The sequence below is a fragment of the Ursus arctos genome, unplaced genomic scaffold, assembly GCF_023065955.2.
Source record: "Ursus arctos isolate Adak ecotype North America unplaced genomic scaffold, UrsArc2.0 scaffold_6, whole genome shotgun sequence".
NCBI classification, from domain to species: domain Eukaryota; kingdom Metazoa; phylum Chordata; class Mammalia; order Carnivora; family Ursidae; genus Ursus; species Ursus arctos.
In genome coordinates, this window is record NW_026623078.1 from 4431604 (window position 1) to 4503692 (window position 72089).

The window sequence follows — 72089 nt, forward strand, 5'->3', positions numbered from 1 at the left end:
TAACACTAACCCTAACCCTAACGCTAATCCGAACCTTAACCATAACCTTAACCCTAACCCTAACCTGACCGAACCCAATCTCGAACCCGAAACCTAACCCGAACCCGAACCCTAACATGAACCCTAACCCTAACCCGAACCCTAACCCTAACCCTAACCCTAACCATAACCCGAACCCGAACCCTAACCCTACCCGAACCCTAATCCTAACCCTAACCTGAACCCGAACCCGAAACCAAACCCTAACCCTAACCCAAACCCTAACCCGAACTCTAACCCTAACCCTAACCCTAACCCTAACCCTAACCTTAACCCTAAACCTAATCCGAACCCTAACCCTAACCCTACCCGTAACCCTAACCCTAACCCTAACCATAACCCGAACCCGAACCCTAACCCTACGCGAACCCTAACCCTAACCCTAACCTGAACCAGAATCCGAATCCAAACCCTAACTGTAACCCTAACCCTAACCCTAACCCAAACACTAACCCTACCCCTAACCCGACCCTAACCCTAACCCTATCCCTAACCTGAACCCTAACCCTAACCTTAACCCGACCCAAAACCGAATCGTAACCCTAACCCTAACCGTAACCCTAACCCTAACCCTAACCCAAAACCTAACCCAAACCCAAACCCTAAACCTCACTCTAACCCTAACCCGAACCCTAACCCTAATACTAACCCTAACCCTAACCCGAACCCTAACCCTAACCCTAACCCTAACCCGAACCCTAACCCGAACCCTAGCCCTAACGGGAATCCCTAACCCGAAGCCAAACCCGAACCCCTAACACGAACCCTAACCCTAACCCGAACCCTAGCCCTAACCCGAAACTGAATCCTAACCGGAACTCTAACCCTAACCCTAACCATACCCGAAATATAACCGTAAACCTAACCCTAAGCCAAAACCTAACCCTAACTGTAACCTTAACCCTAACCCGAAACCTAACCCTAACCTGCACCCTAAACCTAACCCTAACCCTAAACCAAACAGTAACCCTAACCCTAACCCTAACGCTAACCCGAACCCTAACCATAACCCTAACCCTACCCCTAACCTGAAACCGAACCCAATCCGAACCCGAACCCTAACCCGAACCCTAACCCTAACCTGAACCCTAACTCTAAACCGGACCCTAAACCTAACCCTAACCGTAACCCTAAACCTAACCCTAACCATAACCCGAACCCGAACCGTAACCCTAACCGAACCCTAACCCTAACCTTAACCTGAACCCGAACCCGAATCCAAACCCTAACCCAAACCCTAACCCAAACCCTAACCCTAACCCGAATCCAAACCCTAACCCTAAACCAAACCCTACCCGAACTCTAACCCTAACCCTAACCCTACCCCTAACCCGAACCCGAACCCTAACCCTAACCCGAACACGAACCCTAACGCTAACCTGAACCCTAACCCTAACCCTAAACCTAAAGCAAACAGTAACACTAACCCTAACCCTAACGCTAACCCGAACCCTAACCTGACCGAACCCAATCCCGAACCCGAACCCTAACCCGAACCCGAACCCTAACCTGAAACCTAACCTTAACCCGAACCCTAACCCTAACCCTAACCCTAACCCTAACCATAACCCGAACCCTAACCCTACCCGAACCCTAACCCTAACCCTAACCTGAACCCGAACCCGAAACCAAACCCTAACCCTAACCCAAACCCTAACCCGAACTCTAACCCTAACCCTAATCCTAACCCTAACCCTAATCCTAACCCTAACCCTACCCTAACCCTAAGCCTAACCCCAGCCCAAACCCTAATCCTAACCCTAAACCTAAACCAAACAGTAACACTAACCCTAACCCTAACGCTAACCCGAACCCTAACCATAACCTTAACCCTAACCCTAACCTGACCGAACCCAATTCCGAACCCGAACCCTAACCCGAAACCGAACCCTAACCTGAACCCTAACCCTAACCCGAACCCTAACCCTAACCCTAACCCTAACCCTAACCCGAACCCGAACCCTAACCCTAACCCTAACCCTAACCCTAACCCTAACCCTAACCCTAACCCGAACTCTAACCCTAACCCTAACCCGAACCCTAACCCTAACCCTAACCCTAACCATAACCCGAACCCGAACCCTAACCCTACCCGAACCCTAACCCTAACCCTAACCTGAACCCTAACCCTAACCCGAACCCTAACCCTAACCCTAACCCAAACCCTAACCCGAACTCTAACCCTAACCCTAACCCTAACCCTAACCCTAACCTTAACCTGAACCCTAAACCTAATCCGAACCCTAACCCTAACCCGACCCATAACCCTAAGCCTAACCCTAACCATAACCCGAACCCGAACCCTAACCCTACCCGAACCCTAACCCTAACCCTAACCTGAACCAGAATCCGAATCCAAACCCTAACCGTAACCCTAACCCTAACCCTAACCCTAACACTAACCCTAACCCTAACCCGACCCTAACCCTAACCCTATCCCTAACCTGAACCCTAACCCTAACCTTAACCCGACCCGAAACCGAATCGTAACCCTAACCCTAACCGTAACCCTAACCCTAACCCTAACCCTAACGCTAACGCTAACCCGAACCCTAACCATAACCCTAACCCTACCCCTAACCTGAAACCGAACCCAATCCGAACCGAACCCTAACCCGAACCTTAACCCTAACCTGAACCCTAACTCTAAACCGGACCCTAAACCTAACCCTAACCGTAACCCTAACCCTAACCCTAACCATAACCCGAACCCGAACCGTAACCCTACCCGCACCCTAACCCTAATCTTAACCTGAACCCGAACCCGAATCCAAACCCTAACCCTAAACCTAATCCTAACCCTAACCCTAACCCTAAACCTAACTCTAACCGAAACCCGAACCCGAACCCTAACCTTAACCTGAACCCTAACCCTAACCCGAACCCTAACCCTCACCCTAACCCTAATCCGAACCCTAACCCGAACCCGAACCCTAACCTGAACCCTAACCCGAACCCTAACCCTAACCCTAACCCTAAACCTAAACCGAACCCTAACACTAACCCTAACCCGAACCTGAACCCGAACGCGAATCCAAACCCTAACCCTAACCCAAACCCTAACCCTAACCCTAACCCTAACCCTCACCCTAACCCTAACCCTAACCCTAACCATAACCCGAACCCTAACCCTACCCGAAACCTAACCCTAACCCTAACCTGAACCCGAACCCGAAACCAAACCCTAACCCTAACCCAAACCCTAACCCGAACTCTAACCCTAACCCTAATCCTAACCCTAACCCTAATCCTAACCCTAACCCTACCCTAACCCTAAGCATAACCCCAGCCCAAACCCTAACCCTAACCCTAAACCTAAACCAAACAGTAACACTAACCCTAACCCTAACCCTTACCCTAACCCTAACCGAACACAATCCCGACCCGAACCCTAACCCGAAACCGAACCCTAACCTGAACCCTAACCCTAACCCGAACCCTAACCCTAAACCTAACCCTAACCATAACCCGAACTCGAACCCTAACCCTACCCGAACCCTAACCCTAACCCTAACCTGAACCCGAACCCGAAACCAAACCCTAACCCTAACCCAAACCCTAACCCGAACTCTAACCCTAACCCTAACCCTAACCCTAACCCTAACCTTAACCTGAACCCTAAACCTAATCCGAACCCTAACCCTAACCCTACCCGTAACCCTAAGCCTAACCCTAACCATAACCCGAACCCGAACTCTAACCCTACCCGAACCCTAACCCTAACCCTAACCTGAACCAGAATCCGAATCCAAACCCTAACCGTAACCCTAACCCTAACCCTAACCCTAACACTAACCCTAACCCTAACCCGACCCTAACCCTAACCCTAACCCTATCCCTAACCGTAACCCTAACCCTAACCCTAACCCAAAACCTAACCCAAACCCAAACCCTAAACCTCACTCTAACCCTAACCCGAACCCTACCCCTAACCCGAACCCGAACCCTAACCCTAACCCGAACACGAACCCTAACCCTAACCTGAACCCTAACCCTAACCCTAAACCTAAACCAAACAGTAACACTAACCCTAACCCTAACGCTAACCCGAACCCTAACCCTAACCCTAACCTGACCGAACCCAATCCCGAACCCGAACCCTAACCCGAACTCGAACCCTAACCTGAACCCTAACCCTAACCCGAACCCTAACCCTAACCCTAACCATAACCCGAACCCTAACCCTACCCGAACCCTAACCCTAACCCTAACCTGAACTCGAACCCAAAACCAAACCCTAACACTAACCCAAACCCTAACCCGAACTCTAACCCTAACCCTAACCCTAACCCTAACCTCAACCAGAATCCGAATCCAAACCCTAACCGTAACCCTAACCCTAACCCTAACCCTAACTCTAACCGAAACCCGAACCCGAACCCTAACCTTAACCTGAACCCTAACCCTAACCCGAACCCTAACCCTCACCCTAACCCTAATCCGAACCCTAACCCGAACCCGAACCCTAACCTGAACCCTAACCCGAACCCTAACCCTAACCCTAACCCTAAACCTAAACCGAACCCTAACACTAACCCTAACCCGAACCTGAACCCGAACGCGAATCCAAACCCTAACCCTAACCCAAACCCTAACCCTAACCCTAACCCTAACCTGAACCCGAACCCGAAACCAAACCCTAACCCTAACCCAAACCCTAACCCGAACTCTAACCCTAACCCTAACCCTAACCCTAACCCTAACCCAAACCTCAACCAGAATCCGAATCCAAACCCTAACCGTAACCCTAACCCTAACCCTAACCCTAACACTAACCCTAACCCTAACCCGACCCTAACCCTAACCCTATCCCTAACCTGAACCCTAACCCTAACCTTAACCCGACCCGAAACCGAATCGTAACCCTAACCCTAACCGTAACCCTAACCCTAACGCTAACCCGAACCCGAACCCTAGCCCTAACGGGAATCCCTAATCCGAAGCCAAACCCGAACCCCTAACCCGAACCCTAACCCGAACCCGAACCCTAGCCCTACTCAGAACCCGAATCCTAACCGGAACTCTAACCCTAACCCTAACCGTACCCGAAATATAACCGTAATCCTAACCCTAAGCCAAAACCTAACCCTAACAGTAACCTTAACCCTAACCCGAAACCTAACCCTAACCTGCACCCTAAACCTAACCCTAACCCTAAACCAAACAGTAACCCTAACCCTAACCCTAACGCTAACCCGAACCCTAACCATAACCCTAACCCTACCCCTAACCTGAAACCGAACCCAATCCGAACCGAACCCTAACCCGAACCTTAACCCTAACCTGAACCCTAACTCTAAACCGGACCCTAAACCTAACCCTAACCGTAACCCTAACCCTAACCCTAACCATAACCCGAACCCGAACCGTAACCCTACCCGCACCCTAACCCTAACCTTAACCTGAACCCGAATCCAAACCCTAAACCTAACCCTAACCCTAACCCTAACCCTAACCCGAATCCAAACCCTAACCTTAACCCAAACCCTACCCGAACTCTAACCTTAACCCTAACCCTACCCCTAACCCGAACCCTAACCCTAACCCGAACACGAACCCTAACCCTAACCTGAACCCTAACCCTAACCCTAAACCTAAACCAAACACTAACACTAACCCTAACCCTAACGCTAACCCGAAACCTAACCCTAACCCTAACCCTAACCCTAACCTGACCGAACCCAATCCCGAACCCGAACCCTAACCCGAACTCGAACCCTAACCTGAACCCTAACCCTAACCCGAACCCTAACCCTAACCATAACCCGAACCCTAACCCTACCCGAACCCTAACCCTAACCCTAACCTGAACTCGAACCCGAAACCAAACCCTAACCCTAACCCTAAACCAAACCCTAACCCGAACTCTAACCCTAACCCTAACCCTAACCCTAACCTCAACCAGAATCCGAATCCAAACCCTAACCGTAACCCTAACCCTAACCCTAACACTAACCCTAACCCTAACCCGACCCTAACCCTAACCCTATCCCTAACCTGAACCCTAACCCTAACCTTAACCCGACCCGAAACCGAATCGTAACCCTAACCCTAACCGTAACCCTAACCCTAACCCTAACCCAAAACCTAACCCAAACCCAAACCCTAAACCTCACTCTAACCCTAACCCGAACCCTAACCCTAATACTAACCCTAACCCGAACCCTAACCCTAACCCTAACCCTAACCCTAACCCTAACCCGAACCCTAGCCCTAACGGGAATCCCTAACCCGAAGCCAAACCCGAACCCCTAACCCGAACCCTAAACCGAACCCGAACCCTAGCCCTAACCCTAACCCTAACCCTAACCCTAACCCGAATCCAAACCCTAACCCTAACCCAAACCCTACCCGAACTCTAACCCTAACCCTAACCCTACCCCTAACCCGAACCCGAACCCGAACCCTAACCCGAACACGAACCCTAACCCTAACCTGAACCCTAACCCTAACCCTAAACCTAAACCAAACAGTAACACTAACCCTAACCCTAACGCTAACCCGAACCCTAACCATAACCCTAACCCTAACCCTAACCTGACCGAACCCAAACCCGAACCCGAACCCTAACCCGAACCCGAACCCTAACCTGAACCCTAACCCTAACCCGAACCCTAACCCTAAACATAACCCGAACCCTAACCCTACCCGAACCCTAACCCTAACCCTAACCTGAACCCGAACCCGAAACCAAACCCTAACCCTAACCCAAACCCTAACCCGAAATCTAACCCTAACCCTAACCCTAACCCTAATCCTAACCCTAACCCTACCCTAACCCTAACCGTAACCCTAGCCCAAACCCTAACCCTAACCCTAACCCTAAACCTAACTCTAACCGAAACCCGAACCCGAACCCTAACCCTACCCGAACCCTAACCCTAACCCTAACCTGAACCCGAACCCAAAACCAAACCCTAACCCTAACCCAAACCCTAACCCGAACTCTAACCCTAACCCTAACCCTAACCCTAACCTTAACCTGAACCCTAAACCTAATCCGAACCCTAACCCCAACCCTAACCATAACCCGAACCCGAACCCTAACCCTACCCGAACCCTAACCCTAACCCTAACCTGAACCCGAACCCAAAACCAAACCCTAACCCTAACCCAAACCCTAACCCGAACTCTAACCCTAAACCTAACCCTAACCCTAACCCTAAACTTAACCTGAACCCTAACCCTAACCCGAACCCTAACCCTCACCCTAACCCAAAACCTAACCCAAACCCAAACCCTAAACCTCACTCTAACCCTAACCCGAACCCTAACCCTAACACTAACCCTAACCTGAACCCTAACCCTAACCCAAACCCTAACCCTAACCCTAACCCTAATATGAACCTGAACCCGAAACCTAACCCTAATCCTAACCCTAACACGAACACGAACACTAAACCTGACCCTAACCCTAACCCCAACGTGAACCCTAACCCTAACCCTAACCCTACCCAAACCCTAACCCTAAACCAAACCCTAATCCTAAACCTAAGCCGAACCCTAACCCTAAACCTCACCCTAATCCTAACCCAAACCCTAACCCTAATCCTAACCTTAACCCTAACCCTAACCTTTCCCTAACTTGAACACTAACCCTAACCCTAACCCTAACCAGAACCCGAACCCTAACCCTAACTCTAACCCGAACCCTACCCCGAACCCTAACCCTAACCCTAACCCTAACCCTACCCGAACCCTAACCCTAACCCTAACCTGAACCAGAATCCGAATCCAAACCCTAACCGTAACCCTAACCCTAACCTGAACCCTAACCCTAACCCGAACCTGAACCCTAACCCGAAAACGAACCCTAACCCGAACCCTAACCCTAACCCTAACCCGAACCCTAATCCGAACCCGAACCCTACCCCGAACCCTAACCCGAACCCTAACCCTAACCCTAACCCTAACCCTAAACCTAAACCGAACACTAACCCTAACCCTAACCCTAACCTTAAACCGAACCCTAACCCGAACCCGAACTCGAACCCGAACCTGAACTCTAACCCGAACCCGAACCCTAACCCGAAAACGAACCCTAACCCAAAGCCTAACCCTAACCCTAACCCTAACCCTAATCCTAACCCTAACCCGAACCCTAACCCGAACCCGAACCCTAACCCTAACCCGAACCCTAACCCGAACCCGAACCCGAACCCTAACCCGAACCCGAACCCTAACCCGAACCCTAACCCTAACCCTAACCTGAACCCGAACCCGAATCCAAACCCTAACCCTAACCAAAACCCTAACCCTAACCCTAACACTAACACTCACCCTAACCTAACCCTAATCCTAACCCTAACCCTAACCCTAACCCTAGCCCTAACCCTAACCCTACCCTAACCCTAACCCTGACCCTAACCCTAACACTAACCCTAACCCTAACCCGACCCTAACCCTAACCCTATCCCTAACCTGAACCCTAACCCTAACCTTAACCCGACCGGAAACCGAATCGTAACCCTAACCCTAACCATAACCGTAACCCTAACCCTAACCCAAAACCTAACCCAAACCCAAACCCTAAACCTCACTCTAACCCTAACCCGAACCCTAACCCTAACACTAACCCTAACCCGAACCCTAACCCTAACCCTAACCCTAACCCGAACCCTAGCCCTAACCCTAACCCTAACCCTAACCCTAACCCGAACCCTAACCCTAACCCTAACCCTAACCCTAAACCTAAACCGAACCCTAACCCTAACCCTAACCCTAACCTTAAACCGAACCCTAACCCTAACCCGAACTCGAACCCGAACCTGAACTCTAACCCGAACCCGGACCCTAACCCGAAAACGAACCCTAACCCAAAGCCTAACCCTAACCCTAACCCTAACCCTAATCCTAACCCTAACCCGAACCCTAACCCGAACCCGAACCCTAACCCTAATCCGAACCCTAACCCGAACCCGAACCCGAACCCTAACCCTAACCCTAACCTGAACCCGAACCCGAATCCAAACCCTAACCCTAACCAAAACCCTAACCCTAACCCTAACCCTAACACTCACCCTAACCTAACCCTAATCCTAACCGTAACCCTAACCCTACCCTAACCCTAACCCTAACCCTAGCCCTAACCCTAACCCTACCCTAACCCTAACCCTGACCCTAACCCTAACACTAACCCTAACCCTAACCCGACCCTAACCCTAACCCTATCCCTAACCTGAACCCTAACCCTAACCTTAACCCGACCGGAAACCGAATCCTAACCCTAACCCTAACCCTAACCCTAACCCTAACCCTAACCATAACCCGAACCCGAACCCTAACCCTACCCAAACCCTAACCCTAACCCTAACCTGAACCCGAACCCGAATCCAAACCCTAACCCTAATCCAAACCATAACCCGAACTCTAACCCTAACCCTAACCCTAGACCTAACCCTAACCTGAACCAGAATCCGAATCCAAACCCTAACCGTAACCCTAACCCTAACCCTTACACTAACCCTAACCCTAACCCGACACTAACCCTAACCCTATCCCTAACCTGAAACCTAACCCTAACCTTAACCCGACCCGAAACCGAATCGGAACCCTAACCCTAACCCTAACCCTAACCCTAACCCAAAACCTAACCCAAACCCAAACCCTAAACCTCACTCTAACACTAACCCGAACCCTAACCCTAACCTGAACCCTAACCCTAACCCGAACCCTAACCCTAACCCTAACCCTAACCCTAACCCTAACCCGAACCCTAACCCTAACGCGAATCCCTAACCCGAAGCCAAACCCGAACCCGTAACCCGAACCATAACCCTAACCCGAACCATAGCCCTAACCCGAACGCGAATCCTAACCGGAACTCTAACCCTAACCCTAACCCTACCCGAAATATAACCGTAAACCTAACCCTAACCCAAAACCTAACCCTAACAGTAACCTTAACCCTAATCCGAACCCTAACCCTAACCTGCACCCTAAACCTAACCCTAACCCTAAACCAAACAGTACCCTAACCCTAACCCTAACGCTAACCCGAACCCTAACCATAACCCTAACCCTAACCCTAACCTGAAACCGAACCCAATCCGAAACCGAACTCTAACCCGAACCCGAACCCTAACCTGAACCCTAACCCTAAACCGGACCTTAAACCTAACCCAAACCGTAACCCTAACCCTAACCCTAACCATAACCCGAACCCGAACCGTAACCCTAACCTTAACCCAAACCCTACCCGAACTCTAACCCTAACCCTAACCCTACCCCTAACCCGAACCCGAACCCTAACCCTAACCCGAACATGAACCCTAACCCTAACCTGAACCCTAACCCTAACCCTAAACCTAAACCAAACAGTAACACTAACCCAAACCCTAACACTAACCCGAACTCTAACCATAACCCTAACCCTAACCCTAACCCTAACCTGACCGAACCCAATCCCGAACCAGAACCATAACCCGAACCCGAACCCTAACCTGAACCCTAACCGTAACCCGAACCCTAACCCTAACCCTAACCCTAACCCTAGCCCGAACCCTAACCCTACCCTAACCCTAACCCTAACCCTAACACTAACCAAAACCCTAACCCTAACCTTCCCTAACCCTAACCCTACCCTAACCCTAACCCTAACCCTAACCCTAACCCTAACAGGACCCTAACCCTAACCCTAACCCTACCCTAACCCTAACCCTAACCCTAACCCTAACCCTAACCCTTACCCGACCTTAACCCTAACCCTATCCCTAACCTGAACCCTAACCCTAACCTTAACCCGACCCGAAACCGAATCGTAACCCTAACCCTAACTGTAACCCTAACCCTAACCCTAACCCAAAACCTAACCCAAACCCAAACCCTAAACCTCACTCTAACCCTAACCCGAACCCTATCCCTAACACTAACCCGAACCCTAACCATAACCCTAACCCTAACCCTAACCTGACCGAACCCAATCCCGAACCCGAACCCTAACCCGAACCCGAACCCTAACCTGAACCCTAACCCTAACCCGAACCCTAACCCTAATCCTAACCCTAATCCTAACCCTAACCCTACCCTAACCCTAACCCTAACCCTAGCCCAAACCCTAACCCTAACCCTAACCCTAAACCTAACCCTAACCGTAACCCGAACCCGAACCCTAACCCTACCCGAACCCTAACCCTAACCCTAAAGTGAACCCGAACCCGAAACCAAACCCTAACCCTAACCCAAACCCTAACCCGAACTCTAACCCTAACCCTAACACTAACCCTAACCTTAACCTGAACCCTAAACCTAATCCGAACCCTAGCCCAACCCTAACCATAACCCGAACCCGAACTCTAACCCTACCCGAACCCTAACCCTAACCCTAACCTGAACCCGAACCCAAAACCAAACCCTAACCCTAAACCAAACCCTAACCCGAACTCTAAACCTAAACCTAACCCTAACCCTAACCCTAACCTTAACCTGAACCCTAACCCTAACCCGAACCCTAACCCTCACCCTAACCCAAAACCTAACCCAAACCCAAACCCTAAACCTCACTCTAACCCTAACCCGAACCCTAACCCTAACACTAACCCTAACCTGAACCCTAACCCTAACCTGAACCCTAACCCTAACCCTAACCCTAACCATAACCCGAACCCGAACCCTAACCCTACCCGAACCCTATCCCTAACCCTAACCTGAACCAGAACCCGAACCCTAACCCTAACCCTAACCCTAACCCTAATCCTAACCTTAACCTGAACCCTAAACCTAACCCGAATCCTAACCCTAACCCTAAGCCTAACCTGAACCCGAACCCGAACCCGAATCCAAACCCTAACCCTAACCCAAACCCTGACCCGAACTCTAACCCTAATCCTAACCCTAACCCTAAACCGAACCCGAACCCTAACCCTAACCCGAACCCTAACCCTAACCCTAACCGTAACCCTAACCCTAACCCTAAGCATAACCCGAACCCGAAACCTAACCCTACCCAAACCCAAACCCTAGCCCTAACCTGAACCTGAACCCGAATCCAAACCCTAACCCTAACCCAAACCCTAACCCGAACTCTAAACCTAACCCTAACCCAAACAATAACCCTAACCCTAACCCTAACTCAAAACCTAACCCAACCCAAACCCTAAACCTCATTCTAACCCTAACCCGAACCCTAACCCTAACCCTAACCCGAACCCTAACCCTAACCCGAAACCTAGCCCTAACCCGAACCCGAATCCTAACCGGAACTCTAACCCTAACCCTAACCATACACGAAATATAACCGTAAACCTAACCCTAACCCAAAACCTAACCCTAACAGTAACCTTAACCCTAACCCGAACCCTAACCCTAACCTGCACCCTAAACCTAACCCTAACCCTAACCCTAACCCTAGCCCTAACCCTAACCATAACCCGAACCCGAACCGTAACCCTACCTGAACCCTAACCCTAACCATAACCTGAACCCGAACCCGAATCCAAACACTAACCCTAACCCAAACCCTAACCCGAACTCTAAACCTAACCCTAACCCTAACAATAACCCTAACCCTAACCCTAACCCAAAACCTAACCCAAACCCAAACCCTAAACCTCACTCTAACCCTAACCCGAACCCTAACCCTAACCCTAACCCGAACTCTAACCCGAACCCTAACCCGAACCCTAACCCGAACCCTAGCCCTAACGGGAATCCCTAACCCGAAGCCAAACCCGAACCCCTAACCCGAACCCTAACCCTAACCCGAAACCTAGCCCTAACCCGACCCCGAATCCTAACCGGAACTCTAACCCTAACCCTAACCATACACGAAATATAACCGTAAACCTAACCCTAAACCAAAACCTAACCCTAACAGTAACCTTAACCCTAACCCGAACCCTAACCCTAACCTGCACCCTAAACCTAACCCTAACCCTAAACCAAACAGTAACCCTAACCCTAACGCTAACCCGAACCCTATCCATAATCCTAACCCTAACCCTAACCTGAAACCGAACCCAATCCGAACCCGAACCCTAACCCGAACCCGAACCCTAACATGAACCCTAACCCTAAACCGGACCCTAAACCTACCCTAACCGTAACCCTAACCCTAACCCTAACCCTAACCCAAACCCTACCCGAACTCTAACCCTAACCCTAATCCTAACCCTAACCCTAATCCTAACCCTAACCCTACCCTAACCCTAACCGTAACCCCAGCCCAAACCCTAACCCTAACCCTAAACCTAAACCCAACAGTAACACTAACCCTAACCCTAACGCTAACCCGAACCCTAACCATAACCTTAACCCTAACCCTAACCTGACCGAACCCAATCCCGAACCCGAACCCTAACCCGAAACCGAACCCTAACCTGAACCCTAACCCTAACCCGAACCCTAACCCTAACCCTAACCATAACCATAACCCGAACCCGAACCCTAACCCTACCCGAACCCTAACCCTAACCCTAACCTGAACCCGAAACCAAACCCTAACCCTAACCCAAACCCTAACCCGAACTCTAACCCTAACCCTAACCCTAACCCTAACCTTAACCTGAACCCTAAACCTAATCCGAACCCTAACCCTAACCCTACCCGTAACCCTAAGCCTAACCCTAACCATAACCCGAACCCGAACCCTAACCCTACCCGAACCCTAACCCTAACCCTAACCTGAACCAGAATCCGAATCCAAACCCTAACCGTAACCCAAACCCTAACCCTAACCCTAACACTAACCCTACCCTAACCCGACCCTAACCCTAACCCTATCCCTAACCTGAACCCTAACCCTAACCTTAACCCGACCCGAAACCGAATCGTAACCCTAACCCTAACCGTAACCCTAACCCTAACCCTAACCCAAAACCTAACCCAAACCAAACCCTAAACCTCACTCTAACCCTAACCCGAACCCTAACCCTAATACTAACCCTAAACCTAACCCGAACTCTAACCCTAACCCTAACCCTAACCCTAACCCGAACCCTAGCCCTAACGCGAATCCCTAACCCGAAGCCAAACCCGAACCCCTAACCCAAACCTTAACCCTAACCCGAACCCTAGCCCTAACCCGAACCCGAATCCTAACCGGAACTCTAACCCTAACCCTAACCCTACCCGAAATATAACTGTAAACCTAACCCTAAGCCAAAACCTAACCCTAACAGTAACCTTAACCCTAACCCGAAACCTAACCCTAACCTGCACCCTAAACCTAACCCTAACCCTAAACCAAACAGTAACCCTAACCCTAACGCTAACGCTAACCCGAACCCTAACCATAACCCTAACCTTACCCCTAACCTGAAACCGAACCCAATCCGAACCCGAACCCTAACCCGAACCCTAACCTTAACCTGAACCCTAAACCTAATCCGAACCCTAACCCCAACCCTAACCATAACCCGAACCCGAACCCTAACCCTACCCGAACCCTAACCCTAACCCTAACCTGAACCCGAACCCAAAACCAAACACTAACCCTAACCCAAACCCTAACCCGAACTCTAAACCTAAACCTAAACCTAACCCTAACCCTAACCCTAACCCTAACCCGAACCCCTAACCCGAACCCTAACCATAACCCGAACCCGAACCGTAACCCTACCCGAACCCTAACCCTAACCTTAACCTGAACCCGAACCCGAATCCAAACCCTAACCCTAACCCTAACCCGAATCCAAACCCTAACCCTAACCCAAATCCTACCCGAACACTACCCCTAACACTAACCCTACCCCTAACCTGAACCCGAACCCTAACCCTAAACCGAACCCGAACCCTAACCCTAACCTGAACCCTAACCCTAACCCTAAACCTAAACCAAACAGTAACACTAACCCTAACCCTAACGCTAACCCGAAACCTAACCATAACCCTAACCCTAACCCTAACCTGACCGAACCCAATCCCGAACCCGAACCCTACCTGAACCCTAACCCTAACCCGAACCCTAACCCTAACCCTAACCATAACCCGAACCCGAACCCTAACCCTACTCGAACCCTAACCCTAACCCTAACCTGAACCCGAACCCGAAACCAAACCATAACCCTAACCCAAACCCTAACCCGAACTCTAACCCTAACCCTAACCCTAACCCTAACCCTAACCCGACCCTAACCCTGACCCTATCCCTAACCTGAACCCTAACCCTAACCTTAACCCGACCCGAAACCGAATCGTAACCCTAACCCTAACCGTAACCCTAACCCTAACCCTAACCCAAAACCTAACCCACACCCAAACCCTAAACCTCACTCCAACCCTAACCCGAACCCTAACCCTAACCCTAACCCTAAACCTAAACCGAACCCTAACCCTAACCCTAACCCGAACCCTAACCCAAAACCGAACCCTAACCCGAACCCTAACCCGAACCCTAACCCTAACCCAAACCCTAACCCGAACCCGAACCCTAACCCTAACCCTAACCCTAATCCTAACCCTAACGTTAACCTGAACCCGAACCCGAATCCAAACCCTAACCCTAACGCTAACCCTGAACCTAACCCTAACCCTAACCCTAACCCGAATCCAAACCCTAACCATAACCCAAACCCTACCCGAACTCTAACCCTAACCCTAACCCTACCCTTAACCCGAACCCGAACCCGAACACGAACCCGAACATGAACCCTAACCCTAACCTGAACCCTAACCCTAACCCTAAACCTAAACCAAACAGTAACACTAACCCTAACCCTAACCCTAACCCGAACCCTAACCATAACCAAACCCTAACCCTAACCTGACCGAACCCAATCCCGAACCCGAACCCTAACACGAACCCGAACCCTAACGAGAACCCTAACCCTAACCCGATGCCTAACTCTAACCCTAACCCTAACCCTAACCATAACCCGAACCCGAACCCTAACCCTAACCCTAACCTGAACCCGAACCCGAATCCAAACCCTAACCCTAACCCAAAACCTAACTCTAACCCTAACCCTAACCCTCACCCTAACCTAACCCTAACCCTAACCCTAACCCTACCCTAACCCTAACCCTAACCCTAGCCCTAACCCTCACCCTACCCTAACCCTAACCCTAACCCTAGCCCTAACCCTAACCCTACCCTAACCCTAACCCTAACCCTAACCCTAACCCTAACCCAAAACCTAACCCAAACCCAAACCCTAAACCTCACTCTAACCCTAAACCGAACCCTAACCCTAACACTAACCCTAACCCTAACCCGAATCCTAACCTTAACCCTAACCCTAACCCTAACCCGAACCCTAGCCCTAACGCGAATCCCTAACCCGAAGCCAAACCCGAACCCCGAACCCGAACCCTAACCCTAACCCGAACCCTAGCCCTAACCCGAACCCGAATCCTAAACGGAACTCTAACCATAACCGTAACCATACCCGAAATATAACCGTAAACCTAACCATAACCCAAAACCTAACCCTAACAGTAACCTTAACCCTAACCCGAACCCTAACCCTAACCTGCACCCTAAACCTAACCCTAACCCTAAACCAAACAGTAACCCTAACCCTAACGCTAACCCGAACCCTAACCCTAACCCTAACCCTAACCCTAACCTGAAACCGAACATAATCCGAACCCGAACCCTATGCCGAACCCGAACCCTCACCTGAACCCTAACCCTAAACCGGACCCTAAACCTAACCCTAAACGTAACCCTAACCCTAACTCTAACCATAACCCGAACCCGAACCGTAACCCTACCCGAACCCTAACCCTAACCCTAACCTGAAACCGAACCCGAATCCAAACCCTAACCCTAACCCAAACCCTACCCGAACTCTAACCCTAACCCTAACCCTACACCTACCCCAAACCAGAACCCTAACCCTAACCCGAACACGAACCCTAACCCTAGCCTGAACCCTAACCCTAACCCTAAACCTAAACCAAACAGTAACACTAACCCTAACCCTAACGCTAACCCGAACCCTAACCCTAACCCTAACCCTAACCCTAACCCTAACCTGAACCCGAACCCAATTCCGAACCTGAACCCTAACCCGAACCCGAACCCTAACCTGAACCCTAACCCTAACCCGAACCCTAACCCTAACCCTAACCATAACCCGAACCCGAACCCTAACCCTACCCGAACCCTAACCCTAACCCTAACCTGAACCCGAACCCGAACCCTAACCCTAACCCTAACCCTAACCCTAATCCTAACCTTAACCTGAACCCTAAACCTAACCCGAACCCTAACCCTAACCCTAACCCTAACCCTAAGCCTAACCCGAACCCTAACCCAAACCCGAACCCTAACCCTAACCGTAACCGTAACCCTAACCCTAACCATAACCCGAACCCGAAACCTAACCCTACCCAAACTCTAACCCTAACCCTAACCAGAACCCGAATCCAAATCCAAACCCTAACCCTAACCCTAACCCGAACTCTAACCGTAACCCTAACCCTAACCCTAACCCTAACCCGAACCCTAACCCTAATCCGAAGCCTAACCCTAACACTAACGCTAACCCTAACCCGAACCCTAACCCTAACCCGAACCCTAGCCCTAAAGCGAATCCCTAACCGGAAGCCAAACCCGAACCGCTAACCCGAACCCTAACCCTAACCTGAACCCTAACCCTAACCCGAACCCTAACCCTAACCCTAACCGTAACCCTAACCATAACCCTAACCATAACCCGAACCCGAATCCTAACCCTACCCAAACCCTAACCTTAACCCTAACCTGAACCCGAACCCGAATCCAAACCCTAACCCTAACCCAAACCCTAACCCGAAATCTAATCCTAACCCTAACCCAAACTCTACCCGAAACCTAACCCTAACCCTAACCTGAACCCAAACCCGAATCCAAAGCCTAACCCTAACCCAAACCCTGACCCGAACTCTAACCCTAACCCTAACCCTAACCCGAAACCAAACCCGAACCCTAACCCGAACCCTAACCCTAACCCTAACCCTAACCCTAACTGTAACCCTAACCCTAACCCTAACAATAACCCGAACCCGAACCCTATCCCTAACCCGAAACCTAACCCTAACCCTAACCCGAACCCTAACCCTAACCCCTAACCCTAACCCTAACCCGAACCCTAACCCGAACCCGAACCCGAACCCTAACCCTAACCCGAACCCTAACCCTAACCGGAACCCTAACCCTAACCCTAACCCTAACCCTAACCCTAACCCGAACCCTAACCCTAACCTGAACCCTAACCCTAACCCTAACCCTAACCCTAATCCTAACCCTAACCCAAACTCTACCCGAAACCTAACCCTAACCCTAACCTGAACCCAAACCCGAATCCAAAGCCTAACCCTAACCCAAACCCTGACCCGAACTCTAACCCTAACCCTAACCCTAACCCTAAACCAAACCCGAACCCTAACCCTAACCCGAACCCTAACCCTAACCCTAACCCTAACCCTAACCCTAACTGTAACCCTAACCCTAACCCTAACCATAACCCGAACCCGAACCCTATCCCTAACCCTAACCCTAACCCTAACCCTAACCCGAACCCTAACCCCTAACCCTAACCCTAACCCTAACCCGAACCCTAACCCGAACCCGAACCCTAACCCTAACCCGAACCCGAACCCTAACCCTAACCTGAACCCTAACCCTAACCCTAACCCTAAACCAAACAGTAACACTAACCCTAACCCTAACGCTAACCCGAACCCTAACCATAACCCTAACCCTAACCCTAACCGGAAACCGAACCCAATCCCAAACCCGAACCCTAACCCGAACCCGAACCTTAACCTGAACCCTAAACCTAACCCGAACCCTAACCCTAACCCTAACAGTAACCCTAACCCTAACCCTAACCATAACCCGAACCCGAACCCTCATCCTACCCGAACCCTAACCCTAACCCTAACCTGAACCCGAACCCGAATCCAAACCCTAACCCTAACCCAAACCCTAACCCGAACTCTAACCCTAACCCTAACCCTAACCCTAATCCTAACCCGAACCCTAACCCAAACCCAATCCCTAACCTGAACCCGATCCTTAACCCGAACCCTAACCCGAACCCGAACCCGAACCCGAACCCTAACCCTAAACCTAACCCGAACCCGAACCCGAACCCGAACCCTAACCCTAAACCTAACCCGAACCCTAACCCTAACCCGAACCCGAACCCTAACCCGAAAACGAACCCGAACCCGAACCCGAACCCTAACCCGAACCCGAACCTGAACCCGAACCCTAACCCGAACCCGAACCCTAACCCGAACCCTTACCCTAACCCTAACCCGAACCCTAACCCGAACCTGAACCCGAACCCGAACCCTAATCCGAACCCGAACCCGAACCCGAACCCGAATCCATACTCAAAAGCGAAACCAATCCCGAACCAGAACCCGAACCCGAACCCTAACCTCTAACCCAAACCCAAACCCGAATCCATAACTGAAAGCGAAACCGATAGCGAACCCGAACCGAAACCGAAACCGAACCCTACCCGAACCCGAACCCGAACCCTACCCGAACCCGAACCTGAAACCTACCAGAACCAGAACCAGAACCAGAACCCAAACCCCGAACCCGAACCCGAACCCGAAAGCCATAATTGTTTGTGCCAATGTAAAGAAAATGCCATACGCTTATCTGTAAGAAACAACAGTGCCCTGGAACAGTCTGAGCCTTAATATCAGCACCGTGCTTTTGGGAGCGGGAGTTAAAGCGGAGGCAAACAGCACTAAGACACATTTGGCAAAAATCGCGTTCCAATGAATAATATTTTCTTCCCTTTCAAACCCAAACGTAAGTGGTTGTGGCCAGATAAATAAATGCCACACACTTATCTGTAAGAAACAACAGTGCCCAGGAACGGGTTTCTACGTGAAGAAAATATTTCTCGTTGGAACTCCGCTTTTTTACTTTACCTTCCACAACCCCTTGTGATAGGGTTTCCACGTTAAGAAAATAGTTTTCATTGGAAGCCGGTTTTTCCCAAATGTGTCTAAGTGCTGTATTCCTCGGGTTTCACTCATGCTACCAAAAGCACAGTGATGATGTTAGGGCTTAGACTGTTCCTGGGTAATGTTGTTTCTTACACATAAGGGTGTGGCATTTTCTTTACATTGCCACAACCACATATGATAGGGTTTCAACATGAACAAAATATTTTTCGTTGGAAGCGGTTTTTTGTCAAATGTGTCTCAATACGGTGTTGTTTGGGATTAACGAATGCTACCAAAATCACTATGATGATGTGAGGGCTCAGATCGATCCTGGAAACTTCTGTTTCTTACAGATAAGCGTATGGCATTTTCTTTACATTGGCACAAACAATTATGATAGAGTTTGCAAAAGAGAAAATATATTTCACTGAAAGGCGGTTTTTGCCAAATTTTCTCAGCTGTTTGCCTCGGTTTTAACTCATGATACCAAAAGAACAGTGATGATCTTAGGGCTCAGACCGTCCATGGACCTGTTATTTCTTACAAATAAGCATATGGCACATCCTTTACCTTGCCACAACAAATTAAGATAGAGTTTGCACATCAAGAAATATTGTTCATTTGAACCCGTTTCTGCCAAAGTTGTCTCAGTACTATGTCCTCAGCACTTGGGAGCATGTCTGCACGTGGAGAAAGACTTTTTCGTGGGAAGTCGGTTTTTGTCAAACGGGTCCCAGTGCTATGCTCCTCCTTTCCACTCCTGCTGCCAGAAGCTCAGGGAGGATGGGAGGGCTTAGAACATGGCTGGGCACTTTGGTTTCTTCCAGAGTCGTGGATAGCATTTGCTTTACCTTGCCACAACCCCTTGTGAGAGGGTCTGCACCTCAGGAAAACTGTTTCCGTGGGAAGCCGGCTTTCTGCAAAGGGGTCTCAGGGCCGTGGGCCTCGGCTGTCCCTCCGGCTCCCCAAAGCACAGGGACGAGGTGAGGGGCTTCCACCATGCCTGGGCAATGTTGTTTCTTACACCTGGGTGTGTGGCATTTTGTTTACCAGGCTACCCCCACTTGGGATAGGTTTTCCACAGCAAGCTCCTATGGTTCGTCGGAAGCCGTTTTTGCCCCAGGGGTCTCCAGGCTGTGTTCCTTGGGGTTGAACTCCTGCTACCAAAACCGCCGGGATGAGGGAAGGGTTCAGACTGTCCTGGGCCCTGTGGTCTCTTCCAGGTCAGTGTATGGCATTTCCTTCCCCTTGCCACAGGCACCTGGGAGCATGTCTGCACGTGGAGAAAGACTTTCCCTTGGGAAGCCGGTTTTTGTCAAACGGGTCCCAGTGCTCTGCTCCTCTCTTTTCACTCCTGCTGCCAGAAGCCCAGGGAGGATGGGAGGGCTTAGAACATGGCTGGGCACTGTGGTTTCTTCCAGAGAAGTGGAGGGCATTTGCTTTACCTTGCCACAACCACTTGTGAGAGGGTCTGCACCTCAGGAAAACTGTTTCCGTGGGAAGCCGGCTTTTTGCAAAGGGGTCTCAGGGCCGTGGGCCTCGGCTGTCCCTCCGGCTCCCCAAAGCAGAGGGACGAGGTGAGGGGCTTACACCATGCCTGGGCAATGTTGTTTCTTACACCTGGGGTGTGGCATTTTGTTTACCTGGCTATCCCCACTTGGGATAGGTTTTCCACAGCAAGCACCTATTGGTCGTCGGAAGCCGTTTTTGCCCCAGGGGTCTCCGGGTTGTGTTCCTTGGGGTTGAACTCCTGCTAGCAAAACCGCCGGGTTGAGGGAAGGGTTCAGACTGTGCCTGGGCCCTGTGGTCTCTTCCAGGTCAGTGTATGGCATTTCCTTCCCCTTGCCACAGGCACCTGGGAGCATGTCTGCACGTGGAGAAAGACTTTCCCATGGGAAGCCGGTTTTTGTCAAACGGGTCCCAGTGCTCTGCTCCTCTCTTTTCACTCCTGCTGCCAGAAGCCCAGGGAGGATGGGAGGGCTTAGAACAAGGCTGGGCACTGTGGTTTCTTCCAGAGAAGTGGAGGGCATTTGCTTTACCTTGCCACAACCACTTGTGAGAGGGTCTGCACCTCAGGAAAACTGTTTCCGTGGGAAGCCGGCTTTTTGCAAAGGGGTCTCAGGGCCGTGGGCCTCGGCTGTCCCTCCGGCTCCCCAAAGCACAGGGTCGAGGTGAGGGGCTTACACCATGCCTGGGCAATGTTGTTTCTTACACCTGGGTGTTTTGTGTTTTGTTTACCTGGCTACCCCCACTTGGGATAGGTTTTCCACAGCAAGCACCTATGGTTCGTCGGAAGCCGTTTTTGCCCCAGGGGTCTCCGGGCTGTGTTCGTTGGGGTTGAACTCCTGCTAGCAAAAGCGCCGGGATGAGGGAAGGGTTCAGACTGTGCCTGGGCCCTGTGGTCTCTTCCAGGTCAGTGTATGGCATTTCCTTCCCCTTGCCACAGGCACCTGGGAGCATGTCTGCACGTGGAAAAAGACTTTCCCGTGGGAAGTTGGTTGTTTTCAAACAGGTCCCAGTGCTCTGCTCCTCTCTTTTCACTCCTGCTGCCAGAAGCCCAGTGAGGATGGGAGGGTTAGAACATGGCTGGGCACTGTGGTTTCTTCCAGAGAAGTGGATGGCATTTGCTTTACCTTGCTACAACCACTTGTGAGAGGGTCTGCACCTCAGGAAAACTGTGTCCGTGGGAAGCCGACTTTTGGCCAAATGGGTCCCAGTGCTGTGGTCCTCTCTTTTCACTCCTGATGCCAGAAGCCGAGCGAGGATGGGAGGTCTTAGAACATTGCTGGGCACTGTGGTTTCTTCCACAGATGTGGATGGCATTTGCTTTACCTTGCCACAACCACTTGTGAGAGGGTCTGCACCTTAGGAAAACTGTGTCCGTGGGAAGCCGGCTTTTGGCCAAACTGGTCTCAGGGCCATGGGCCTCGGGTGTCCCTCGGGCTCCCAACAGCACAGGGACGAGGTGAGGGGCTTAGACCATGCCTGGGCAATATTGTCTCTTACACCTGGGTGTGTGGCATTTTGTTTACCTGGCTACCCCCACTTGGGATAGGTTTTCTACAGCAAGAGCATATTGCTCGTCGGAAGCCGTTTTTGCCCCAGGGGGTGTCCGGGCTGGGTTCGTTCGGGTTGAAGTCCTGCTGCAAAACCGCCGGGATGAGGGAAGTGGTCAGACGGTGCCTGGGCACTGTGGACTCTTACCCGACCCGTACCCTAACTGGAACCCAAACCCTATTCCCTGACCCAGACCCTGAGCCAGATCCTGACCATTACCCTGACCCTAACCCGAACCCTAACCCTAACCTAATCCTAACCCTTACCCTAACCCTTACTCGAACCTTAACCCGAACCATAACCTGAACCCTAACCCTAACCCTAACCCTAAACCGCAGCCTAACACAAACCTGAACCCGAACCCTAACCGTACCCTACGCGAACCAGAACCCTAACACGAACCCTAACCCTAAACCGAACCATAACCCTAACCAGAACCCTAGCCCTACCCCGAACCCTAACACTAATCCTAACCATAACCCGAAACGTAACCCTAACCCTTACCCTAACCCGAACCCTAACCTTAACATGAACCTGAACCCGAAACCTAACCCTAACCCTAACCCTAACACGAAAACTAACCCTAACCCTAACCCTAACACTAACCTTAACCCGAACCCTGATCCTAACCCGAAACCGAACCCTAACCCTAACCGTAACCCTAACCATAACCCTAACCCTCACCCGAAAACTAACCCGAACCCTAACCCTAACCCTAACCCTACCCGAACTCTAACCCTAAACCTAACCCTAACCGTAAGCCTAAACCTAACCCGCAGCCAAACCCTAACCCTAACCCTACCCGAACCCTAACCCTAACCCTAACCCTAACCCTAAACCAAACAGTAACACTAACCCTAACCCTAACGCTAACCCGAACCCTAACCCTAACCCTAACCTGAACCCGAACCCGAATACAAACCTTAACCCTAACCCAAACCCTAACCCGAACTCTAACACTAACCCTAACCCTAACCATAACCATAACCCGAACCCAAAACCGAAACCTAACCATAACCCTAACCCTAACCCTAACCCTAACCCTAACGCGTCCCTAACCCGAAGCCAAACCCGAACCCTAACCCTAACCCAAACCCTAGCCCTAAGCCGAACCCTAACCCGAACCCGAATCCTAACCGGAACTCTAACCCTAACCCTAAACATACCCGAAATATAACCGTAAACCTAACCCTAACCCAAACCCTAAACCTAACCCGTACCCTAACACGAGCCCTAACCCAAAACCTAACCCTAACAGTAACCTTAACCCTAACTTGAACCCTAACCCTAACCCTAACCCTAACCTTAACCCTAACAGTAACCTTAACCCTAACCCTAACCCTAACCCTACCCGAACCCTAACCCTAATCGTAACCTGAACTCAAACCCGAATCCAAACCCTAACCTTAACGCAAACCCTAAACCGAACTCAAACCCTAACCCTCACCCAAACCCTAACCCTAACCCTAACCCTAACCCTAACCCTAACTCTAACCCTAACCCTAACCATACCCGAATATAACCCTAACCCTAACCCTAACCCTAATCCTAAACCTAACCCTAACCCGAACCCTAACCCTAACCCGAACCCTAGCCCTAACGCGAATCCCTAACCGGAAGCCAAACCCGAACCCCTAACCCGACCCCTAACGCTAACCCGAACCCTAGCCCTAACCCGAACCCTAACCTTAATCCTAACCCTAACACGAAACCTAACCCTTACCCTAACCCGAACCCTAACCTTAACATGAACCTGAACCCGAAACCTAACCCTAACCCTAACCCTAACACGAAAACTAACCCTAACCCTAACCCTAACCCTAACGTGAACCCTAACCCTAACCCTAACTCTAAACCAAACCCTAACACTAACCCTAACCCTAACCCTAACGCTAACCCGAACCCTAACCATAACCCTAACCCTAACCTTAACCCTAACCCGAACACTAACCCTGACGTGAACTTGAACCCGAAACCTAACAAGAACCCGAACCCCGAACACGAACCTCTAAACAAACCCTAATCCTAATCCTACCAGAACCCTAACCCTAACCCGAAAACTAACCCCAACCTTAACCCTAACCCGAACACTAGCCCTAACCCGAACCTTAACCCGAACCCTGATCCTAACCCGAAACCGAACACTCACCCTAAACCTAACCCTAACCATAACCCTAACCCTCACCCGAACCCTAACCCGAACCCTAACCCTAACCCTAACCCTAACCCTAACCCGAACTCTAACCATAACCATAACCCGAAACCTAACCCTAACAGTAACCCTAACCCGAAACCTAACCCTAACCCGAACACTAACCCTAACCCTAATCCTCAGCCTAACCCAAACCTGAACCCTAACGCTAACCCTACCTGAACCCTAATCCTAAACCAAACCCTAACCCTAAACCTAACCCTAACCCTAACCCGAACAGTAACCATAACCCTAACCCTAACCTTAACCCGAAACCGAACGCTAACCAAAACCTGACCCGAACCAGAACACTAAACCTGACGCGAATTTGAACCCAAAACCTAACCCGAACCCGAAACCCGAACCCGAACCCTAACCGTAACCCTAACCCTAACCCGTACCCTAACCCTAACCCTAATCCCTAAACACTGACCTTGACCCTAACCCTAACACTGACACTGACCCTGACCCTAACACTAACCCGAACCCTGACCGGAACCTGAAGCCTAACCTTGACACGAACCTGAACCCGAACCCAAACCCCGAACCTGAACCTGAAACCAAACCCCTAATCCTAAGCCTAACCCTAACCCGAACCCTTACATGAACCCAAACCCTAATGCGAATCCTCACCCAAACCTAACCTGAACCCTATCCCTAAACCGAACCCGAACCTGACCCGAACCCTAACCCGAACCCTAACCCTAACACTAACCCTACCCCTAACATGAACCATAACCCTAACCGGAACCCAAGCCCTAACGCGAACGCTAGCCCTAACCAGAACCCGAACCCGAACCCGAATCGTAACCTGAACACTAACCTAACCCTAAACCTACCCTAACCCTAACCCTAACCCTAACCCTAACCCTAACCCTAACCTGAACCCGAACCCGAATCCAAAACCTAACCCTAACCCTAACACAAACCCTAACCCGAACTCTAATCCTAACCCTAAACCTAACCCGAACCCGAACCCTAACCCTAACCCGATCCCTAAACCTAACCCTAACCGTAACCCTAAACCTAACCCTAACCATAACCCGAACCCGAAACCTAACCCTAACCCTAACCTGAACCCGAACGCGAATCCAAATCCTAAACCTAACCCAAACCCTAACCCAAACTCTAACCCTAAACCTAAACCTAACCCTAAACCTAACCCGAACGCAAACCCTAAACCTCACCCTAACCCTAAACCGAACCCTAACCCTAACACTAACCCTAACCCGAACCCAAACCCGAGCCCTAACCCTAACCCTAACCCTAACCCTAACACGAACCCTAACCCAAAACTTTACCCTAACCCTAACCCTACTCCGAAACCGAACCAGAACGCTAACCCTACCCCGAACCCTAACCCGAACCCAAACCCTACCCCTAATCCGACCCCTAAACCTAAACCGAAACCTAACCCTAACACGAACCCAAAACCGAACCCGAAACCAAAATCTAAGACTAACCCGAACTCTAACCCTACCCCGAACCCTAACCCTAGCCCGAAACCTAACCCTAATCCTAACCCTAACCCTAACCCTAACCATAACACTAACCTGAACCCTAACCCTAACCCGACCCTAACCCTAAACCTATCCCTAACTGGAAACCTAACCCTAACCCTAACCCTAACCCTAACCCTAACCCGAAACCTAACCCTAACCCGAACCCTAGCCCTAATGCGAATCCCTAACCGGAAGCCAAACCCGAACCGCTAACCCGAACCCTAACCCTAACCCAAACCCTAGCCCTAACCCGAACCCTAACCCGAACCCAAATCCTAACCGGAACTCTAACCCTAACCCTAACCATACCCGAAATATAACCCTAAACCTAAACCTAACACGAACCCTAACCCTAACCTGAACCCTAACCCTAACTAGAACCCTAACCCTAACCCTAACCCTAACCCTAAACGAAACAGTAACCCTAACCCTAACCCTAACCCGAACGCTAACCATAACCCTAACCCTAACCCTAACCCTAACCCTAACCTGAAACCGAACCCAATCCCGAACCCGAACCCTAACCCGAACCCGAACCCTAACCTGAACCCTAACCCTAACCCGAACCCTAACCCTAACCCTAACCGTAACCCTAACCCTAACCATAACCACAATCAGAACCCGAACCCTTACCCTAACCCTAACCCTAACCCGAAACCGAACCCTAACCCTAACCCTAACCCTAACCCAAAACCGAACCCTACCCTAACCGTAACCCTAACCCCAACCCTAACCCTAACCCGACCCTTACCCTAACCCTATCCCTAACCTGAAACTAAACCCTAACCCTAACCCGACCCGAACCCTAACCCTAACCCTAACCCTAACACGAACCCAAACCCGAACCCAAACACAAAATCTAACCCTAACCGAACCCTAACCCTAACCCTAACCCTAACCCAAACCCGAACCCTAAACCAAACCCTAACCCTAAACTTAACCCTACCGAACCCGAACCCTAAACCGAACACTATCCCTAACCCGAACCCTAACCCTAACCCTAAACCAAACCCAAACACTAACCCTAACCCTAACCCTAAACCTAAACCGAACCCGATCCCGAACCCTAACCCTAACCCTAACCCTGACCCTAACCTTCAACCTAACCCTAACCCTAACCCTAACCCTATCCCTAACCTGAACCCTAACCCTAACCTTAACCTGACCCCGAACCCGAATCGTAACCCTAACCCTAACCCTAACCCTAACCCTTAGCCTAACCTAAACCGAACCATAACCCGAACCCTAACCTGATCCTTACCCTAACCCTATCCCTAACCTGAACCCAAACCCTAACCCTAACCCTAAACCGAAACCGAACCCTAACCCTAACCATAACCCTAGCCCGAACCCTAACCCTAACCCGACCCTTACCCTACCCTAAACCTAACCTGAAACCTAACCCTAACCCTAACCCGAACCCTAACCCTAACCCTAACCCTAAACATATCCCTAACCCAAACCCTAACCCTAATCCAACCCTAACCCTAACCCTATCCCTAACCGGAAACCTAACCCTAACACTGACCCAAATCCTAACCCTAACCCTAACCAAACAAACCGAAACCCTAACCCTAACCCTAACCCTAACCCTATCCCTAACCCAAACCCGAACCCTAAACCTAACCCTAACCCTAACCCAAACCCTAAACCAAACCCGAACCCTAACCCGAACCCTAACCCTAACCCTAACCCTAACCGTAACCCTAACCCTAACCCCAAAGCTAATCCGAACCTTAACCCTAACCCTAACCCTAACCCTAAACCAAACCCTAACCCTAAACCTAACCCTAACCCTAACCCGAACCCTAACCCTAACCCGAACCCGAACCCTTCCCTAACCCTAACCCATACCCGAACCCTAACCCTAACCCTACCCGAACCATAACCCTAACCCAAACCCTAACCCTACCCCGAACCCTAAACGTAAACCTAACCCTAACCCGTACCCTCAGCCTAACCCTAATCCCTAAACACTGACCTTGACCCTAACCCTAACCCTGACACTGACACTGACCCTCACCCAAACCCGAACCCTGACCCGAACCTGAACACTAACACTGACGCGAACATCAACCCGAAACCAAACCCGAACCCTAGCCAGAACCCTAACCCTAACCCTAACCCTAACCCTACCCGAAATATACCCCTAAACGTAACCCTAACCCGAACCCTAACACTAACCCGTACCCTAACCCGAATCATAACCCAAAACCTAACCCTAACAGTAACCCTAACCCGAACACTAACCCTAACCCAAACCCTACCCCTAATCCGACCCCTAATCCTCAACCTAACCCAAACCCGAACCCTAACCCTACCCGAAACCTAACCCTAAACCAAACCCTAACCCTAATCCGACCCCTAATCCTCAGCCTAACCCAAACCCGAATCCTGACCCTACCCGAAACCTAACCCTAAACCAAACCCTAACCCTAACCCTAACACGAACCCTAACCCTAACCCTAACCCTCATCTGAACCCTAACACGAACGCTAACCCTAACCCTGACTCTAACCCTAACATTAAACTTAACCCTAACCCGAAACTGAGCCCTAACTCTAACCCTAACCCTAACCCAAACCCTACCGTAACCCTAACCCGAACACTAACCCGAACCCTAATCCTAACCCTAACCCTAACCATAACCCGAAAACGAACCCTAACACTAACCCTAACCCGAACCCTTATCCGAACCCTAACCCTAAACTGAACCATTACCCGAACGCTAACCCTAACCCTAACCCTAACTCTAACCCTAACCCTAACCCTAACCTTACCCGAAACTAACCCTAAACTTAACACTAACCCGAACCCTAACCCTAACCCTAACCCTAACCCTAACTCTAACCCGTACCCTAACCCGACCCGAACCTTACCCGAACCCTAACCCTAACCCGAACCCGAACCCTAACCTGAACCCTAACCCGAACCCTAACCCTAACCCTAACCCTAACCCTAACCCGTACCCTAACACGAACCCTAACCCAAAACTTAACCCTAACAGTAACCTTAACCCTAACCCGAACCCTAACCCTAACCTGAACCCTAACCCTAACCCAAACCCTAACCCTAAACCAAACAGTAACCCTAACCCTAACCGTAACCCTAACCCGAACCCTAACCATAACCCTAACCCTAACCTGAAACCGAACCCAATCCTGAACCCGAACCCTAACCCGAACCCGAACCCTAACCTGAACCCTAACCTTAATCCGAACTCTAACCCTAACCCTACCCTAACCCTAACACGAACCCTAACCCTAACCCGACCCTAACCCTAACCCTATCCCTAACCGGAAACCTAACCCTAACCCTAACCCTAACGCTAACCCTAACCCGAACCCTAGCCCTAACGCGAATCCCTAACCGGAAGCCAAACCCGAACCCCTAACCCTAACCCTAACCAGAACCCGAACCCTAACCCTAATCTGAACCCTAACCCTAACCCTAACTCTAAACCAAACAGTAACACTAGCCCTAACCCTAACGCTAACCGAAACCCTAAACATAACCCTAAACCTAACCCTAACCGGAAACTGAACCCAATCCCAAACCCGAACCCTAACCCGAACCCGAACCTTAACCTGAACCCTAAACCTAACCCGAACCCTAACCCTAACCCTAAACGTAACCCTAACCCTAACCAAACCATAACCCGAACCCGAACCCTAACCCTACCCGAACCGTAACCCTAACCCTAACCTGAACCCGAACCCGAATCCAAACCCTAACCCTAACCCAAACCCTAACCCTAACCCTAACCCTCACACTAACCTAACTCTAACCCTAACCCTAACACTACCCTAACCCTAACACTAACCCTACCCTAACCCTAACCCTAACCCTAGCCCTAAACCTAACCCTAACCTAACCCTAACCCTAACCTGAACCCTAACCCTAACGCTAACCCTAACCATAACCCGAACCTGAACCCTAACCCTACCCGAACCCTATCCCTAACCCTAACCTGAACCCTAACCCGAACCCTAACCCTAACCCAATCCTGAACCCGAACCCTAACCCGAACCCGAACCCTAACCTGAACCCTAACCTTAATCCGAACTCTAACCCTAACCCTACCCTAACCCTAACACGAACCCTAACCCTAAACCGACCCTAACCCTAACCCTATCCCTAACCGGAAACCTAAACCTAACCCTAACACTAACGCTAACCCTAACCCGAACCCTAGCCCTAACGCGAATCCCTAACCAGAAGCCAAACCCGAACCCGTAACCCTAACCCTAACCAGAACCCGAACCCTAACCCTAATCTGAACCCTAACCCTAACCCTAACTCTAAACCAAACAGTAACACTAGCCCTAACCCTAACGCTAACCGAAACCCTAAACATAACCCTAAACCTAACCCTAACCGGAAACTGAACCCAATCCCAAACCCGAACCCTAACCCGAACCCGAACCTTAACCTGAACCCTAAACCTAACCCGAACCCTAACCCTAACCCTAAACGTAACCCTAACCCTAACCAAACCATAACCCGAACCCGAACCCTAGCTCTACCCGAACCGTAACCCTAACCCTAACCTGAACCCGAACCCGAATCCAAACCCTAACCCTAACCCAAACCCTACCCCTAACCCTAACCCTAACCCTCACACTAACCTAACTCTAACCCTAACCCTAACACTTCCCTAACCCTAACCCTAACCCTACCCTAACCCTAACCCTAACCCTAGCCCTAACCCTAACCCTAATCTAACCCTAACCCTAACCTGAACCCTAACCCTAACCCTAACCCTAACCATAACCCGAACCCGAACCCTAACCCTACCCGAACCCTAAACCTAACCCTAACCTGAACCAGAATCCGAATCCAAACCCTAACCGTAACACTAACCCTAACCCGAACCCTAACCCGAACCCGATCCCTTACCCGAACCCTAACCCTAACCCTAACCCGAACCCGAACCCTAACCCTAACCCGAACCTTAACCCGAATCCGAACCCTAACCTAAACCCGAAACCTAACCCTAACCAGAACCTGAACCCTAACCCGAAAACGAACCCTAACCCGCACCCTAAACCTAACCCGAACCCTAACCCTCACCCTAACCCTAACCCTATCCCGAACCCTAATCCGAACCCGAACCCTACCCCGAACCCTATCCCTAAGCCTAAACCTAAACCGAACCCTAACCCTAACGCTAACCCTAACCTTAACCGGAACCCTAACCCGAACCCGAACCCGAACCCTAACCCGAACCTGAACCCGAACCCGAATCCAAACCCTAACCCTAACCAAAACCCTAACCATAACCCTAACCCTCACCCTCACCCTAACCTAACCCTAACCCTAACCCTAACCCTAGCCCTAACCCTAACCCTAACCCTAACCCTAACCTAACCCTAACCCTAACCCTAACCCTAACCCCTAACCCTAACCCTAACCCTAACCCTAACCCTAACCCCTAACCCTAACCCTAACCCTAACCCTAACCCTAGCCCTACCCGAACCGTAACCCTAACCCTAACCTGAACCCGAATCCAAACCCTAACCCTAACCCAAACCCTACCCCTAACCCTAACCCTAACCCTCACACTAACCTAACTCTAACCCTAACCCTAACACTTCCCTAACCCTAACCCTAACCCTACCCTAACCCTAACCCTAACCCTAGCCCTAACCCTAACCCTAATCTAACCCTAACCCTAACCTGAACCCTAACCCTAACCCTAACCCTAACCATAACCCGAACCCGAACCCTAACCCTACCCGAACCCTAAACCTAACCCTAACCTGAACCAGAATCCGAATCCAAACCCTAACCGTAACCCTAACCCTAACCCGAACCCTAACCCGAACCCGATCCCTTACCCGAACCCTAACCCTAACCCTAACCCGAACCCGAACCCTAACCCTAACCCGAACCTTAACCCGAATCCAAACCCTAACCTAAACCCGAAACCTAACCCTAACCAGAACCTGAACCCTAACCCGAAAACGAACCCTAACCCGCACCCTAAACCTAACCCGAACCCTAACCCTCACCCTAACCCTAACCCTATCCCGAACCCTAATCCGAACCCGAACCCTACCCCGAACCCTATCCCTAACCCTAAACCTAAACCGAACCCTAACCCTAACGCTAACCCTAACCTTAACCCGAACCCTAACCCGAACCCGAACCCGAACCCTAACCCGAACCTGAACCCGAACCCGAATCCAAACCCTAACCCTAACCAAAACCCTAACCATAACCCTAACCCTCACCCTCACCCTAACCTAACCCTAACCCTAACCCTAACCCTAGCCCTAACCCTAACCCTAACCCTAACCCTAACCTAACCCTAACCCTAACCCTAACCCTAACCCCTAACCCTAACCCTAACCCTAACCCTAACCCCTAACCCTAACCCTAACCCTAACCCTAACCCTAACTCTAACCCGAACCCGAACCCTAACCCGAAAACGAACCCTAATCCAAAGCCTAACCGTAACCCTAACCCTAAGCCTAACCCTAACCCGAACCCTAACCCGAACCCGAACCCTCACCCTAACCCTAACCCTCACCCTAACCCGAACCCGAACCCGAACCCTAACCCGAACCCTAACCCTAACCCTAACCTGAACCCGAACCCGAATCCAAACCCTAACCCTAACCAAAACCCTAACCCTAACCCTAACCCTAACCCTCACCCTAACCTAACCCTAACCCTAACCCTAACCCTACCCTAACCCTAACCCTAACCCTAACCCGAACCCGAACCCTAACCCTAACCCTAACCCTAACCCGAACCCTAGCCCTAACGCGAATCCCTAACCCGAAGCCAAACCCGAACCCCTAACCCGAACCCTAACCCTAACCCGAACCCTAGCCCTAACCCGAACCCGAATCCTAACCGGAACTCTAACCCTAACCCTAACCCTACCCGAAATATAACCGTAAACCTAACCCTAACCCAAAACCTAACCCTAACAGTAACCTTAACCCTAACCCGAACCCTAACCCTAACCTGCACCCTAAACCTAACCCTAACCCTAAACCAAACAGTACCCCTAACCCTAACCCTAACGCTAACCCGAACCCTAACCATAACCCTAACCCTAACCCTAACCTGAAACCGAACCCAATCCGAACCGTAACCCTAACCGAACCCTAACCCTAACCTTAACCTGAACCCTAACCCTAACCCTAACCCTAACCCTAACCCAAACCCTACCCGAACTCTAACCCTAACACTAACCCTACCCCTAAAACGAACCCGAACCCTAACCCTAACCCGAACATGAACCCTAACCCTAACCTGAACCCAAACCCTAACCATAAAACTAAACCAAACAGTAACACTAACCCAAACCCTAACGCTAACCCGAACTATAACCATAACCCTAACCCTAACCCTAACCTGACCGAACCCAATCCCGAACCCGAACCATAACCCGAACCCGAACCCTAACCTGAACCCTAACCCGAACCCTAACCCTAACCCTAACCCTAACCCTAGCCCTAACCCTAACCCTACCCTAACCCTTACCCTAACCCTAACCCTAACACTAACCCTAACCCTAACCCTAAAACTCCCTAACCCTAACCCTACCCTAACCCTAACCCTAACCCTAACCCTAACACTAACCCGAACCCGAACCCAAACCCGAGCCCTTACCCGAAACCTAACCCTAACCCTAACCCTAACCCTACCCTAACCAGAACTCTAACCCTAACCCTAACCTGAACCCGAATCCAAATCCAAACCCTAACCCTAACCCTAACCCGAACTCTAAACGTAACCCTAACCCTAACCCTAACCCGAACCCTAACCCTAACCCGAACCCTAACCCTAACACTAACGCTAACCCTAACACGAACCCTAACCCTAACCCTAACCCTAACTCTAAACCGAAACCTAAACCTAACCCGAACCCTAGCCCTAACGCGAATCCCTAACCAGAAGCCAAACCCGAACCGCTACCCCGAACCCTAACCCTAACCTGAACCCTAACCCTAACCCTAACCCTAACCCTAACCCAACCCTACCCGAAATATAACCGTAAACCTAACCCTAACCCAAAACCTAACCCTAACAGTAACCTTAACCCTAACCCGAACCCTAACCCTAACCTGCACCCTAAACATAACCCTAACCCTAAACCAAACATTAACCCTAACCCTAACCCTAACGCTAACCCGAACCCTAACCATAACCCTAACCCTAACCCTAACCTGAAACCGAACCCAATCCGAACCCAAACCCTAACCCGAACCCGAACCCTAACCTGAACTCTAACCCTAAACCGGACCCTAAACCTAACCCTAAACGTAACCCTAACCCTAACCCTAACCATAACCCGAACCCGAACCGTAACCCTACCCGTACCCTAACCCTAACCTTAACCTGAACCCGAACCCGAATCCAAACCCTAACCCTAACCCAAACCCTACCCGAACTCTAACCCTAACCCTAACCCTACCCCTAAACCGAACCCGAACCCTAACCCTAACCCGAACACGAACCCTAACTCTAACCTGAACCCTAACCCTAACCCTAAACTTAAACCAAACAGTAACACTAACCCTAACCCTAACGCTAACCCGAACTATAACCAGAACCCTAACCCTAACCCTAACCTGACCGAACCCAATCCCGAACCCGAACCCTAACCCGAACTCGAAACCTAACCTGAACCCTAAACCTAACCTGAACCCTAACCCTAACCCTAACCATAACCAGAACCCAAACCCGAACCCTACCCGAACCCTAACCCTAACCCTAACCTGAACCCGAACCCGAAACCAAACCCTAACCCTAACCCAAACCCTAACCCAAACCCTAACCCTAACCCTAACCCAAACCGTAACCCGAACTCTAACCCTAACCCTAAACCTAACCCTAACCCTAACCTTAACCTGAACACTAAACCTAACCCTAACCCTAACCCTAACCCTACCCTAACCCTAACCCTAACCCTAGCCCTAACCCTAACCCTACCCTAACACTAACCCTAACCCTAACCCTAACACTAACCCTAACCCTAACCCGACCCTAAACCTAACCCTATCCCTAACCTGAACCCTAGCCCTACCTTAACCCCACCCGAAACCGAATCGTATCCCTACCCCTAACCGTAACCCAAAACCTAACCCAAACCCAAACCCTAAACCTCACTCTAACCCTAACCCGAACCCTAACCCTAACACTAAACCTAACCCTAACCCGAACTCTAACCCTAACCCTACCACTAACCCGAACCCGAACCCTAACCCTAACCCGAAACCGAACCCTAACCCGAAATTGAACCCTAACCGTAACCCTAAACCTAAACCAAACAGTAACACTAAACCTAACCCTAACGCTAACCCGAACCCTAACCATAACCTTAACCCTAACCCTAACCTGACCGAACCCAATCCCGAACCCGAACCCTAACCCGAACCCGAACCCTAACCTGAACCCTAACCCTAACCAGAACCCTAACCCTAACGCTAACCCTAACCATAACCCGAACCCGAACCCTAACCCTAACCCTAACCCTAACCCTAATCCTAACCTTAACCTGAACCCTAAACCTAACCCGAACCATAACCCTAACCCTAACCGTAACCCTAACCCTAACCCTAACCATAACCCGAATCCGAACCCTAACCCTACCCGAACCCTAACCCTAACCCTAACCTGAACCAGAATCCGAATCCAACCCTAACCATAACCCTAACCCTAACCCGAACCCTAACCCGAACCCGATCCCTTACCCGAACCCTAACCCTAACCCTAACCCTAACCCGAACCCGAACCCTAACCCTAACCCAAACCCTAACCCTAACCCTAACCCTAAACCTAAACGAAACAGTAACACTAACCCTAACCCTAACGCTAACCCGAACCCTAACCATAACCCTAACCCTAACCCTAACCTGACCGAACCCAATCCCGAACCCGCACCCTAACCCGAACCCGAACCCTAACCTGAACCCTAACCTTAACCCGACGCTAACCCTAACCCTAACCCTAACCCTACCAGAACCCTAACCCTAACCCTAACACTAACTGGAACCCGAACCCTAACCTGAACCCTAACCCTAACCCAAACGCTAACCCTAACCCTAACCCTAACACTAACCATAACCCGAACCCGAACCCTAACCCTACCCGAACCCTAACCCTAACCCTAACCTGAAACCGAACCCAAACCCTAACCCTAACCCTAACCCTAACCCTAATCCTAAACCTAACCGTAACCCTAACCCTAACCCGAACCCTAACCCTAACCCTACCCGAACCCTAACCCTAACCCTAACCCTAACGCTAACACTAACCCTAACCCGAACCCAAACCCGAGCCCTTACCCGAACCCTAACCCTAACCCTAACCCTAACCCTAACCCTAACCCTAACCCAAAACCGAACCCTACCCTAACCGTAACCCTAACCCCAACCCTAACCCTAACCCGACCCTTATCCTAACCCTATCCCTAACCTGAAACCAAACCCTAACCCTAACCCGACCCGAACCCTAACCCTAACCCTAACCCTAACACGAACCCAAACCCGAACCCAAACTCAAAATCTAACCCTAACCCAAACCCTAACCCTAACCCTAACCCTAACCCAAACCCGAACCCTAAACCAAACCCTAACCCTAAACTTAACCCTACCGAACCCGAACCCTAAACCGAACACTATCCCTAACCCTAACCCTAACCCTAACCCTTAGCCTAACCTAAACCGAACCGTAACCTGAACCCTAACCTGATCCTTACCCTAACCCTATCCCTAACCTGAACCCAAACCCTAACCCTAACCCTAAACCGAAACCGAACCCTAACCCTAACCGTAACCCTAGCCCGAACCCTAACCCTAACCCGACCCTTACCCTACCTTAAACCTAACCTGAAACCTAACCCTAACCCTAACCCGAACCCTAACCCTAACCCTAACCCTAAACATATCCCTAACCCAAACCCTAACCCTAATCCGACCCTAACCCTAACCCTATCCCTAACCGGAAACCTAACCCTAACCCTGACCCGAACCCTAACCCTAACCCTAACCAAACTCACCCGAACCCTAACCCTAACCCTAACCCTAACCCTATCCCTAACCCAAACCCGAACCCTAAACCTAACCCTAACCCTAACCCAAACCCTAACCCTAACCCAAACCCGAACCCTAACCCGAACCCTAACCCTAACCCTAACCGTAACCCTAACCCTAACCCTAAAGCTAATCCGAACCTTAACCCTAACCCTAACCGTAACCCTAACCCTAACCCTAATGCTAACCGAACTCTAACGATAACCCTAACTCTAACCTGAACCCGAAACCGAATCCTAACCCTAACCCGAACCCTAACCCGAACCATAACCCTAACCCTAACCCTAACCCGAAACCTAACCCTAACAGTAACCCTAACCCGTAACCTAACGCTAACCCGAACACTAACCCTAACCCTAATCCTCAGCCTAACCCGAACCCGAACCCTAACGCTAACCCTACCTGAACCATAATCCTAAACCAAACCCTAACCCTAAACCTAACCCTAACCCTAACCCGAACCGTAACCATAACCCTAACCCTAACCTTAACCCGAAACTGAACGCTAACCGAAACCTGACCCGAACCAGAACACTAAACCTGACGCGAATTTGAACCCAAAACCTAACCCGAACCCGAACCCCGAACCCGGACCTGAACCCCTAACCCTAACACTAACCCTAACCCTACAAGAACCCTAACCCTAACCCTAAAACTAACCCGAACCCTAACCCGAACCCTAGCCCTAACTCAAACCCTAACCCTACCCGAACCCTAACCCTAACCCTAACCCTAATCAAACCCTAACCCGAACCCTAACCCGAACCCGAACCCGAACCCTTCCCTAACCCTAACCCATACCCGAACCCTAACCCTAACCCTACCCGAACCATAACCCTAACCCAAACCCTAACCCTACCCCGAACCCTAAACGTAAACCTAACCCTAACCCGTACCCTCAGCCTAACCCTAATCCCTAAACACTGACCTTGACCCTAACCCTAACCCTGACACTGACACTGACCCTCACCCTAACCCGAACCCTGACCCGAACCTGAACACTAACACTGACGCGAACTTCAACCCGAAACCAAACCCGAACCCTAACCAGAACCCTAACCCTAACTCTAACCCTAACCCTAACCCGAACCATAACCCTAACCGGAACCCAAGCCCTATCGCGAACCCTAGCCCTAACCCGGACCCTAACCTGAACCCGAATCGTAACCGGAACACTACCCTAACCCTAACCCTACCCGAAATATAACCCTAAACGTAACCCTAACCCGAACCCTAACACTAACCCGTACCCTAACCCGAATCGTAACCCAAAACCTAACCCTAACAGTAACCCTAACCCGAACACTAACCCTAACCCAAACCCTACCCCTAATCCGACCCCTAATCCTCAGCCTAACCCAAACCCGAACCCTAACCCTACCCGAAACCTAACCCTAAACCAAACCCTAACCCTAATCCGACCCCTAATCCTCAGCCTAACCCAAACCCGAACCCTGACCCTACCCGAAACCTAACCCTAAACCAAACCCTAACCCTAACCCTAACACGAACCCTAACCCTAACCCTAACCCTCATCCGAACCCTAACACGAACGCTAACCCTAACCCTGACTCTAACCCTAACATTAAACTTAACCCTAACCCGAATCTGAGCCCTAACTCTAACCCTAACCCTAATCCAAACCCTAACCGTAACCCTAACCCGAACACTAACCCGAACCCTAATCCTAACCCTAACCCTAACCATAACCCGAAACGAACCCTAACACTAACCCTAACCCGAACCCTTACCCGAACCCTAACCTAAACCGAACCATTACCCGAACGCGAACCCTAACCCTAACCCTAACTCTAACCCTAACACGAACCCTAACCCTAACCCTAACCTTACCCGAAACTAACCCTAAACTTAACACTAACCCGAACCCTAACCCTAACCCTAACACTAACGTTAACCCTAACCCGAACCCTAACCCTAACCGGAACCCTAGCCCTAACCCTAACCCTAACCCTAACCCTAACCCTAACCGTAACCCTAACCCTAACCCTAACCCTAACCCTAACCCTAACCCAAACCCTAACTCGAACTCTAAACCTAACCCTAACCCTAACCGGAACCCGAACCCTAACCCTAACCCTAACCCTAACCCTAACCCTAACCCTAACCGTAACCCTAACCTTAACCCTAACCCGAACCCGAACCCGAACCCTAACCCTACACGAACCCTAATCCTAACCCTAACCCGAACCCGAACCCTAATCCTAACCGTAACCCGAACCCTAACCCGAACCCTAACCCGAAACCTAACCCGAACCCGAAACCGAACCCTAACCCGAACCCTAACCCTAACCCTAACCCAAACAGTAACCCTAACCCGAACCGTAACCCTAACCCTAACCCTAACCATAACCTGAAACCGAACCCAATCCTGAACCCGAACCCTAACTCGAACCCGAACCCTAACCTGAACCCTAACCCTAACCCGAACTCTAACCCTAACCCTAACCCTAACCCTAACACGAACCCTAACCCTAACCCGACCCTAACCCTAATCCTATCCCTAACCGGAAACCTAACCCTAACCCTAACCCTAACGCTAACCCTAACCCGAACCCTAACCCTAACCCGAACCCTAGCCCTAACGCGAATCCCTAACCGGAAGCCAAACCCGAACCCCTAACTCTAACCCTAACCCTAACCCGAACCCTAGCCCTATCCCGAAACCTACCCGAATCCGAATCCTAAGCGGAACTCTAACCCTAACCCTAACCATACCCGAAATATAACCCTAAACCTAACCCTAACCCTAACCCTAACCCTAACCTTACCCTAACCTGAACCCTAACCCTAACCCGAACCCTAACCCTAAACTGAACCCTAACCCTAACCCTAAACCGAAACCTAACCTGAACCCTAACCCTATCCGAACCTGAACCCAAACCCTAACCCTAACCTGAACCCTAACCCTAACCCGAACCCTAACCCGAAAACGAACCCTAACCCTAACCCGAACCCTAACCCTAACCCGAACCCTAACCCTAACCCGACCCCTAACCCGAACCCTAACCCTAACCCTAAACCGAACCCTAACCCTAACCCTAATCCTAACCCTAACCCTAACCGAATCCCGAACCCGAACCCTAACCCGAACCCGAACCCTAACCTGAACCTTAACCCGAACCCGAACCCTAACCCTAACCCGAACCCTAACCCTAACCCTAACCCTAACCAGAACCAGAACCAGAACCCGAACCCTAACCCTACCCGAACCCTAACCCTAACCCTAACCTGAACCCGAACCCGAATCCAAACCCTAACCCTAACCTAAACCCTAACCCGAACTCTAACCCTAACCCTAACCCCAACCCGAACGCAAACCTGAACACGAAACCGAACCCGAACCTGAACCCTAACCGTAATCCGAAACCTAATCCTAACCCTAGCCCTAAACGTCACCCGAACCCTAACCCAAACCCGAAGCCGAACCCGAATCCAAACCCTAACCCTAACGCAAACCTAACCCTAACCCTAGCCCTAAAGCGAACCCTAAGAGGAACCCTAACACTAACCCTAACCCAAACCCAAACCCGAGCCCTAACCCGAAACCTAACCCTAACCCTAACCCTAACACGAACCCTAACCCAAATCTTTACCCTAACCCTAACCCTACTCCAAACCCGAACCCGAGCCCTAACCCTACCCCGAACCCTAACCGGAACCCAAACCCTACCCCTAATCCGACCCCTAACCCTAAACCAAACCCTAACCCTAACACGAACCCAAAACCGAACCCGAACCCAAAATCTAACCCTAACCCGATCTCTAACCCTACCCCGAACCCTAACCCTAGACCAAAACCTAACCCTAATCCTAACGCTAACCCTAACCCTAACCATAACCCTAACCCTAACCCTAACCCTAGCCCGAAACCTAACCCTTATCCTGACCCTAACCCGAACCCTAACCATAACCCCATCCATAACCCGAACCGGACCCCGACCCGAACCGTCAACCGAACACGAACCCTAACCCTGACACTGAACCTGACCCTGATCCTGACCATGACCCTGACCCTAATCCTAACCCTAAACCCTAATACCTGACCCTGACCCCAACCCTAACCCTGACCCTGACCCTGAAACCTGAACCCTGACCCTGACCCTACCCTAACCCGAACCCTGACCGGAACCCGAACCCTAACCCTGACATGAATCTGAAACCGAACCCTAACCCGAACCCGAACCCGAATCCCTAACACGAACCCAAACCCGAACCCCTAACCTGAACCCTAGCCCTAACGCGAATCCCTAACCCGAAGCCAAACCCGAACCCCTAACCCGAACCCTAACCGTAACCCGAACCTTAACCCTAACCCGAACCCTAGCCCTAATCCGAACCCTAACCCGAACCCGAATCCTAACCGGAACTCTAACCCTAACCCTAACCATACCCGAAATATAACCGTAAACCTAAACCTAACTCAAACCCTAACCCTAACCCGTACCCTAATACGAAACCTAACCCAAAACCTAACCCTAACAGTAACCTTAACCCTAACCCAAACCCTAACCCAAACCTGCACTCTAACCCTAACCCTAACCCTAACCCTAAACCAAACAGTAACCCTAACCCTAACCGTAACCCTAACCCGAAACCTAACCATAACCCTAACCCTAACCCTAACCTGAAACCGAACCCAATCCTGAACCCGAACCCTAACCCGAACCAGAACCCTAACCTGAACCCTAACCCTAATCCGAACTCTAACCCTAAACCTAACCCTAACCCTAACCCGAACCCTAAACCTAACCCGACCCTACCCTAACCCTATCCCTAACCGGAAACCTAACCCTAACCCTAACCCTAACGCTAACCCTAACCCAAACCCTAGCTCTAACGCGAATCCCTAACCGGAAGCCAAACCCGAACCCCAAACCCTAACCCTAACCCGAACCCGAACCCTAGCCCTATCCCAAAACCTAACCCGAATCCGAATCCTAAGCAGAACTCTAACCCTAACCCTAACCATACCCGAAATATAACCCTAAACCTAACCCTAACCAGAACACTAACCCTAACCCGTACCCTAACACGAACCCTAACCCAAAACCTAACCCTAACAGTAACCTTAACCCTAACCCGAAAACTTACCCTAACCTGAACCCTAACCCTAACCCTAACCCTAACCCAAACCCTACCCGAACCCTAACCCTAACCCTAACCTGAACCCGAACCCGAGTCCAAACCCTAACCCTAACCGAAACCCTAACCCGAACTCTAACCCTAACCCTAACCCGAACCGGAAACCTAACCCTAACGCAAACCCTAACCCTAACCTTAACCCTAACCTAACCCTATCCGAACCCTAACCCTAACCCTAACCTGAACCCGAACCCGAATCCAAATCCTAACCCTAACCCAAACCCTAACCCGAACTCTAACCCTAACCCTAACCCTAACCTGAACCCGAACCCTAACCCTAACCCGAACCCGAACCCAAACCCTAATCTGAACCCTAACCCTAACCCTAACCCTAAACCAAACAGTAAGACTAGCCCTAACCCTAACGCTAACCCGAACCCTAAACATAACCCTAAAACTAACCCTAACCGGAAACTGAACCCAATCCCAAACCCGAACCCTAACCCGAACCCGAACCTTAACCTGAACCCTAAACCTAACCCGAACCCTAACCCTAACCCTAAACGTAACCCTAACCCTAACCAAACCATAACCCGAACCCGAACCCTAACCCTACCCGAACCCTAACCCTAACCCGAACCCTAACCTAACCCTAAACCTAAACCAAACAGTAACACTAACCCTAACCCTAACGCTAACCCGAACCCTAACCATAACCCTAACCCTAACCCTAACCTGACCGAACCCAATCCCGAACCCAAACCCTACCCGAACCCGAACCCTAACCTGAACCCTAACCCTAACCCGAACCCTAACCCTAACCCTAACCCTAACCCTCACCATAACCCAAACCGAACCCTAACCCTACCCAAACACTAACCCTAACCCTAACCTGAACCCGAACCCGAAACCAAACCTTAACCCTAACCCAAACACTAACCCGAACTCTAACCCTAACCCTAACCCTAACCTTACCCTAACCTGAACCCTAACCCTAACCCTAACCCTAACCCAAACCCTACCCGAACCCTAACCCTAACCCTAACCTGAACCAGAATCCAAATCCAAACCCTCTCCGTAACCCTAACCCTAAATCGAACCCTAACCCGAACCCGATCCCTTACCCGAACACTAACCCTAACCCTAACCCGAACCCGAACCCTAACCCTAACCCTAACCCGAACCCGAACCCGAACCCTAACCAGAACCCTAACCCGAACCTGAACCCTAACCCGAAAACGAACCCTAACCCGCACCCTAACCCTAACCCGAACCCTAACCCTCACCCTAACCCAAACCCTAACCCGAACCCTAATTCGAACCCGAACCCTACCCCGAACCCTAACCCGAACCCTAACCCTAACCCTAACCCTAACCCTAAACTTAAACCGAACCCTAACCCTAACCCGAACCCTAACCCTAACCCGAACCGTAACCCAAAAACGAACCCTAACCCGAGCCTAACCCTAACCCGAACCCTAACCCGAACCTGAACCCGAACCCTAACCCTAACCCTAACCCGAACCCTAACCCGAACCCTAACCCTAACCCTAACCTGAACCCGAACGCGAATCCAAACCCTAACCCTAACCAAAACCCTAACCCTAACCCTAACCCTCACCCTAACCTAACCCTAACCCTAACCCTAACCCTAACCCTACCCTAACCCTAACCCTAATCCTAGCCCTAACCCTAACCCTACCCTAACGCTAACCCTAACCCTAACCCTAACGCTAACCCGAACCCTAACCATAACCCTAACCCTAACCCTAACCTGAAACCGAACCCAATCCGAACACGAACCCTAACCCGAACCCGAACCCTAACCTGAACCCTAACCCTAAACCGGACCCTAAACCTAACCCTAACCGTAACCCTAACCCTAACCATAACCCGAACCCGAACCGTAACCCTACCCGAAACCTAACCCTAACACTAACCTGAACCCGAACCCGAATACAAACCCTAACCCTAACCCAAACCCAACCCGAACTCTAACCCTAACCGTAATCCTACCCCTAACCCAAACCCGAACCCTAACCCTAACCCGAACCCGAACCCTAACCCTAACCTGAACCCTAACGTAACCCTAAACCTAAACCAAACAGTAACACTAACCCTAACCCTAACGCTAACCCGAACCCTAACCATAACCCTAACCCTAACCCTAACCTGACCGAACCCAATCCCGAACCCGAACCCTACCCGAACCCGAACCCTAACCTGAACCCTAACCCTAACCCGAACCCTAACCCTAACCCTAACCCTAACCATAACCCGAACCCGAACCCTAACCCTACCCAAACCCTAACCCTAAACCTAACCTGAACCCGAATCGAAACCAAACCCTAACCCTAACCCAAACCCTAACCCGAACTCTAACATTAACCCTAACCCTAACCCTAACCTTAACCTGAACCCTAAACCTAACCCGAACCCTAACCCTAACCCTAACCCTAACCCTACCCTAACCCGAACCCTGACCGGAACCCGAACCCTAACCCTGACATGAATCTGAAACCGAACCCTAACCAGAACCCGAACCCGAATCCCTAACACGAACCTAAACCCGAACCCCTAACCTGAACCCTAGCCCTAACGCGAATCCCTAACCCGAAGCCAAACCCGAACCCCTAACCCGAACCCTAACCCTACCCCGAACCCTAACCCTAACCCGAACCCTAGCCCTAATCCGAACCCTAACCCGAACATGAACCCTAACCGTAACCTGAACCCTAACCCTAACCCTAAACCTAAACCAAACAGTAACACTAACCCAAACCCTAACGCTAACCCGAACTATAACCATAACCCTAACCCTAACCCTAACCCCTAACCCGAACCCGAACCCTAACCCTAACCCGAACCCTAACCCTAATACTAACCCTAACCCTAGCCCTATCCCTAACCCTACCCTAACCCTAACCCTAACCCTAACCCTAACACTAACCCTAACCCTAACCCTCCCTAACCCTAACCCTACCCTAACCCTAACCCTAACCCTAACCCTAACCCTAACAGGACCCTAACCCTAACCCTAACCCTAACCCTAACCCTTACCCTACCGTAACCCTAACCCTAACCCTAACCCTAACACTAACCCTAACCCTTACCCGACCCTAAACCTAACCCTATCCCTAACCTGAACCCTAACCCTAACCTTAACCCGACCCGAAACCGAATCGTAACCCTAACCCTAACCGTAACCCTAACCCTAACCCTAACCCAAAACCTAACCCAAACCCAAACCCTAAACCTCACTCTAACCCTAACCCGAACCCTAACCCTAACACTAAACCTAACCCTAACCCGAACTCTAACCCTAACCCTAACCCTAACCCGAACCCTAGCCCTAACGCGAATCACTAACCCGAAGCCAAACCCGAACCCCTAACCCGAACCCTAACCCTAACCCGAACCCTAGCCCTAACCCGAACCCGAATCCTAACCGGAACTCTAACCCTAACCTTAACCCTACCCGAAATATAACCGTAAACCTAACCCTAACCCAAAACCTAACCCTAACAGTAACCATAACCCTAACACGAATCCTAACCCTAACCTGCACCCTAAACCTAACCCTAACCCTAAACCAAACAGTACCCCTAACCCTAACCCTAACGCTAACCCGAACCCTAACCCTAACCCTAACCCTAACCCTAACCTGAAACCGAACCCAATCCGAACCCGAACCCTAACCCGAACCCGAACCCTAACCTGAACCCTAACCCTAACCCGGACCCTAAACCTAACCCTAACCGTAACCCTAACCCTAACCCTAACCCTAACCCAAACCCTACCCGAACTCTAACCCTAACCCTAACCCTACCACTAACCCGAACCCGAACCCTAACCCTAACCCGAAACCGAACCCTAACCCGAAACTGAACCCTAACCGTAACCCTAAACCTAAACCAAACAGTAACACTAACCCTAACCCTAACGCTAACCTGAACCCTAACCATAACCTTAACCCTAACCCTAACCTGACCGAACCCAATCCCGAAACCGAACCCTAACCCGAACCCGAACCCTAACCTGAACCCTAACCCGAACCCTAACCCTAACCCTAACCATAACCATAACCCGAACCCTAACCCTAACCCTAACCCTAATCCTAACCTTAACCTGAACCCTAAACCTAACCCGAACCCTAACCCTAACCCTAACCATAACCCTAACCCTAACCCTAAGCATAACCCGAACCCAAACCCTAACCCTACCCGAACCCTAACCCTAAACCTAACCTGAACCAGAATCCGAAACCAACCCTAACTGTAACCCTAACCCTAACCCGAACCGTAACCCGAACCCGATCCCTTACCCGAACCCTAACCCTAACCCTAACCCTAACCCTACCCGAACCCTAACCCTAACCCTAACCCTAACCCTAACGCTAACACTAACCCTAACCTGAACCCAAACCCGAGCCCTTACCCGAAACCTAACCCTAACCCTAACCCTAACCCTAACCCTAACCCGAACTCTAACCTTACCCGAACCCGAACCTTAACCCTAACCTAAACCCAAACCCGAATCGAAAGCCTAACCCTAACCCAAACCCTGACCCGAACTCTAACCCTAACCCTAACCCTAACCCTAACCCTAACCGGACCCTAAACCTAACCCTAACCCGAACCCTAACCCGAACCCTAACCATAACCCTAACCTGAACCCGAAACAGAATCCAAACCCTAACCCTAACCAAAACCCTAACCCTAAACCTAACGTAACCCTCACCCTAACCTAAACCTAACCCTAACCCGAACCCTAACCCTAACCCGAACCCTAGCCCTAACCCGAACCCGAATCCTAACCGGAACTCTAACCCTAACCCTAACCCTACCCGAAATATAACCGTAAATCTAACCCTAACCCAAAACCTAACCCTAAGAGTAACCTTAACCCTAACCCGAACCCTAACCCTAACCTGCACCCTAAACCTAACCCTAACCCTAAACCAAACAGTACCCCTAACCCTAACCCTAACGCTAACCCGAACCCTAACCATAACCCTAACCCTAACCCTAACCTGAAACTGAACCCAATCCGAACCGGAACCCTAACCCGAACCCGAACCCTAACCTGAACCCTAACCCTAAACCGGACCCTAAACCTAACCCTAACCGTAACCCTAACCCTAACCCTAACCTGAACCCGAACCCGAATCCAAACCCTAACCCTAACCCAAACCCTAACCCGAACTCTAACCCTAACCCTAACCCTAACCCTAACCTTAACCTGAACCCTAAACCTAATCCGAACCCTAACCCTAACCGTAACCCTAACCCTAACCCTAACCATAACCCGAACCCGAACCCTAACCCTACCCGAATCCTAACCCTAACCCTAACCTGAACCAGAATCCGAATCCAAACCCTAACCGTAACCCTAACCCTAACCCTAACCCTAACACTAACCCTAACCCTAACCCTATCCCTAACCTGAACCCTAACCCTAACCTTAACCCGACCCGAAACCGTATCGTAACCCTAACCCTAACCGTAACCCTAACCCTAACCCTAACCCAAAACCTAACCCAAACCCAAACCCTAAACCTCACTCTAACCCTAACCCGAACCCTAACCCTAACACTAACCCTAACCCTAACCCGAACCCTAACCCTAACCCGAACCCGAACCCTAACCCTAACCTGAACCCTAACCCTAACCCTAACCCTAACCCTAACCGAACCCAATCCCGAACCCGAACCCTACCCGAACCCGAACCCTAACCTGAACCCTAACCCTAACCCGAACCCTAACCCTAACCCTAACCCTAACCCTAACCATAACCCGAACCCGAACCCTAACCCTACCCATACCCTAACCCTAACCCAAACCTGAACCTGAACCCGAACCCGAAACCAAACCCTAACCCTAACCCTAACCCTCACCCTAACCTAACCCTAACCCTAACCCTAACCCTACCCTAACCCTAACCCTACCCTAACCCTAACCCTAACCCTAACCCTAACCCGACCCTAACCCTAACCCTATCCCTAACCTGAACCCTAACCCTAACCTTAACCCGACCCGAAACCGAATCGTAACCCTAACCCTAACCGTAACCCTAACCCTAACCTTAACCCAAAACCTAACCCAAACACAAACCCAAACCTCACTCTAACCCTAACCCGAACCCTAACCCTAACACTAACCCTAACCCTAACCCTAACCCTAACCATAACCCGAACCCGAACCGTAACCCTAACCGAACCCTAACCCTAACCTTAACCTGAACCCGAACCCGAATCCAAACCCTAACCCTAACCCAAACCCTACCCGAACTCTAACCCTAACCCTAACCCTACCCCTAACCCGAACCCGAACCGCAACCCTAACCCGAACATGAACCCTAACCCTAACCTGAACCCTAACCCTAACACTAACCCTAACCCTAACCATAACCCGAACCCAAACCCTAACCCTACCCGAACCCTAACCCTAAACCTAACCTGAACCAGAATCCGAATCCAACCCTAACCGTAACCCTAACCCTAACCCGAACCGTAACCCGAACCCGATCCCTTACCCGAACCCTAACCCTAACCCTAACCCTAACCCTAACCCTACCCGAACCCTAACCCTAACCCTAACCCTAACGCTAACACTAACCCTAACCTGAACCCAAACCCGAGCCCTTACACGAAACCTAACCCTAACCCTAACCCTAACCCTAACCCTAACCCTAACCCGAACTCTAACCTTACCCGAACCCTAACCTTAACCCTAACCTAAACCCAAACCCGAATCGAAAGCCTAACCCTAACCCAAACCCTGACCCGAACTCTAACCCTAACCCTAACCCTAACCCTAACCCTAACCCTAACCGGACCCTAAACCTAACCCTAACCCGAACCCTAACCCAAACCCTAACCATAACCCTAACCTGAACCCGAAACAGAATCCAAACCCTAACCCTAACCAAAACCCTAACCCTAACCCTAACGTAACCCTCACCTTAACCTAAACCTAACCCTAACCCGAACCCTAACCCTAACCCGAACCCTAGCCCTAACCCGAACCCGAATCCTAACCGGAACTCTAACCCTAACCCTAACCCTACCCGAAATATAACCGTAAATCTAACCCTAACACAAAACCTAACCCTAACAGTAACCTTAACCCTAACCCGAACCCTAACCCTAACCTGCACCCTAAACCTAACCCTAACCCTAAACCAAACAGTACCCCTAACCCTAACCCTAACGCTAACCCGAACCCTAACCATAACCCTAACCCTAACCCAAACCTGAAACTGAACCCAATCCGAACCGGAACCCTAACCCGAACCCGAACCCTAATCTGAACCCTAACCCTAAACCGGACCCTAAACCTAACCCTAACCGTAACCCTAACCCTAACCCTAACCTGAACCCGAACCCGAATCCAAACCCTAACCCTAACCCAAATCCTAACCCGAACTCTAACCCTAACCCTAACCCTAACCCTAACCTTAACCTGAACCCTAAACCTAATCCGAACCCTAACCCTAACCGTAACCCTAACCCTAACCCTAACGATAACCCGAACCCGAACCCTAACCCTACCCGAATCGTAACCCTAACCCTAACCTGAACCAGAATCCGAATCCAAACCCTAACCGTAACCCTAACCCTAACCCTAACCCTAACACTAACCCTAACCCTAACCCTATCCCTAACCTGAACCCTAACCCTAACCTTAACCCGACCCGAAACCGAATCGTAACCCTAACCCTAACCGTAACCCTAACCCTAACCCTAACCCAAAACCTAACCCAAACCCAAACCCTAAACCTCACTCTAACCCTAACCCGAACCCTAACCCTAACACTAACCCTAACCCTAACCCGAACCCTAACCCTAACCAGAACCCGAAACCTAACCCTAACCTGAACCCTAACCCTAACCCTAAACCTAAACCAAACAGTAACACTAACCCTAACCCTAACGCTAACCTGAACCCTAACCATAACCCTAACCCTAACCCTAACCTGACCGAACCCAATCCCGAACCCGAACCCTACCTGAACCCGAACCCTAACCTGAACCCTAACCCTAACCCGAACCCTAACCCTAACCCTAAACCTAACCCTAACCATAACCCGAACCCGAACCCTAACCCTACCCATACCCTAACCCTAACCCAAACCTGAACCCGAACCCGAACCCGAAACCAAACCCTAACCCTAACCCTAACCCTAACCCTAACCCTAACCCTTACCCTAACCTAACCCTAACCCTAACCCTAACCCTACCCTAACCCTAACCCTAACCCTAGCCCTAACCCTAACCCTACCCTAACCCTAACCCTAACCCTAACCTTAACCCGACCCGAAACCGAATCGTAACCCTAACCCTAACCGTAACCCTAACCCTAACCTTAACCCAAAACCTAACCCAAACCCAAACCCTAAACCTCACTCTAACCCTAACCCGAACCCTAACCCAAACACTAACCCTAACCCTAACCCTAACCCTAACCCTAACCATAACCCGAACCCGAACCATAACCCTAACCGAACCCTAACCCTAACATTAACCTGAACCCGAACCCGAATCCAAACCCTAACCCTAACCCAAACCCTACCCGAACTCTAACCCTAACCCTAACCCTACCCCTAACCCGAATCCGAACCGCAACCCTAACCCGAACATGAACCCTAACCCTAACCTGAACCCTAACCCTAACCCTAAACCTAAACCAAACAGTAACACTAACCCAAACCCTAACGCTAACCCAAACTATAACCATAACCCTAACTCTAACCCTAAACTGACCGAACCCAATCCCGAACCCGAACCATAACCCGACCCGAACCCTAACCTGAACCCTAACCCTAACCCGAACCCTAACCCTAACCCTAACGCTAACCCTTCCTAACCCTAACCCTACCCTAACCCTAACCCTAACCTTATCCCTAACCCTAACAGGACCCTAACCCTAACCCTAACCCTAACCCTAATCCTACCGTAACCCTAACCCTAACCCTAACCCTAACCCAAACCCTACCCGAACTCTAACCCTAACCCTAACCCTACCACTAACCCGAACCCGAACCCTAACCCTAACCCGAAACCGAACCCTAACCCGAACCTGAACCCTAACCGTAACCCTAAACCTAAACCAAACAGTAACACTAACCCTAACCCTAACGCTAACCCGAACCCTAACCATAACCTTAACCCTAACCCTAACCTGACCGAACCCAATCCCGAACCCGAACCCTAACCCGAACCCGAACCCTAACCTGAACCCTAACCCTAACCCTAACTTAACCCTAACCCTAACCCTAGCCCTAACCCTAACCCTACCCTAACCCTAACCCTAACCCTAACCCGACCCTAACCCTAACCCTATCCCTAACCTGAACCCTAACCCTAACCTTAACCCGACCCGAAACCGAATCGTAACCCTAACCCTAACCGTAACCCTAACCCTAACCCTAACCCAAAACCTAACCGAAACCCAAACCCTAAACCTCACTCTAACCCTAACCCGAACCCTAACCCTAATACTAACCCTAACCCTAACCGTAACCCTAACCCTAACCCTAACCATAACCCGAACCCGAACCCTAACGCTACCCGAACCCTAACCCTAACCCTAACCTGAACCCGAACCCGAATCCAAACCCTAACCCTAACCCAAACCCTAACCCGAACTCTAACCCTAACCCTAACCCTAACCCTAACCTTAACCTGAACCCTAAACCTAATCCGAACCCTAACCCTAACCCTAACCGTAACCCTAACCCTAACCCTAACCATAACCCGAACCCGAACCCTAACCCTACCCAAATCCTAACCCTAACCCTAACCTGAACCAGAATCCGAATCCAAACCCTAACTGTAACCCTAACCCTAACCCTAACCCTAACACTAACCCTAACCCGAACCCTAACCCTAAACCGAACCCTAACCCTAACACTAAGGCTAACCCTGACCCGAACGCTAACCGTAACCCTAACCCTAAACCGAACCCGAACCCTAACCCTAACCCGAACCCTAACCCTAACCGTAACCGTAACCCTAACCCTAACCCTAACCATAACCCGAACCCGAAACCTAACCCTACCCAAACCCAAACCCTAGCCCTAACCTGAACCTGAACCCGAATCCAAACCCTAACCCTAACCCAAACCCTAACCCGAACTCTAAACCTAACCCTAACCCTAACAATAACCCTAACCCTAACCCTAACCCAAAACCTAACCCAAACCCAAACCCTAAACCTCACTCTAACCCTAACCCGAACCCTAACCCTAACCCTAACCCGAACCCTAACCCTAACCCTAACCCTAACCCGAACCCTAGCCCTAACGGGAATCCCTATCCCGAAGCCAAACCCGAACCCCTAACCCGAACCCTAACCCTAACCCTAACCCTAACGCTAACACTAACCCTAACCTGAACCCAAACCCGAGCCCTTACCCAAAACCTAACCCTAACCCTAACCCTAACCCTAACCCGAACTCTAACCCTACCCGAACCCTAACCTTAACCATAACCTAAACCCAAACCCGAATCCAAAGCCTAACCCTAACCCAAACCCTGACCCGAACTCTAACCCTAACCCTAACCCTAACCCTACCCTAACCCTAACCCTAACCGTAGCTCTAACCCTAACCGTAGCCCTAACCCTAACATTAACCCTAACCCTAACACTAACCCTAACCCTAACCCGACCCTAACCCTAACCTAACCCTAACCCAAAACCTAACCCAAACCCAAACCCTAAAACTCACTCTAACCCTAAGCCGAACCCTAACCCTAACACTAACCCTAACCCTAACACTAACCCTAACCCTAACCCTTACCCTAACCCTAACCCTTACCCTAACCCTAACCCTAACCCTAACCCTAACCTGAACCCTAACCCAAACCCGAACCCTAACCCGAACCCTAACCCTAACCCTAACCTGAACCCGAACCCGAATCCAAACCCTAACCCTAACCCTAACCCTAACCCTACCTTAACCCTAACCCTAACCCTAGCCCTAACCCTAACCCTACCCTAACCCTAACCCTAACCCTAACCCGACCCTAACCCTAACCCTATCCCTAACCTGAACCCTAACCCTAACCTTAACCCGACCCGAAACCGAATCGTAACCCTAACCCTAACCGTAACCCTAACCCTAACCCTAACCCAAAACCTAACCGAAACCCAAACCCTAAACCTCACTCTAACCCTAACCCGAACCCTAACCCTAATACTAACCCTAACCCTAACCGTAACCCTAACCCTAACCCTAACCATAACCCAAACCCGAACCCTAACCCTACCCGAACCCTAACCCTAACCCTAACCTGAACCCGAACCCGAATCCAAACCCTAACCCTAACCCAAACCCTAACCCTAACCCTAACCCTAACCCTAACCCTAACCCAAACCCGAACCCTAACCCTACCCGAACCCTAACCCTAACCCTAACCTGAACCCGAACCCGAATCCAAACCCTAACCCTAACCCAAACCCTAACCCGAACTCTAACCCTAACCCTAACCCTAACCCTAACCCTAACGTTAACCTGAACCCTAAACCTAATCCGAACCCTAACCCTAACCCTAACCGTAACCCTAACCCTAACCCTAACCATAACCCGAACCCGAACCCTAACCCTACCCGAATCCTAACCCGAACCCTAACCCGAACCAGAATCCGAATCCAAACCCTAACCGTAACCCTAACCCTAACCCTAACACTAACCCTAACCCTAACCCTATCCCTAACCTGAACCCTAACCCTAACCTTAACCCGACCCGAAACCGAATCGTAACCCTAACCCTAACCGTAACCCTAACCCTAACCCAAAACCTAACCCAAACCCAAACCCTAAACCTCACTCTAACCCTAACCCGAACCCTAACCCTAACCCTAACCTAACCCTAACCCGAACCCTAACCCTAACCCTAACCCGAACCCTAACTCTAACCCGAACCCCTAACCCGAACCCTAACCCTAACCCGAATTCTAACCCTAACCCTAACCCTAACCCTACCCTAACCCTAACCCTAACTGTAGCCCTAACCCTAACCCTACCCTAAACCTAACACTAACCCTAACCCTAACACTAACCCTAACCCTAACCCGACCCTAACCCTAACCTAACCCTAACCCAAAACCTAACCCAAACCCAAACCCTAAACCTCACTCTAACCCTAACCCGAACCCTAACCCTAACACTAACCCTAACCTGAACCCTAACCCTAACCTGAACCCTAACCCTAACCCTAACCCTAACCCTAACCATAACCCGAACCCGAACCCTAACCCTACCCGAACCCTATCCCTAACCCTAACCTGAACCAGAACCCGAACCCTAACCCTAACCCTAACCCTAACCCTAACCCTAATCCTAACCTTAACCTGAACCCTAAACCTAACCCGAATCCTAACCCTAACCCTAAGCCTAACCTGAACCCGAACCCGAACCCGAATCCAAACCCTAACCCTAACCCAAACCCTGACCCGAACTCTAACCCTAATCCTAACCCTAACCCTAAACCGAACCCGAACCCTAACCCTAACCCGAACCCTAACCCTAACCCTAAACGTAACCCTAACCCTAACCCTAAGCATAACCCGAACCCGAAACCTAACCCTACCCAACCCCAAACCCTAGCCCTAACCTGAACCTGAACCCGAATCCAAACCCTAACCCTAACCCTAACCCTAACCCTAACACTAACCCGAACCCGAACCCAAACCCGAGCCCTTACCCGAAACCTAACCCTAACCCTAACCCTAACCCTACCCTAACTAGAACTCTAACCCTACCCGAACTCTAACCCTAACCCTAACCTGAACCCGAATCCCAATCCAAACCCTAACCCTAACCCTAACCCGAACTCTAACCGTAACCCTAACCCTAACACTAACCCTAACCCGAACCCTAACCCTAAACCGAACCCTAACCCTAACACTAACGCTAACCCTAACCCGAACCCTAACCCTAACCCTAACCCTAACTCTGAACCGAAACCTAAACCTAACCCGAACCCTAGCCCTAACACGAATCCCTAACCGGAAGCCAAACCCGAACCGCTAACCCGAACCCTAACCCTAACCTGAACCCTAACCCTAACCCGAACCCTAAACCTAACCATAACCCTAACCCTACACGAACCCTAACCGTAACCCTAACCTGAACCCAAACCCAAATCCAAAGCCTAACCCTAACGCAAACCCTGACCCAAACGCTAACCCTAACCCTAACCCTAAACCGAACCCGAACCCTAACCCTAACCCGAACCCTAATCCTAACCGTAACCCTAACCCTAACCCTAACCCTAACCCGAACCCGAACCCTAACCTGAACCCTAACCCTAAACCGGACCCTAAACCTAACCCTAACCGTAACCCTAACCATAACCCGACCCCGAACCCTAACCCTACCCGAACCCTAACCCTAACCCTAACCTGAACCCGAACCCGAATCCAAACCCTAACCCTAACCCAAACCCTAACCCGAACTCTAACCCTAACCCTAACCCAAACCCTGACCCGAACTCTAACCCTAACCCTAACCCTAAACCTAACCCTAACCCGAACCCTAACCCTAACCCGAACCCCTAACCCGAACCCTAACCCTAACCCGAATTCTAACCCTAACCCTAACCCTAACCCTACCCTAACCCTAACCCTAACCGTAGCCCTAACCCTAACCCTACCCTAAACCTAACACTAACCCTAACCCTAACACTAACCCTAACCCTAACCCGACCCTAACCCTAACCTAACCCTAACCCAAAACCTAACCCAAACCCAAACCCTAAACCTCACTCTAACCCTAACCCGAACCCTAACCCTAACACTAACCCTAACCTGAACCCTAACCCTAACCTGAACCCTAACCCTAACCCTAACCCTAACCATAACCCGAACCCGAACCCTAACCCTACCCGAACCCTATCCCTAACCCTAACCTGAACCAGAACCCGAACCCTAACCCTAACCCTAACCCTAACCCTAACCCTAATCCTAACCTTAACCTGAACCCTAAACCTAACCCGAATCCTAACCCTAACCCTAAGCCTAACCTGAACCCGAACCCGAACCCGAATCCAAACCCTAACCCTAACCCAAACCCTGACCCGAACTCTAACCCTAATCCTAACCCTAACCCTAAACCGAACCCGAACCCTAACCCTAACGCGAACCCTAACCCTAACCCTAACCGTAACCCTAACCCTAATCCTAAGCATAACCCGAACCCGAAACCTAACCCTACCCAACCCCAAACCCTAGCCCTAACCTGAACCTGAACCCGAATCCAAACCCTAACCCTAACCCTAACCCTAACCCTAACACTAACCCGAACCCGAACCCAAACCCGAGCCCTTACCCGAAACCTAACCCTAACCCTAACCCTAACCCTACCCTAACCAGAACTCTAACCCTACCCGAACTCTAACCCTAACCCTAACCTGAACCCGAATCCCAATCCAAACCCTAACCCTAACCCTAACCCGAACTCTAACCGTAACCCTAACCCTAACACTAACCCTAACCCGAACCCTAACCCTAAACCGAACCCTAACCCTAACACTAACGCTAACCCTAACCCGAACCCTAACCCTAACCCTAACCCTAACTCTGAACCGAAACCTAAACCTAACCCGAACCCTAGCCCTAACACGAATCCCTAACCGGAAGCCAAACCCAAACCGCTAACCCGAACCCTAACCCTAACCTGAACCCTAACCCTAACCCGAACCCTAAACCTAACCATAACCCTAACCCTACACGAACCCTAACCGTAACCCTAACCTGAACCCAAACCCAAATCCAAAGCCTAACCCTAACGCAAACCCTGACCCAAACGCTAACCCTAACCCTAACCCTAAACCGAACCCGAACCCTAACCCTAACCCGAACCCTAACCCTAACCGTAACCCTAACCCTAACCCTAACACGAACCCGAACCCTAACCTGAACCCTAACCCTAAACCGGACCCTAAACCTAACCCTAACCGTAACCCTAACCATAACCCGACCCCGAACCCTAACCCTACCCGAACCCTAACCCTAACCCTAACCTGAACCCGAACCCGAATCCAAACCCTAACCCTAACCCAAACCGTAACCCGAACTCTAACCCTAACCCTAACCCTAACCCTAACCTTAACCTGAACCCTAAACCTAATCCGAACCCTAACCCTAACCCTAACAGTAACCCTAACCCTAACCCTAACCATAACCCGAACCCGAACCCTAACCCTACCCGAATCCTAACCCTAACCCTAACCTGAACCAGAATCCGAATCCAAACCCTAACCGTAACCCTAACCCTAACCCTAACCCTAACACTAACCCTAACCCTAACCCTATCCCTAACCTGAACCCTAACCCTAACCTTAACCCGACCCGAAACCGAATCGTAACCCTAACCCTAACCGTAACCCTAACCCTAACCCAAAACCTAACCCAAACCCAAACCCTAAACCTCACTCTAACCCTAACCCGAACCCTAACCCTAACCCTAACCTAACCCTAACCCGAACCCTAACCCTAACCCTAACCCTAACCCTACCCTAACCCTAACCCTAACCGTAGCCCTAACCCTAACCCTACCCTAACCCTAACACTAACCCTAACCCTAACACTACCCCTAACCCTAACCCGACCCTAACCCTAACCTAACCCTAACCCAAAACCTAACACAAACCCAAACCCTAAACCTCACTCTAACCCTAACCCGAACCCTAACCCTAACACTAACCCTAACCTGAACCCTAACCCTAACCTGAACCCTAACCCTAACCCTAACCCTAACCATAACCCGAACCCGAACCCTAACCCTACCCGAACCCTATCCCTAACCCTAACCTGAACCAGAACCCGAACCCTAACCCTAACCCTAACCCTAATCCTAACCTTAACCTGAAACCTAAACCTAACCCGAATCCTAACCCTAACCCTAAGCCTAACCTGAACCCGAACCCGAACCCGAATCCAAACCCTAACCCTAACCCAAACCCTGACCCTAACCCTAACCCTAACCCTAACCCTAACCCTACCCTAACCCTAACACTAACCCTAACCCTAACACTAACCCTAACCCTAACCCTAACCCTAACCCTAACCCTAACCCTAACCCTAACCCGAACTCTAACCCTAACCCTAACCCTAACCCTAACCTTAACCTGAACCCTAAACCTAATCCGAACCCTAACCCTAACCCTAACAGTAACCCTAACCCTAACCCTAACCATAACCCGAACCCGAACCCTAACCCTACCCGAATCCTAACCCTAACCCTAACCTGAACCAGAATCCGAATCCAAACCCTAACCGTAACCCTAACCCTAACCCTAACCCTAACACTAACCCTAACCCTAACCCTATCCCTAACCTGAACCCTAACCCTAACCTTAACCCGACCCGAAACCGAATCGTAACCCTAACCCTAACCGTAACCCTAACCCTAACCCAAAACCTAACCCAAACCCAAACCCTAAACCTCACTCTAACCCTAACCCGAACCCTAACCCTAACCCTAACCTAACCCTAACCCGAACCCTAACCCTAACCCTAACCCTAACCCTACCCTAACCCTAACCCTAACCGTAGCCCTAACCCTAACCCTACCCTAACCCTAACACTAACCCTAACCCTAACACTAACCCTAACCCTAACCCGACCCTAACCCTAACCTAACCCTAACCCAAAACCTAACACAAACCCAAACCCTAAACCTCACTCTAACCCTAACCCGAACCCTAACCCTAACACTAACCCTAACCTGAACCCTAACCCTAACCTGAACCCTAACCCTAACCCTAACCCTAACCATAACCCGAACCCGAACCCTAACCCTACCCGAACCCTATCCCTAACCCTAACCTGAACCAGAACCCGAACCCTAACCCTAACCCTAACCCTAATCCTAACCTTAACCTGAAACCTAAACCTAACCCGAATCCTAACCCTAACCCTAAGCCTAACCTGAACCCGAACCCGAACCCGAATCCAAACCCTAACCCTAACCCAAACCCTGACCCGAACTCTAACCCTAATACTAACCCTAACCCTAAACCGAACCCGAACCCTAACCCTAACCCGAACCCTAACCCTAACCCTAACCGTAACCCTAACCCTAACCCTAAGCATAACCCGAACCCGAAACCTAACCCTACCCAACCCCAAACCCTAGCCCTAACCTGAACCTGAACCCGAATCCAAACCCTAACCCTAACCCTAACCCTAACCCTAACACTAACCCGAACCCGAACCCAAACCCGAGCCCTTACCCGAAACCTAACCCTAACCCTAACCCTAACCCTACCCTAACCAGAACTCTAACCCTACCCGAACTCTAACCCTAACCCTAACCTGAACCCGAATCCCAATCCAAACCCTAACCCTAACCCTAACCCGAACTCTAACCGTAACCCTAACCCTAACACTAACCCTAACCAGAACCCTAACCCTAAACCGAACCCTAACCTTAACACTAACGCTAACCCTAACCCGAACCCTAACCCTAACCCTAACCCTAACTCTAAACCGAAACCTAAACCTAACCCGAACCCTAGCCCTAACACGAATCCCTAACCGGAAGCCAAACCCGAACCGCTAACCCGAACCCTAACCCTAACCTGAACCCTAACCCTAACCCGAACCCTAAACCTAACCATAACCCTAACCCTACCCGAACCCTAACCGTAACCCTAACCTGAACCCAAACCCAAATCCAAAGCCTAACCCTAACGCAAACCCTGACCCGAACGCTAACCCTAACCCTAACCCTAAACCGAACCCGAACCCTAACCCTACCCCGAACCCTAACCCTAACCGTAACCCTAACCCTAACCCTAACCCTAACCCTAACCCGAACCCGAACCCTAACCTGAACCCTAACCCTAAACCGGACCCTAAACCTAACCCTAACCGTAACCCTAACCATAACCCGACCCCGAACCCTAACCCTACCCGAACCCTAACCCTAACCCTAACCTGAACCCGAACCCGAATCCAAACCCTAACCCTAACCCAAACCCTAACCCGAACTCTAACCCTAACCCTAACCCTAACCCTAACCTTAACCTGAACCCTAAACCTAATCCGAACCCTAACCCTAACCCTAACCGTAACCCTAACCCTAACCCTAACCATAACCCGAACCCGAACCCTAACCCTACCCGAATCCTAACCCTAACCCTAACCTGAACCAGAATCCGAATCCAAACCCTAACCGTAACCCTAACCCTAACCCTAACCCTAACACTAACCCTAACCCTAACCCTATCCCTAACCTGAAACCTAACCCTAACCTTAACCCAACCCGAAACCGAATCGTAACCCTAACCCTAACCGTAACCCTAACCCTAACCCTAACCCAAAACCTAACCCAAACCCAAACCCTAAACCTCACTCTAACCCTAACCCGAACCCTAACCCTAACCCTAACCTAACCCTAACCCGAAACCTAACCCTAACCCTAACCCTAACCCGAACCCTAACCCTAACCCGAACCCCTAACCCGAACCCTAACCCTAACCCGAATTCTAACCCTAACCCTAACCCTAACCCTACCCTAACCCTAACCCTAACCGTAGCCCTAACCCTAACCCTACCCTAACCCTAACACTAACCCTAACCCTAACACTAACCCTAACCCTAACCCGACCCTAACCCTAACCTAACCCTAACCCAAAACCTAACCCAAACCCAAACCCTAAACCTCACTCTAACCCTAACCCGAACCCTAACCCTAACACTAACCCTAACCTGAACCCTAACCCTAACCTGAACCCTAACCCTAACCCTAACCCTAACCATAACCCGAACCCGAACCCTAACCCTACCCGAACCCTATCCCTAACCCTAACCTGAACCAGAACCCGAACCCTAACCCTAACCCTAACCCTAACCCTAATCCTAATCTTAACCTGAACCCTAAACCTAACCCGAATCGTAACCCTAACCCTAAGCCTAACCTGAACCCGAACCCGAACCCGAATCCAAACCCTAACCCTAACCCAAACCCTGACCCGAACTCTAACCCTAATCCTAACCCTAACCCTAAACCGAACCCGAACCCTAACCCTAACCCGAACCCTAACCCTAACCCTAACCGTAACCCTAACCCTAACCCTAAGCATAACCCGAACCCGAAACCTAACCCTACCCAACCCCAAACCCTAGCCCTAACCTGAACCTGAACCCGAATCCAAACCCTAACCCTAACCCTAACCCTAACCCTAACACTAACCCGAACCCGAACACAAACCCGAGCCCTTACCCGAAACCTAACCCTAACCCTAACCCTAACCCTACCCTAACCAGAACTCTAACACTACCCGAACTCTAACCCTAACCCTAACCTGAACCTGAATCCCAATCCAAACCCTAACCCTAACCCTAACCCGAACTCTAACCGTAACCCTAACCCTAACACTAACCCTAACCCGAACCCTAACCCTAAACCGAACCCTAACACTAACACTAACGCTAACCCTAACCCGAACCCTAACCCTAACCCTAACCCTAACTCTAAACCGAAACCTAAACCTAACCCGAACCCTAGCCCTAACACGAATCCCTAACCGGAAGCCAAACCCGAACCGCTAACCCGAACCCGAACCCTAAACTGAACCCTAACCCTAACCCGAACGCTAACCCTAACCCTAACCCTAACCCTACCCGAACCCTAACCGTAACCCTAACCTGAACCCAAACCCAAATCCAAAGCCTAACCCTAACGCAAACCCTGACCCGAACGCTAACCCTAACCCTAACCCTAAACCGAACCCGAACCCTAACCCTAACCCGAACCCTAACCCTAACCGTAACCCTAACCCTAACCCTAACCCTAACCATAACCCGAACCCGAAACCTAACCCTACCCAAACCCAAACCCTAGCCCTAACCTGAACCTGAACCCGAATCCAAACCCTAACCCTAACCCAAACCCTAACCCGAACTCTAAACCTAACCCTAACCCTAACAATAACCCTAACCCTAACCCTAACCCAAAACCTAACCCAAACCCAAACCCTAAACCTCACTCTAACCCTAACCCGAACCCTAACCCTAACCCTAACCCGAACCCTAACCCTAACCCTAACCCTAACCCTAACCTGAACCCTAACCCTAACCCTAAACCTAAACCAAACAGTAACACTAACCCTAACCCTAACGCTAACCAGAACCCTAACCATAACCCTAACCCTAACCCTAACCTGACCGAACCCAATCCCGAACCCGAACCCTAACCCGAACCCGAACCCTAACCTGAACCCTAACCCTAACCCGAACGCTAACCCTAACCCGAACCCTAACCCTACCCGAACCCTAACCCTAACCCTAACCTGAACCCAAACCCAAATCCAAAGCCTAACCCTAAACCAAACCCTGACACGAACTCTAACCCTAACCCTAACCCTAAACCGAACCCGAACCCTAACCCTAACCCGAACCCTAACCCTAACCCTAACCGTAACCCTAACCCTAACCCTAACCATAACCCAAACCCGAAACCTAACCCTACCCAAACCCAAACCCTAGCCCTAACCTGAACCTGAACCCGAATCCAAACCCTAACCCTAACCAAAACCCTAACCCGAACTCTAAACCTAACCCTAACCCTAACAATAACCCTAACCCTAACCCTAACCCAAAACCTAACCCAAACCCAAACCCTAAACCTCACTCTAACCCTAACCCGAACCCTAACCCTAACCCGAACCCTAACCCTAACCCTAACCCGAACCCGAACCCTAGCCCTAACGGGAATCCCTAACCCGAAGCCAAACCCGAACCCCTAACCCGAACCCTAACCCTAACCCGAAACCTAGCCCTAACCCGAACCCGAATCCTAACCGGAACTCTAACCCTAACCCTAACCATACACGAAATATAACCGTAAACCTAACCCTAACCCAAAACCTAACCCTAACAGTAACCTTAACCCTAACCCGAACCCTAACCCTAACCTGCACCCTAAACCTAACCCTAACCCTAAACCAAACAGTAACCCTAACCCTAACGCTAACCCGAACCCTAACCATAACCCTAACCCTAACCCTAACCTGAAACCGAACCCAATCCAAACCCGAACCCTAACCCGAACCCGAACCCTAACCTGAACCCTAACCCTAAACCGGACTCTAACCCTAACCCTAACCATAACCCGAACCCGAACCGTAACCCTACCTCAACCCTAACCCTAACCCTAACCTGAACCCGAAACCGAATCCAAACCCTAACCCTAACCCAAACCCTACCCGAACTCTAACCCTAACCCTAACCCTACCCCTAACCCGAACCCGAACCCTAACCCGAACCCGAACCCTAACCCTAACCTGAACCCTAACCCTAACCCTAAACCTAAACCAAAGAGTAACACTAACCCTAACCCTAACGCTAACCCGAACCCTAACCATAACCCTAACCCTAACCCTAACCTGACCGAACCCAATCCCGAACCCGAACCCTAACCCGAACCTGAACCCTAACCTGAACCCTAACCCTAATCCGAACGCTAACCCTAACCCTAAACCTAACCCTAACCATAACCCGAACCCGAACCCTAACCCTACACGAACCCTAACCCTAACCCTAACCTGAACCCGAACCCGAACCCTAACCCTAACCCTAACCCTAACCCTAATCCTAACCTTAACCTGAACCCTAAACCTTACCCGAACCCTAACCCTAACCCTAACAGTAACCCTAACCCTAACCATAACCCGAACCCGAACCCTAACCATACCCGAACCCTAACCCTAACTCTAACCTGAACCAGAATCCGAATCCAACCCTAACCGTAACCCTAACCCTAACCCGAACCCTAACCCGAACCTGATCCCTTACCCGAACCCTAACCCTAAGCCTAACCCTAACCCTAACCCTAACCCTAACCCTAACCCTACCCGAACCCTAACCCTAACCCTAACCCTAACCCTAACCCTAACCCGAACTCTAACCCTACCTGAACCCTAACCCTAACCCTAACCTAAACCCAAACCCGAATCCAAAGCCTAACCCTAACCCAAACCCTGACCCGAACTCTAACCCTAACCCTAACCCTAACCCTAACCCGAACTCTAACCCTACCCTACCCCTAACCCTAACCCTACCCTAACACTGACCCTAACCCTAACCCTAACACTAACCCTAACCCTAACCCTAACCCTAAAACTAACCCTATCCCTAACCTGAACCCTAACCCTAACCTTAACCCGACCCGAAACCGAATCGTATCCCTAACCCTAACCGTAACCCTAACCCTAACCCTAACCCAAAACCTAACCCAAACCCAAACCCTAAACCTCACTCTAACCCTAACCCGAACCCTAACCCTAACACTAAACCTAACCCTAACCCTAACCCGAACCCTAGCCCTAACCCGAACCCGAACAGTAACCTGAACCCTAACCCTAAACCGGACCCTAAACCTAACCCTAACCGTAACCCTAACCCTAACCCTAACCCTAACCCAAACCCTACCCGAACTCTAACCCTAACCCTAACCCTACCACTAACCCGAAACCGAACCCTAACCCTAACCCGAAACCGAACCCTAACAGTAACCTTAACCCTAACACGAATCCTAACCCTAACCTGCACCCTAAACCTAACTCTAACCCTAAACCAAACAGTAACCCTAACCCTAACCCTAACGCTAACCCGAACCCTAACCATAACCCTAACCCTAACCCTAACCTGAAACTGAACCCAATCCGAACCCGAACCCTAACCCGAATCCGAACCCTAACCTGAACCCTAACCCTAAACCGGACCCTAAACCTAACCCTAACCGTAACCCTAACCCTAACCCTAACCCTAACCCAAACCCTACCCGAACTCTAACCCTAACCCTAACCCTACCACTAACCCGAAACGAACCCTAACCCTAACCCGAAACCGAACCCTAATCCGAACCTGAACCCTAACGGTAACCCTAAACCTAAACCAAACAGTAACACTAACCCTAACCCTAACGCTAACCCGAACCCTAACCATAACCTTAACCCTAACCCTAACCTGACCGAACCCAATACCGAACCCGAACCCTGACCCGAACCCGAACCCTAACCTGAACCCTAACCCTAACCCGAACCCTAACCCTAACCCTAACCCTAACCATAACCCGAACGCGAACCCTAACCCTACCCGAACCCTAACCCTAACCCTAACCTGAAACCGAACCCGAAACCAAACCCTAACCCTAACCCAAACCCTAACCCGAACTCTAACCCTAACCCTAACCCTAACCCTAACCCTAACCCTAACCCTAACCTAACCCTAACCGTAACCCTAACCCTAACCCTAACCCTAACCATAACCCGAACGCGAACCCTAACCCTACCCGAACCCTAACCCTAACCCTAACCTGAAACCGAACCCGAAACCAAACCCTAACCCTAACCCAAACCCTAACCCGAACTCTAACCCTAACCCTAACCCTAACCCTAACCCTAACCTTAACCTGAACCCTAAACCTAATCCGAACCCTAACCCTAACCCTACCCGTAACCCTAACCCTAACCCTAACCATAACCCGAACCCGAACCCTAACCCTACCCAAACCCTAACCCTAATTCTAACCTGAACCAGAATCCGAATCCAAATCCTAACTGTAACCCTAACCCTAACCCTAACCCTAACACTAACACTAACCCTAACCCTAACCCGACCCTAACCCTAACCCTATCCCTAACCTGAACCCTAACCCTAACCTTAACCCGACCCGAAACCGAATCGTAACCCTAACCCTAACCGTAACCCTAACCCTAACCCTAACCCAAAACCTAACCCAAACCCAAACCCTAAACCTCACTCTAACCCTAACCCGAACCCTAACCCTAATACTAACCCTAACCCTAACTCGAACCCTAACCCTAACCCTAACCCTAACCCTATCCCTAACCTGAACCCTAACCCTAACCTTAACCCGACCCGAAACCGAATCGTAACCCTAACCCTAACCGTAACCCTAACCCTAACCCTAACCCAAAACCTAACCCAAACCCAAACCCTAAACCTCACTCTAACCCTAACCCGAACCCTAACCCTAATACTAACCCTAACCCTAACCCAAACCCTAACGCTAACCCTAACCCTAACCCTAACACTAAGCCTAACCCTAACCCGACCCTAACCCTAACCCTATCCCTAACCGGAACCCTAACCCTAACCTTAACCCGACCCGAAACCGAATCGTAACCCTAACCCTAACCGTAATCCTAACCCTAACCCTAACCCAAAACCTAACCCAAACCCAAACCCTAAACCTCACTCTAACCCTAACCGGAACCCTAACCCTAATACTAACCCTAACCCGAACCCTAACCCTAACCCTAACCCTAACCCTAACCCGAACCCTAGCCCTAACGGGAATCCCTAACCCGAAGCCAAACCCGAACCCCTAACCCGAACCCTAACCCTAACCCGAACCCTAGCCCTAACCCGAACCCGAATCCTAACCGGAACTCTAACCCTAACCCTAACCATACCCGAAATATAACCGTAAACCTAACCCTAAGCCAAAACCTAACCCTAACAGTAACCTTAACCCTAACCCGAAACCTAACCCTAACCTGAACCCTAACTCTAAACCGTACCCTAAACCTAACCCTAATCGTAACCCTAACCCTAACCATAACCATAACCCGAACCCGAACCGTAACCCTAACCCGAACCCTAACCCTAATACTAACCCTAACCCTAACCCGAACCCTAACCCTAACCCTAACCCTAACCCGAATCCAAACCCTAACCCTAACCCAAACCCTACCCGAACTCTAACCCTAACCCTAACCTTACCCCTAACCCAAACCCGAACCGTAACCCTAACCCGAACACGAATCCTAACCCTAACCTGAACCCTAACCCTAACCCTAAACCTAAACCAAACAGTAACACTAACCCAAACCCTAACGCTAACCCGAACCCTAACCATAACCCTAACCCTAACCCTAACCTGACCGAACCCAATCCCGAACCCGAACCCTAACCCGAAACCGAACCCTAACCTGAACCCTAACCCTAATCTGAACCCTAACCCTAACCCTAACCCTAACCCTAATACTAACCCTAACCCTAACCCGAACCCTAACCCTAACCCTAATCCGAACGCTAACCCTAACCCTAAACCTAACCCTAACCATAACCCGAACCCGAACCCTAACCCTACACGAACCCTAACCCTAACCCTAACCTGAACCCGAACCCGAACCCTAACCCTAACCCTAACCCTAACCCTAATCCTAACCTTAACCTGAACCCTAAACCTTACCCGAACCCTAACCCTAACCCTAACCGTAACCCTAACCCTAACCCTAACCCTAACCCTAGCCCTAACCCTAACCCTACCCTAACACTAACCCTAACCCTAACCCTAACAATAACCCTAACCCTAACCCTAACCCAAAACCTAACCCAAACCCAAACCCTAAACCTCACTCTAATCCTAACCCAAACCCTAACCCTAACACTAAACCTAACCCTAACCCGAACTCTAACCCTGACCCTAACCCTAACCCGAACCCTAGCCCTAAGGCGAATCACTAACCCGAAGCCAAACCCGAACCCCTAACCCGAACCCTAACCCTAACCCGAACCCTAGCCCTAACCCGAACCCGAATCCTAACCGGAACTCTAACCCTAACCCTAACCCTACCCGAAATATAACCGTAAACCTAACCCTAACCCAAAACCTAACCCTAACAGTAACCTTAACCCTAACACGAATCCTAACCCTAACCTGCACCCTAAACCTAACTCTAACCGTAAACCAAACAGTAACCCTAACCCTAACCCTAACGCTAACCCGAACCCTAACCATAACCCTAACCCTAACCCTAACCTGAAACCGAACCCAATCCGAACCCGAACCCTAACCCGAACCCGAACCCTAACCTGAACCCTAACACTAAACCGGACCCTAAACCTAACCCTAAACGTAAACCTAAACCTAACCCTAACCCTAACCCTAACCCAAACCTTACCCGAACTCTAACCCTAACCCTAACCCTACCACTAACCCGAACCCGAACCCTAACCCTAACCCGAAACCGAACCCTAACCCAAACCTGAACCCTAACCGTAACCCTAAACCTAAACCAAATAGTAACACTAACCCTAACCCTAACGCTAACCCTAACCCTAACCCTAACCCTAACCCTAACCTGAACCAGAATCCGAATCCAACCCTAACCGTAACCCTAACCCTAACCCGAACCCTAACCCTAACCCTAACCCTAACCCTAGCCCTAACCCTAACCCTACCCTAACCCTAACCCTAACCCTAAACCTAACACTAACCCTAACCCTAACCCTCCCTAACCCTAACCCTACCCTAACCCTCCCTAACCCTAACCCTACCCTAACCCTAACCCTAACCCTAACCCTAACCCTAACCCTAACACTAACCTAACCCTTACCCGACCCTAACCCTAACCCGATCCCTAACCTGAACCCTAACCCTAACCTTAACCCGACCCGAAACCGAATCGCAACCCTAACCCTAACCTTAACCCTAACCCTAACCCTAACCCAAAACCTAACCCAAACCCAAACCCGAAACCTCACTCTAACCCTAACCCGAACCCTAACCCTAACACTAACCCTAACCTGAACCCTAACCCTAACCTGAACCCTAACCCTAACCCTAACCGTAACCCGAACCCGAACCCTAACCCTACCCGAACCCTAACCGTAACCCTAACCTGAACCCAAACCCAAATCCAAAGCCTAACCCTAACCCAAACCCTGACCTGAACTCTAACACTAACCCAAACCCTAAACCGAACCCGAACCCTAACCCTAACCCAAACCCTAACCCGAACTCCAAACCTAACCCTAACCCTAACAATAACCCTAACCCTAACCCTAACCCAAAACCTAACCCAAACCCAAACCCTAAACCTCACTCTAACCCTAACCCGAACCCTAACCCTAACCCTAACCCGAACCCTAACCCTAACCCTAACCCTAACCCTAAACCGAACCCTAGCCCTAACGGGAATCCCTATCCCGAAGCCAAACCCGAACCCCTAACCCGAACCCTAACCCTAACCCGAAACCTAGCCCTAACCCGAACCCGAATCCTAACCGGAACTCTAACCCTAACCCTAACCATACACGAAATATAACCGTAAACCTAACCCTAACCCAAAACCTAACCCTAACAGTAACCTTAACCCTAACCCGAACCCTAACCCTAACCTGCACCCTAAACCTAACCCTAACCCTAAACCAAACAGTAACCCTAACCCTAACGCTAACCCGAACCCTATCCATAACCCTAACCCTAACCCTAACCTGAAACCGAACCCAATCCGAACCCGAAACCTAACCCGAACCCGAACCCTAACCTGAAACCTAACCCTAAACCGGACTCTAACCCTAACCCTAACCATAACCCGAACCCGAACTCTAACCCTACCTGAACCCTAACCCTAACCCTAACCTGAACCCGAACCCGAATCCAAACCCTAACCCTAACCCAAACCCTACCCGAACTCTAACCCTAACCCTAACCGTACCCCTATCCCGAACCCAAACCCTAACCCGAACCCGAACCCTAACCCTAACCTGAACCCTAACCCTAACCCTAAACCTAAACCAAACAGTAAAACTAACCCTAACCCTAACGCTAACCCGAACCCTAACCATAACCCTAACCCTAACCCTAACCTGACCGAACCCAATCCCGAACCCCAACCCTAACCCGAACCCGAACCCTAAACTGAACCCTAACCCTAACCCGAACGCTAACCCTAACCCTAACCCTAACCCTACCCGAACCCTAACCCTAACCCTAACCTGAACCCAAACCCAAATCCAAAGCCTAACCCTAACCCAAACCCTGACACGAACTCTAACCCTAACCCTAACCCTAAACCGAACCCGAACCCTAACCCTAACCCGAACCCTAACCCTAACCCTAACCGTAACCCTAACCCTAACCCTAACCATAACCCAAACCCGAAACCTAACCCTACCCAAACCCAAACCCTAGCCCTAACCTGAACCTGAACCCGAATCCAAACCCTAACCCTAACCCAAACCCTAACCCGAACTCTAAACCTAACCCTAACCCTAACAATAACCCTAACCCTAACCCTAACCCAAAACCTAACCCAAACCCAAACCCTAAACCTCACTCTAACCCTAACCCGAACCCTAACCCTAACCCTAACCCGAACCCTAACCCTAACCCTAACCCTAACCCTAACCTGAACCCTAACCCTAACCCTAAACCTAAACCAAACAGTAACACTAACCCTAACCCTAACGCTAACCAGAACCCTAACCATAACCCTAACCCTAACCCTAACCTGACCGAACCCAATCCCGAACCCGAACCCTAACCCGAACCCGAACCCTAACCTGAACCCTAACCCTAACCCGAACGCTAACCCTAACCCTAACCCTAACCCTACCCGAACCCTAACCCTAACCCTAACCTGAACCCAAACCCAAATCCAAAGCCTAACCCTAAACCAAACCCTGACACGAACTCTAACCCTAACCCTAACCCTAAACCGAACCCGAACCCTAACCCTAACCCGAACCCTAACCCTAACCCTAACCGTAACCCTAACCCTAACCCTAACCATAACCCAAACCCGAAACCTAACCCTACCCAAACCCAAACCCTAGCCCTAACCTGAACCTGAACCCGAATCCAAACCCTAACCCTAACCCAAACCCTAACCCGAACTCTAAACCTAACCCTAACCCTAACAATAACCCTAACCCTAACCCTAACCCTAACCTGAACCCGAAACCGAATCCAAACCCTAACCCTAACCCAAACCCTACCCGAACTCTAACCCTAACCCTAACCCTACCCCTAACCCGAACCCGAACCCTAACCCGAACCCGAACCCTAACCCTAACCTGAACCCTAACCCTAACCCTAAACCTAAACCAAACAGTAACACTAACCCTAACCCTAACGCTAACCCGAACCCTAACCATAACCCTAACCCTAACCCTAACCTGACCGAACCCAATCCCGAACCCGAACCCTAACCCGAACCTGAACCCTAACCTGAACCCTAACCCTAATCCGAACGCTAACCCTAACCCTAAACCTAACCCTAACCATAACCCGAACCCGAACCCTAACCCTACACGAACGCTAACCCTAACCCTAACCTGAACCCGAACCCGAACCCTAACCCTAACCCTAACCCTAATCCTAACCTTAACCTGAACCCTAAACCTTACCCGAACCCTAACCCTAACCCTAACCATAACCCTAACCCTAACCCTAACCCTAACCCGAACCCGAACCCTAACCATACCCGAACCCTAACCCTAACCCTAACCTGAACCAGAATCCGAATCCA